Source organism: Primulina eburnea, chromosome 3 (genome assembly GCF_022965805.1).
Source record: "Primulina eburnea isolate SZY01 chromosome 3, ASM2296580v1, whole genome shotgun sequence".
Taxonomy (NCBI): domain Eukaryota; kingdom Viridiplantae; phylum Streptophyta; class Magnoliopsida; order Lamiales; family Gesneriaceae; genus Primulina; species Primulina eburnea.
Window position 1 is genome coordinate 10,066,140 of NC_133103.1, and position 57,315 is coordinate 10,123,454.

At 32.9% G+C, this 57,315-nt stretch overlaps 8 protein-coding genes across 12 annotated transcripts; 4 read left to right on the forward strand and 4 right to left on the reverse strand.

Annotated features, from left to right (window-relative positions):
- Nucleotides 1-906: 906 nt before the first annotated feature.
- Nucleotides 907-2,489, reverse strand: LOC140826200 (dormancy-associated protein homolog 3). Of its 2 annotated transcripts, none has more exons than XM_073188384.1 (3): nt 2,288-2,489; nt 1,880-2,041; nt 907-1,240 (listed from the first exon to the last, which is right to left on the reverse strand). In XM_073188384.1, the coding sequence occupies exons 1-3, from the start codon at nt 2,400-2,402 to the stop codon at nt 1,134-1,136; spliced, it is 384 nt and encodes a 127-aa protein (XP_073044485.1). In that variant the 5' UTR covers nt 2,403-2,489; the 3' UTR covers nt 907-1,133. The 2 variants fall into 2 exon arrangements, with proteins under 2 accessions (XP_073044485.1, XP_073044484.1); XM_073188383.1 differs by having other exon boundaries at nt 1,875-2,041.
- Nucleotides 2,490-9,982: 7,493 nt separating this feature from the next.
- On the forward strand, nt 9,983-13,034 carry LOC140826202 (mitochondrial uncoupling protein 1-like). The gene is made up of 9 exons (XM_073188388.1): nt 9,983-10,361; nt 10,887-11,105; nt 11,194-11,272; nt 11,439-11,572; nt 11,657-11,755; nt 11,837-11,941; nt 12,118-12,192; nt 12,580-12,666; nt 12,743-13,034. Exons 1-9 carry the CDS (start codon nt 10,224-10,226, stop codon nt 12,776-12,778), a joined length of 972 nt encoding a protein of 323 aa, XP_073044489.1. The 5' UTR covers nt 9,983-10,223; the 3' UTR covers nt 12,779-13,034.
- Nucleotides 13,035-15,990: 2,956 nt separating this feature from the next.
- Nucleotides 15,991-18,340, reverse strand: LOC140826201 (uncharacterized). Of its 3 annotated transcripts, none has more exons than XM_073188386.1 (5): nt 18,266-18,340; nt 17,851-17,898; nt 17,140-17,768; nt 16,335-17,060; nt 15,991-16,248 (listed from the first exon to the last, which is right to left on the reverse strand). In XM_073188386.1, the coding sequence occupies exons 2-5, from the start codon at nt 17,867-17,869 to the stop codon at nt 16,153-16,155; spliced, it is 1,470 nt and encodes a 489-aa protein (XP_073044487.1). In that variant the 5' UTR covers nt 17,870-17,898; nt 18,266-18,340; the 3' UTR covers nt 15,991-16,152. The 3 variants fall into 3 exon arrangements, with proteins under 3 accessions (XP_073044487.1, XP_073044486.1, XP_073044488.1); XM_073188385.1 differs by having other exon boundaries at nt 17,851-18,097; nt 18,266-18,327; XM_073188387.1 differs by lacking the exon at nt 17,851-17,898.
- A 691-nt stretch (nt 18,341-19,031) lies between these two features.
- Nucleotides 19,032-21,161, forward strand: LOC140826730 (protein FAR1-RELATED SEQUENCE 5-like). The gene is made up of 3 exons (XM_073189231.1): nt 19,032-19,188; nt 19,491-20,974; nt 21,139-21,161. The coding sequence occupies exons 2-3, from the start codon at nt 19,507-19,509 to the stop codon at nt 21,159-21,161; spliced, it is 1,491 nt and encodes a 496-aa protein (XP_073045332.1). The 5' UTR covers nt 19,032-19,188; nt 19,491-19,506.
- A 59-nt stretch (nt 21,162-21,220) lies between these two features.
- On the forward strand, nt 21,221-22,584 carry LOC140828205 (uncharacterized). The gene is made up of 5 exons (XM_073191186.1): nt 21,221-21,730; nt 21,803-21,982; nt 22,066-22,143; nt 22,223-22,348; nt 22,486-22,584. Exons 1-3 carry the CDS (start codon nt 21,238-21,240, stop codon nt 22,071-22,073), a joined length of 681 nt encoding a protein of 226 aa, XP_073047287.1. The 5' UTR covers nt 21,221-21,237; the 3' UTR covers nt 22,074-22,143; nt 22,223-22,348; nt 22,486-22,584.
- Nucleotides 22,585-30,769: 8,185 nt separating this feature from the next.
- Nucleotides 30,770-31,566, reverse strand: LOC140828206 (uncharacterized). Its single transcript, XM_073191187.1, has one exon. The coding sequence runs from the start codon at nt 31,276-31,278 to the stop codon at nt 30,937-30,939; it is 342 nt and encodes a 113-aa protein (XP_073047288.1). The 5' UTR covers nt 31,279-31,566; the 3' UTR covers nt 30,770-30,936.
- Nucleotides 31,567-33,410: 1,844 nt separating this feature from the next.
- Nucleotides 33,411-35,261, reverse strand: LOC140826204 (succinate dehydrogenase [ubiquinone] iron-sulfur subunit 1, mitochondrial-like). Its single transcript, XM_073188389.1, has 2 exons — nt 34,537-35,261; nt 33,411-33,890 (listed from the first exon to the last, which is right to left on the reverse strand). Exons 1-2 carry the CDS (start codon nt 35,187-35,189, stop codon nt 33,716-33,718), a joined length of 828 nt encoding a protein of 275 aa, XP_073044490.1. The 5' UTR covers nt 35,190-35,261; the 3' UTR covers nt 33,411-33,715.
- Nucleotides 35,262-49,403: 14,142 nt separating this feature from the next.
- Nucleotides 49,404-52,877, forward strand: LOC140826205 (protein OCTOPUS-like). Of its 2 annotated transcripts, none has more exons than XM_073188391.1 (2): nt 49,404-51,688; nt 52,117-52,877. In XM_073188391.1, the coding sequence occupies exon 1, from the start codon at nt 49,635-49,637 to the stop codon at nt 51,678-51,680; it is 2,046 nt and encodes a 681-aa protein (XP_073044492.1). In that variant the 5' UTR covers nt 49,404-49,634; the 3' UTR covers nt 51,681-51,688; nt 52,117-52,877. The 2 variants fall into 2 exon arrangements, with proteins under 2 accessions (XP_073044492.1, XP_073044491.1); XM_073188390.1 differs by having other exon boundaries at nt 52,389-52,875.
- The last annotated feature ends 4,438 nt before the right edge of the window (nt 52,878-57,315 follow it).

Genomic DNA, 57,315 nt, shown 5'->3' on the forward strand with positions numbered 1-57,315 from the left:
CACACATAAAAGTGCACAAACAAGAATATCTATTTTATAGATGAGGAAAGTGAAATCCACCTATAAATTGCATAGTTAATTTCCTAAACATAGAACATAATACTCCTGGGAATGGAAATGCAGATGCAGAGGCTGCCTCCCAAGCATTTGATCCAGGAACAGAAGACATTAGATCTAGCTTTGGGCTCAGTACCTCCATTAGGTCACTGACTCCCATTTCCGTTGATTGGACTCCACCCGTCACCCACTATGCACATAAAATTTATTCAGAGCTGCTAGGCATATTTAGAAAATTTCTTCGTTCCAACTGCACCAGTCATGATAATGCATCAGATATACACACAAGTAGCACCACAAGGTAATTTCCATTATGTCAATTAAAATGCTCAAACTCAATACGATTATTATAGAGATCTCAGCTTCACCATAACATAGCAATCTTCAGGTTAAATTCTTCTATTTGCATGTTGCCATGAATAAACAAAATCTACAAATAAGTTCAGGAAATATTTGGGGCCCTGGATCCCACATACTTCCACGACACAAGAACAATGCAACCAGTTCAAAAATTAATTCGTAGGCTTATATGAAGCTACCGCTTGGAGAAATTTGTGTCATTAGCATCAACAGTGATCTTTGTCTTAAACCGGGTGACAATGACGGTGTCTCCAAGAGCCCCCAGGTTCCAAAACTCTATCAAATAATCTTATCATACCGTCCCACTTCATTTCTTTTAATTTTTGGATCCGTGCACGAGACTACCCTCTGAGCATGTACCAAGGGAAGACACAATTGACATTATCATTCTGCTTTTCTTGCTTTTTCTTTTTAATCAAACATCAATTTTTTTCTCATAAGGTAGATCATCAATGATATAACAAGTGATAGTTCAAGAAACGGAACAGATTACGCAGCCAAACACACAAGCCTTTATACAATGCAGAGCATGGCGACATACAGATACGGTGTCTCTTTTTTAACTCAGCACATGCACTCGAAACAAGCTACATGGATAACATATATACACAGCTCTAGGTACAAAACACGACTCTTCCACACGTCCTTGACTTTCTACTGAGCACCAACAAAACTCCGATCCATAAACTAGATTAAGACGAAGCCTCCGTCAGAGCTCACAGGTCGTAAGGAGGAGGAGGGCTCCGGGGTCCGATTCCGCCAGCCCGTTCATAAGCAAAGGATGCCGATTTGCGCCTAAACCGAAAGGCTTCTCTCCCTCCACCTAACCAATATTCATCATCCATCAAGAATTATTCAAACATGGACATGAAAATATGGCTTCAAATATATAAAATCGGACATATTTGCACGAATTAATGTGTGTTTTTTGAAGTTCGGGCTGGATCTTCAGTCATTTTAAGCAATCTCAACACACAGAACCCTAAAATGTATCGTGATGATGTGCACAAGAAGTCAAGAGTTCTTTCAAACGAGAGTCGACTCTCAAGAATTCCTCTCAACCCGAGTATCATGAAAATTTCTGCCTACCGCTCGGTTTATGTTGAATTACATGGGACTTACAATCACTCAACTCTTGAATTAGCTTAAAGTAAATAAATTATTACCATAAAGCTAACATTTGATCTGATTTAGTTAGAAACATTCTCGAGTAAGCAGTGTATTGCTTTGCGATACTACAATAATTCTTAAGTAAATCAATGGTCTTGTCCATTCTTCGCCACACAACGCCACGAATGTCAATTTTAAGGCCCTACTTATGTGCAAACTAACACATATGCTTGTAAGCTCATCACTATGTTAAATTACCACACTGCCCCTAACACACGCAAGTAATGAATCATCCTACTTGAGTAAGGAACGAGCTATAGAAAATTGATCGAGCTCGGGATTCAAACCTTACCGGAGAAAGGAGATACCGGCGGAGTGGATCCGGCCGGAGAAACTGGAGGCGAGTCTTTCATGCTAAGTTGCTGTGGCTTTACGATCATAATACTTCTTGTAACCCTCGTCACATCCTCCACCGCCTCTTCTCCCATTGATCTTCGACTTGAACCTTCAGATTCTTCATCGAAGAACATGGAAAGAGATTTAAAATAAAATAAAATCAAGATCGGCGTTTGATTATAATCAAAACCTACTCTACGTAGTTGATTTTGATAATTACTATGCCAAAATCACGGAATAAGATTTCCATATTATTTCGCCTAAATTCAAACGATAGAGCGCTTTTTATATGTAAATTCCTTTAACCATTCCGAATTACGGTGATTTTTCGCACTTTCAGCTGAAGATACAAACTACGGCGTACCCTTGGGGGAGTTAGATCTGAAGCTGAAAGTAGAGTGTTTTCGGAGTTTCCCCAGGCCGTTATCCGGCAGGGGTCCGGCGACAGTGTCGTCCCAGAGCTGGTCTAGTAACCCCATCTTAAGAGATACTGGCGCAGATCAGCAAGGGAGGTATTTTATTCTTCTCCTCTTCCAAGAAGTGAGTGCAGTTATTTATTGAGTGAAATGGCGTTAAACATCGAACGGATCTTTCGGATCAGATGAGATATGGATCGTCAGATGGAATCCGTAGGATCTGAGATGACGTGGACGGTCGTCGATCGTTAAGCACGTGAATGTAGATAAGCTCGACGCGACTGTGGTGGGCTTATGCTGTTGTGGCACGTGGCGTATTTTCATTCGTGGTGTGTGCATGTCACGTGATAGACATAGTTTGATATATGAGATAACCGACATATTGATAAATAATCCTCCTTATCTCATGTTTGGTACTTTTTTAAAAAGCTCGTGATAATATCACGGCCCTTGATAAATAATTTTTTAGAAGGATAAAATATCCCTAATAACAGGTGTGATAATTTTAATTTAATGATAAAATACACTACAAATGATTTAATTACCCTCAATTTATAAATAATTTTTTATAAATCTATGTTAATAGGTAGAAATTAAAATCAAATAAATATTTTATTTATTTTTATATATTATATAATATGCTAATTATATAAATAAATTCGAGAAAATTATATAAACAATTTTTATAAATCTCAATAAAATTATTAGTATCATTCGATTAACCTTAAAAATTGGTATTTGACTTGACTCAAAAAATCAAGGGCTCGATTATCATATTATATAATATATAAAATTAGGTAACAATAAATAAATCATGCAAGTACTATCGTCACATGAACAGATAAAAAATATGAACTCAAGCAACAACTTTGAAATTATAAAATTTATTATGATAAGGTTAATTTTGTCATTACAATCTAATATATAAATTTAATCACTATTATTAAAATCATACCAAACATTAAATATAATATCTTACATCTTATTTATCCTTAACTTATCATTATATTATATATCACGTGTTTATCCTATCATCATGTGTACCAAACTATGTCTAATTGTAATAGTAATAGAAATATACCATTTAATTGTGAGCGACTAATAAAAATCAAAAAAATTAGAAACCGAATCCATGAACTCTAATTTGATCTGATTTATGAAAAAATAAATTATTTTTAAATTAAAATATTAATTTTTAATATATGTGTGAAACGAATATAAATATATAAAATTATCTTACAAAATATCTATTGACGTCATTTATAAAATTAATTTATGATTTTTCACAACTTTTTATTTTAAAATCAGATATGAAATGTACATGATTTTCAAATTTTGGATCAAGAAGGTTATTAAATATATTTTGTAAAACTATATGTGTATAAATACTTTAAACATAAACATTATTACTTCAATGGATAATTAATATTGGCAATTTAGCCAAGATTAACGTGTTTTAATAATATATAATCCTTTTCCGTCAAAAAAAATAATAATATATAATCCTTTTATACTACTATTGGAGGAATGAGTTTTGTGTTCTTCAAAATTCGAAATTTTGTAAAAAAATCAATTGAACTTTGGGGTGTCAATTCGGGTGAGTTTTGTCGGGTTGAGCAATAGTACTATTCAAAAATTACTCAACCTGAACCCAACCCGAACCCGAGCCAACTCGAAAACTTTCAACCTGAATCCGATCAACTCATCAATCCATATAACTCGATTTTGAATTTTAAAGAAAATTAAATAAAATTCAAAAATAATAATAATATTTTAATTTAAACACATAATAACAAAACGGAATTTCCCTCGTATAAAATGATTTAAATTTGAAAGTCTAATCGTAGAAAAATAAAATATATTTACTAAATCAAATAAAAAATCATTTAAAAATTAAAAAAATTGTTCAAAATAAATATTAAATCATGAAAATTTATGATATAAACATATAATAAATATTTTTTCAGACATAAATTATATAAAAAATTAGGTAATATTTATCAATTATATATTTTAAAAAAATTAAATTCGGGTCAACCCGAACTTAACCCAACCCGTTCATTTTTTTCGAGTCAGCTATTAGGTCCGACTCGATCTGACCCGAACCTAAAAACTCCAAACTCAAACATTATTTTTTTCGGGTCGAATCGTGTCAGGTTGGTGAGTCGTGTCGGATTTTGACACACCAATTGAACTAGTGGTAAGGATCTTCTGTTCAAAGCTCGCTTACAAAATTTGTAGTAAGATTAGGAAAGAGGATTATCCTACAAACAAACCTTAATTATCTCTCGATTGGAAATCACAAACATATAACATATTTAAAAAGAAATCAGGATTAAAATATGTAATTTACAAAAAACAAAAAGAGATAAAATACTAATTTAAATTATATTTTGAGAATAGCAAATTCATTTGTCTATTATGTCAAGCAATGGACCAAATATTCATACATGAAACAATAATATTTGAGTTAGACTCGTAAGATTCTATAGTATTTACGATTAAGCATATGAGAATATATAATATTTAACTAATTTTTTTCTTCAATTTGACTCTTCCAAAAAAAATGTTTTATTTATTAAATTTTTATTATTTTTATTTCATATTATATAGTACATTTCTATATTTGTAATTAAAAAATAAACATGTCACATCATTTAATTTTTTAAATATCATCACTAAATTTGATAAACAAAATATATACAACACATAACTAAATTCACCCAGAAGGCATTGCAGTTTGCGAAGAATCGAATAAAATCATCCCTACTTCCGTTTGAAGGGACAAGCTAGGTGAAGTCGATAAGTGGCTGTTTTTTCTTTTTTTATTTATCCATTAGCCAACGTAATAATAATAATAATAATAATAATAATAATAATAATAATAATAATAATAATAATAAAATTCTCACTGTGGAGTGTGACCTTGTCTCCTAAAACTACCTACTTTCTCGATTCTTCTTCATGAACATTTTATTTAATCAAACTTTGACCATGTCATAACTTGGGTGTAGATATTTTGAACATTTTCAAATAATTTGTTGTAAATATAATTTTTTATTTTGTTGGTTAAATATATTAAAAAAATAATTTACTAAATATTTTAAAATTAGTTGCAAGAAATATTTGTTGAAAGTATACTAATAAATTTTATTTACAAAGAATGTTGGGGGAAAAATTGAAAGAGATTTTATGTAACATGTCACATCAGAGTGATTACTTTAATTACATCGAGCTTTATAATAAGTATAGACATTATAAAGAAAAATCGAATTACTATATATTTGATAAAATATGAAAATATTATCTTTGTCACTACTATCCCGTAATTATTATTATTTTATAAAGTAGACGTTGAAAGATCTAAATCATTAATACTTTAAATTATTAGATTTGAATTTTCAGTCTTATTACTTATCAATCTTCAAGCTTAATTTATCATACGTTACTATCAAGTCCACTTTAGACCTAACCAAAAGACAGCAAAGCAGAGCATTGTGCTTAATTTTGGAACTATATATATTAGCCTTAGATCATCTTCTTATTTTATAAAATTTGACCTGCTCTACGGTCTTAAGCCTGACTCAACAACCCATTCGATTCCATTTTGGGGGGAAACAAGAAAAAGACTTCTCTAGGAAGGTTTTATTTTGGTTCGAATCGACAACATGTTATATGTTAAAAAAACTCGTGTTCGGCTGATATCAGAAAATAAAATACACTAATGTTATATAAGAATTTGAAATTCACTTCAATGTTGTATTAAAATACGACAAAAATTTAAAATTAATAGATTTGTCATCTTCTCAAATTCATTATTCCAATCACAATTTGAACTCATTGATGTATTGGGACTTGGGATCAGTCATTCTCCAACTCCAAAAGCAATCAAAATTTGGCGATTTGGATTGTGATGTGATTTAAAAATTTTGAGTTACAAGATTACCATCAACAATATATTTTATTTAATTTTCCTACATGATTTCATACAATGTTTCATTCTCATTTTGATTAGTCAATCAGTCATTTCCATGTCTAACATGACATAACAAAATCTAAAAAATACAGGCCAACGAATTTGTTATTTTAATAAGCTAATAAATTTGATTTTGGAATCAAATCAACAATGTAATGTAAGAAATCATCATCTTTATCGTTAGCAAAAGCCGCCATGGCGCGTGTAGGTCACATATCAATATGAGACGCACACAATTCAGAGTGGACACTGTCATAACTCAATATAAAAGCTTAGAAATTTATTTGGCTCGATGTGACTCAAATTGCAGACCTTGATTAAAGATAATTGTAAAGGCTTGGACCGAAATTCCGAACACTAATAACCGAAGCGTAGTACCAAAAAACCGAATCATACAGATGCATAATGAAGTTTTACGGTGGACCGGACATGATGAGTTCGGATACAAACAACACGTCACTGATCATGGGCTCCTAGGTTGTGGACAACAAAGACGACACCGTTTCATAAACGGCCTAACCTTTTTCACAGATAAAGAGGTGGTGGTGTCGATTCCTCCTGCATCCACCATTTCCATCATTGAACAGATGAAAATTCCTCCATCTGGCGACGAGGAACTTGACATCAATATTGGGGTCGAAGAGGTAAAATTTTAGTTTCTATACATCTTTAGAGAAAGATTATTCGCTCCGACACTTCGATATGAAATGGGACAAAGCCAAAACAAGAAGATAACTTAGAGAAGTGCTTCTTTTGGTGTTCTTTTTGAGTTATTATTATTTTTATATGATTTGGGAATCTGCCGCCATCTTTTGAACTACATTAAATAAACGTTGTGTGACAAACTAATCCAAAAAAATTTTGACAAGGGAAATCGAACTACTCACAGTTGGATTTTTCAGTTATATTCTTTGTATAAATGTCCGAGAAAAATCTGAAATACTACTAACCATTGGCTGTTGAATGTTTGAGGAACACCCTTCTCATAGGACTCTTTACTCATACTCATTCGTTTGTTGAAGCATTTTAATGCGTGGCTTCTCATTCCTATTTTGCTTGAGAGAGAAGATTTGCGATGGATCAAAAAATTTCATTGAAGCTGAACCTCTCCCTGAACTGTCGAGGAATCTTTTGGTGCAGTGTTTCTTTTAACTGCTATCTACCATTAGGTATGGAATCTTGAAACTTTGTAGCTAAATTCGTGCAGAAGTGTTGATGAAAGCGTAGGTTTGTATTGTTTTCCATGAAAACTAATAAGAAAATTATAGTACTGGTAGGTCATTTTTCGCTGAAATAAAAACAGCGTGTCTAACTCCAAATCAATTATTCGAATGTTTGATGAGAAAGACTAAAAATGGAGATAAAGATCAACATGATTTTGACAATTTACATCATTAATATTCGAAAATGACCGAGTGATAGTACCAGATCGAATTGCAGTATTTTAAATATCTAACCTTGAATGTACGTACCTGCATCATAAATCATGCTTATAGAGTTTGTTCTTGTCCTATGTCGTGGGAGCAAATGCTTGGGGTAGCAGCCACCTGTAGGATACGGCATTCATCTAGATAAGGATGAATTTCTAGTACGTGTTCATCAAATGCTTCACTCATTGATTAAATATTATAATTATTTCTTATCATAAAATAAAATAATTTATCATTTAATAAAAAAATCAGCATCATCCCATCAACCAAAATCAAATGATGTTGAAGATGATCTAGTCGACACTATCAGATAAATTCCTGCAAGAAAAGGATGATACTGAACGAAGAACAACTATTATTGATGTTATCCGTTTGACCAGCTTCAATGCTCACTATTTTTCTTGTACTAATTAAGTTTATTCAAGTCGAGTTTAATGCTGCTTATAAATATTTTATTATTAAATAATAATTAAATGGTCCGTTAAATAATTTCACATATTTTTTAAATTAGAAGAATCGTTCAACAAAATATCAGAAACATTAACCATTCAATCCCTCTAAAATCTTCGTTTTAGACATTGGATATTTACGGTTGTGGTACTCGATAAAGCAACCAAAGAAGCCATATATTTAAGCATCTTATTATTATTGTGAATGTTTAGCTACTTACATTTTGAAAAGAATTATAACTTCAAATTCGAATTTAGAAATTTATTAAGGAGAAATGGTACTTTTTGGTTATGTAAGTTGGTATCGTCACGATTTTCATCAATTCCCTGATTTTAGTCTTAAGTTGTTTTTTTTTTTTTTCGTTTTTTTATTTTTATTTTTTTCTTAATATCATCATTGCTGAAACACAAAAATTTGTGTGAGACGATCTTACGAGTCGTATTCTGTGAGACATATCTCTTATTTGAGTAATCAATGAAAAAATATTACTTTTTATGTTAATAGTATTACTTTTTATTGTGAATATCGGTAGGATTGACCCGTTTTACAAATAAAGATTCGTGAGACCGTCTCATAAGAGACCTACTCTTGTTGAAATGTATACTATCATAATAGAAATCCCACATAGAATGACTAAAATTGCAAAACCAGTAAAAAATACGGATTAAGTAGGAAAACTTTTTAAAGACCATAATGGCAAAAACTTATGTGAGACGGTATCACGGGTCGTATTTGTGAGACGAATATCTTATTTAGGTTATCCATGAAAAATATTATTATTTATGCTAAAAATATTACTTTTTACTGTGAATATCCGTATGGTTGACTTGTCTAACATATTAAGATCCGTGAGACGATCTCATATAAGACCACTCATGACAATGAGATCAAGTTTCACGTTCTCAATTTTACATTTATTCAGTTATTAATATTTTAGTTTGAGTTTAATTATATTTTCACGAGAATGACAGTGAAGCAATCCATTACGACAACATTAATATTGTCCTACTATCAAACATTGAGTAAACGACGCCACGATGGTCACAAATTTTTATTTATAAGATGGATTAATCTTATTCATATTTATAATAAAAATTAATATTTTTATAATAATATTAATAAAATAATATTTTTTATGAACGACCCAAATTAAATATTTGTAGCATAAAATTTATTCATGATACTGTCTCAAACAAATTTTTTTTTAATTTATTAAAAATGTTTGTATTATGAGTGATGACATAACTCAAAAGTTAAGTTTACTGTTTATAAATCGTTCTAAACAGTGGAAATATTTCCTCATCATTCCTCTTCTAATAATTAAACGACTCGCAACACATGGAAACGATTATGTAAGTTTATCTCTTCCACAAATTATGATATTCAAAGCCTATTATTGACTAAAAAATATAGTTAGTAGAAATATTTACGAAAATACAATTTTGATATTTAGATAAGTATCTCGAAATGCCAAAATTTTAGGACAACTTTTGAATTATTGAGGAATTTCAATCACCTTTTCTTATCATTAATTTATTATAGAAAGTTAGGAAAGTGAAGTATGCCCAGAAAGAAACCAACCAACTTATGCAATCAGTTAAAACGAACTAATTTTTTTTTTTCAGAGTAATTTTGATTGAAAATCGAGAAATTACATTACATTCTTAAAATTGGACGAGGTTTAATGTATGAAACTAAATTTTAACATAATAATATCTGTCGCTCAAAATTATTATTTTTAAAATAAATAAAATAAAAGGAAAAAGGAAATAAAGACAGTAGGCAAATGCGAATCACAAAGGAACAGCTGTGAAAAGAAAACGCATAAATATAGAGGTGACGGTAGCGGCACACACGCCCTCTCGGATTCCATAGAATTCCAATTAGACGCAAATTCTTCGCTTTTCCCGAGATTCATCTTACACAATGCGCAAATCTGGCGCATTTTAGCCTGATTCCCTTATCCTCTCCTCCCTTCGTTGGCTCGAAGCTTCCTGGTCTCGGGCCTCGAATCATTCTTTCATTTTTATGCTCACTCGAATTCTTAGGTATATATTCGTTTCGTTTTTCTTGTATCTGGTGATGGCGGATCACGGGAATGTTAAATCTGATATTTCTTTCGCCGGGACATTAGCTAGCAGTGCTTTTGCTGCGTGCTTGGCGGAGGTATGATCTGTTTTATGGCGTAAAATTTGTGCTCATCCCATTTTTTTCTTTTTGTAGACTGAATTTGTTCTGTGAGTTTGGTTTGGTGGAATTTTCAGTATTCAATGTGACGTGGGTATAATCGACTTCGTCCAAAAAATTTACCTGCTGACTTTTTTGAATTATCTGTTTGATCTTGCTACTACTCCAGAAACCTAGGGAACTAGGAATATATTTAGCTTTTTATTTTAATTTACAGTTGATTCTTGGATGAAGGCTTGCCCCCTGTATTTTGTAGTTTTTCCTGCTTCACTGGACAAGTTTCTTTAAATATATATAGTTTCGGATTTGTGATGCCTTTTGACATTGAGTATGGTTTAATTAGTTATATATAATAGAATTTATCATAAAGTTGCAGAATTTTCTTAAAAGGAAGTTCTTGATATTGTTTAATACCTGTGGTAGAATCCTTATCTATAAAGTGATAATTTATTTCTTGTGGATCGTTACTCGTGAATTGCGTGTTAATTTTCTACCTGTGTGTAGATTTGCACGATCCCGTTAGATACAGCCAAAGTTAGGCTTCAGTTACAGAAGAAAGCTGCTGCAGGGGATGGTGTGGCTTTACTGAAATATAGGGGATTGTTAGGTACAGTTGGCACTATTGCAAGGGAAGAAGGATTGGCTGCGCTATGGAAGGGCATTATTCCGGGATTACATCGTCAATGCCTGTTTGGAGGCTTGAGGATTGGATTATATGATCCTGTATGTTTCTATGTGAATCGTAGCATGTGAAATTCTACTTTTTCCTTTGCTTTACTTGGTTTTTGACTTTTGTCTGCATGCTCCACAGGTTAAAACATTCTATGTTGGCAAAGATCATGTCGGAGATGTGCCATTATCAAAGAAGGTACTTGCTGCACTGACAACAGGTGAGAACATTCCAGTGATTGTTTAATTTTGTAACCTCTATGGGCATTGGAAAGTTAAATATTTTGACTTGGTAATTCTCCATATATCTTAAAATTTATTGAAAGTTCTTATTTTTGAAAAGTGAATTTTTTTCTTCATTTTTATTGCCTTAAATGTGTAAAACAGGTGCTTTGGGAATTACTATAGCTAATCCAACTGATCTTGTTAAAGTAAGACTTCAAGCTGAGGGAAAGCTTCAACCTGGTGTTCCAAGGCGTTATTCTGGAGCTTTAAACGCTTATTCTACCATTGTCAGACAGGTCATATTCAAGAACATTTGTTTTGTCTCTTCCACCATATTCTCTTAGAAATAAACCTTCTACTTTTTTCATAATAAACTTTAGGAAGGACTTACTGCTTTGTGGACTGGAGTTGGACCAAATATTGCTCGCAATGCTATCATAAATGCTGCTGAATTAGCCAGTTATGATCAAGTGAAGGAGGTGGGATAACACTCGATATTACCTTTGTGTTTCCGTGCACTGTTCTAATTGTATCTTACATCGTTATTTATTGTTATACAGACCATTCTGAAAATCCCTGGGTTCACTGACAATGTTGTCACCCATCTCTTTGCTGGTTTGGGAGCTGGTTTCTTCGCAGTTTGCATTGGTTCCCCAGTTGACGTGGTATTTTATTTGTGCATATTTCTTTAAGTGTACACCCTGCTAAAGTATTATTCCAGTAGGTTGGATGCCTTTTATTCAATTTGTGACGATGCGTAAGGAGATACAACATATTATCCAATAAAAGTTTTGGCAAACATTCGGTGACGCCTGCTCTAACTCAATTGGTTCTGTGCCAGGTCAAGTCAAGAATGATGGGTGATTCTGGATACAAAAATACACTTGATTGTTTTGTCAAGACTTTGAAGAATGATGTACGCTTCTCTTCTGCTTCCTCGATATTAATTTTATGCCATTTCTTGTGATTTACGTGTGCAACATAAAGTTGATGCTACCTAAGATCTTGAATGCTTAAGTTATGACGAGAATCACAGTGGAGGAAGTGGTTTAGGATTTTTGTAAAATTGGAGGTCCTGTGCATTTTTATGGTGTTCGATAGACTCTTACTAACTTGAGTGGTTAGATAGTTTGACTTAAAATATTCTAGTGTATTAAAAAGTATGTTGACATACTTTTGTAATTGCGTACAGCTCAAAGATTTGGTGAGATGTATCCCTTGACCATTTTTCTGCATTTTCTGTGACATATCACGGTTATTAATGTTCTTCAGAAGTGACTTGTGTAAGTATAATCTTTTGCAGGGACCTATGGCCTTCTACAAAGGTTTTATTCCCAACTTTGGAAGACTAGGATCCTGGAATGTAATCATGTTTTTGACATTAGAGCAGGTATGAATCTGACCCGACCTTTGATTCGATTCATTAACTTGTGATCTCTTTCATGTTTATGTTGTTCCAATGCCAGGCTAAGAAGTTCGTTCGGAGTTTAGAGTCATCTTAAAGTGAGAGACGGAATACTGCTGTTTGTTAAAGCCTTTGGAGGAAAATAGAATCTACTTACATTTAAAAATTTTAAGAGATAATAATTCGAACTTGGTGACGGAAAACAAATTCAAGGCATGACGCTAGTTTGCGTGCATGCCTTATTTTTCGTGTCATTCTCTTTGTCTTCGCTATTTGGCATTTGTACTCAACAGAACTGAAGCCATCCCGCAGCATATTGTTTTCTTAAGCATCAATACGCTATTCAAGACAAATGTGCTAGAAAATTATGATAAATAAGAAACCAATTTTCAACGAAATATCAAAACATTTAGCACTACTGCAGGCTGCAGCTGGATATTTGTACACTTTCTCCATCTATTTTTACAAATCGTATGCATTTTTTTCACCAACTAAACTCTCCTGACTTCTATTTTCCACGTTTTGTTTTAATTTCTAATTTCTTTTGTATTGATTTTGAAAATATTGAAATACCTAATTAGGTAATTTCGAATTTTTCCTTGTCCAATTTATACTTAAAATATTTGTATATACATAATATCGTGTGCCACTATTACTAGTTATTATTATTTGTTTGTTTGTTTTGTAAGACTATTAATCATATATCAGACATTGTTATAAAATTCTTTAACCATAAAAATACATTCATGTAATCAATTATATAGCATAATTCTACTAAATTTTTTATAACCAGTTATATAATTTTTATATCGATATATATAACAACTAAATAAATTATCATTTATTCAATAGATGGTTTCTCAACAATAAAATTGAAATACTCTCTTTGTTTATTATATTTAATCGCCTTCATGATCTTAAGTGGATGAATAAATTGACAGTGGAATAACCCAATAAATGATATAATTAATGTAGTTTAGAATTTATTAAATGGAGTCCAATTGTAAATGACATAATTGATTATAAACACGAAATATGTAATTAACTCTATTTACTATTTTTACATAACCATGTTACTCATGAATTATAGTAGAGATATTTAATATCATTATATATATTATCATGACTAATTTTCATAATTTATATAATATTAAATGGAATAATACGTGCGAGGCACATAATTTTTGCACTATCACAACAAAATGAACTAATTAATTCAAAAATCTTATTCATATTGAAACTTCTATAAATTAATGACGGGTTTAAGATAATATAGTAATCCGGATTACTTGGATCCGTTTACGAACTTATAGAGTAATCGAGATAATCACAAATTTTTGGACTTACATACATGCATTATTGCCCAAGAGAAACTGAACGCTTCTCAGTGGAATGATGATAAAACTAAAACGAAAATCAATGAAGTCTTGCCTGCTTTGAGCTGACAGTGATCTTAGATTCTGAGCTAATGTTTTCACTAGTCTGAGTGAGTGCGAGGGAAAGCATTTGGTTCAAATTTCTTTCTTTTATTTAGAGCCGCAGAACTGTTACTATGAATGATATTGTTATTGGAGTTTCGGAAACTAATGATCTTGAGCAGTTCCATTATCTAATGAAAACAAAGAAATAAGAGTGATGAACCAAATGGGTAGGAGAAATACCAGCAAGTCAATGTAAATAAGATTAACCTCTTTCAACTCAAAAGTCAGAGTTCTTTCCCCAAGTACGCTGGTGTCTTCGATACCATTTAATTTCAAAATTTTTTGGAGGAGCGATGCTGATGTATTCGTCAGCATGAACAAATCGTCAGTTAAAAGAAAAGATGCTCTATGCACAGTAAAGACACTTTTGTCTTGCAATTTGGGCTGCAATTTCTGTATCTTTCCTTACGTCCAATTCCCACACATGAAGTACTGGGTGGGGGGAGTATCATCAATCTGGAGTTTTAGTCTGCTACATGCAATTTCAGATGAATTTCTTGGATTGAGCAGCATCAGTTTATCCGCCTCTGTCCTGAAGTGACCACCATCCAAATTCAGTAAACCTGCATACAAAGAGTTAAAATTTCCAACGGTTGGTATGTTATTTCCGTGGTGCTTGACGAGGAGTCGCACTATTGTTCCTAGTGGTAATGTTAGGAAACTCAACAAAACATCAGCAAAATCGCTATCCCCTTCGGCATATATAACTCTGCTGCTTTCAAAGAGAATTGAACTTCCTCTGCCGCAGCCATGGCTGTAGTTCAAGAAATCAAGGTACATGCCTACTGTTTTCGACAGCCATTCAATGGATTTAGAGGGAATACTACACCTATGAAAGCATAGATCATAATAGAGATGTCCCGCTAACAAAGAAAGTACTTGCTGCACTCAAGACAAATGAGAAGTTGAGAACATCCCGGTGATGGTTTGTATATTTTTGTACCATGGAATGTGGCATTGGAAAGTTGACTAGTATGACTTGATAGCTCTTTAAATATCTGAAATGATTGTATTGAAAGGTCTTTGTCCTTGAAAATTGAACATATGTCTCATGTTCATCTTTTTCTTAGTTTTATTGCCTTTGCTGTATCGCTTGAATAGTAAATGTGTCAAACAGCTGGATCTTCTTAACATAAGACTTCAAGCTGAAGGAAAGCTTCCACCATTGTTCCAAGGCGTTATTCCAGAGCTTCAAGTGCTTATTCTACTATTGTTGAAACAGGTCATACTCCCAAACATCTGTTTTGTCTCATCCCACATATTACTTGGAAATTGAGCCTTCGACCTTTTCCTTCTGGAATATTATTTTCAATTAGAAATTTTAGGAAGATCTTGCTACTTTGTGGACTGGAACTGGACCAAATACTGCAGGCAATGCTTCATAAATGATGCTGAATTACACAGTTATGATCATGTGAAGCAAAGTGGGATAACACTCAATACCTTCATTCTTCTCTTTTTCTTCAGCACAATTCCTTCATGCTTTTGTGTCCTCCAATGGGTACGGTTTTGTTTGCATCTTACATTGTTTTTTTGATGTCATACAGACCGTTCTAAAAAATTCCAGGCTCGGCAGCATAAGTTGGAAATCTACTATATATGTTTACTTTATATGAACCTCAAGTATGAAAATAAATTTTTTACATTACATGAAGTGTGTTTCACCCTGAGTGTCGTAGATTTACCCTTTGTAACATAGCAAAATTCCAAATTAAATGGCATGGCAAGGGGATGCTATCGCTAAATTATCCTGAATTGTATTTGATTGCATCATTCACTTTCTCCCACTAACAAAATACTAGGAAAAGTAAGTTAACTGAATGCCAAATAAAATGCTGAATCAAACTTAAGCTTAAAAATGTAACCGTTCAAAACAAATGTGCTAGAAAGTTTCGATAGGGTACATCTTCTCTAGAAACAAAATTTTAGTGAGATATCAGAACAATCAACAAATTTACAGTAGGAGAATAGAGATAGGATGATGCATTCATTACTTCTCTTGCTTTTGTTGTCTCATTAAGAATGGTTTGAGCCCATCGGATAATGCAGAAGTTGAGAACAGAGAGGCCTTTAGAATGCTTAAAGCCTACAACAAAAAGAACTGCTATAGAACTGCTATAGGGATCGAACTTTGTGCAAGCAAAGAAGACTGTTTAAAGGCTAAAATCTTACCTCTTCTATACCAATGCCAAGTTCCTGTTCCTCCACATCAGAGACAGGAATTTTCATCCGGTTAAGAGTAGAGATGATGAAGGCTGAAGATGGAGTTGATACTACCAAATCATCAGTCACCATATACATTGTGCGTCCTTTAACAAAACTATCATGGCCTTTTGGGTCGATCATTTTCATTGGAGTAGACCCTAAATCAGGGGTCGTAGTATAAAAATATCGACCCCTTTTGTACCGAAAATGTACTGCAGAAGAGCTTTGTTGGTTAAGAGAGAGAATCTGGTAGGAGGAAAGATAGTACGGAGGAATTTGCGGATCCAGCAATGCATCAACAGCCTCCTTAGACATCATATAATCTACATCTTCCCAATTGGATATGCTCCTGTATAAATTATTTATGCTCCCAAGACAAGTGCTCTTGCCCAGGAGAAACTGAACTCTTCCCAAGGGAATGATGAGCAAACTAAAAAGAAAATCAATGAATTCATGCCGTGTTTGAGCTAACAGGACCCTATGAGTTGATTTTTGCACAAGGGCTTTCAGGGCAATCTTCTTAGAATCTGAGCTTACGTTCTCATTAGTCTGAGGTAAAGCATCTGATTCATATTTAGTCGATGCAGAGAACTTTTGTCTTTTATTGAGAGTACCAGCCGCGGAACTAATACTGAGAATGACGTCAGTTATTGGAGTTTGCGAAACTAATGATCTCTTGAGCAGTTCCATTATCTGATGAAAACAAAGAAATAAGTGTGATGAACTGAACTGGTGGGAGAAACAGTAGCAAGTAAATATAAAAACAAATAACCTCTTTTAACCCGAAAATTAGAGTTCTTTCCTCGAGTACGCTTGTGTCTCCAATACCATTTAGTTTCAAAACTTGTAAAAGAGAAGTTGATGTATTAGTCAGAATCTGCAAATCATCAGTTAAAAGAAAAGATGCTGTTTGTGCAGTAAAGACACTTTTGTCTGCACTTTGGGCTTCAATTTCTAACTCTCTCCCGGTCATTATATTTCTTAGAGTTGAACAAAGGCATGTCATTTTATAGTACATACTTGCACACGTGAAATTTTCACATGCGAAGCATTGGGTGGCGGGAGGAGTATCATCAATCTGGAGTTTTAATCTGCTACACTGAAAGCCATATGAATTTCTTGGATTGAGCAGCATCAGTTTACCTTCCTCCGTCCAAAAATGACAACTATCCAAATTCAGTAAACCTGCATACAAAGAGCTCAAACTTCCAATAATTGGTGCTTTGTTTCCATAGTGCTTGATGAGGAGTCGCACTATTGTTCCCAATGGCAACGTTAGGAAACTCAACAAAACATCAGCAAAGTCATTATCTACTTCAGCATACAAAACTTTGTTGCTTTCTTTCATCATCATGACTTTCAGACAGAATTGAACCTCCTCTGCTGCAGCCATGGCTGTAGCTGAAGAAATAAAGAAACCAAAGTCTAAAATCAATGATAATATCAGCACAATTCCATGATTTTTATACCATAGACTTTCGACCTTCATTTGCGAGTGCCATTTCTCCTTTTATTAGTCAATAACTCAGCCCTATTGCACGCAAGAATTCCAGTTTCAAATGGATAAGTAGTGAATTTATAAATCTTGAACTAAAAATAAACCGAGAAAATACACAATTTCTCAGCAAAACGGGGTTTTGCATTGGGGATATGCTTGAAGTAGACTAAACAACGCACCAAAAAACTTTCAAAAATCAACAATCTGATCAACTCAAACTTCAAAATTGACCCTACAACCGAAGGAATCAAGTTATAATCCAAATTAATAGGTAGAACTATTTGAAGCCTAAAAATCCCATAACAAAACTTAAATTTAATTACCAATAAACAAACCCACGGAAATCAAATGAAATCTTACCACCCAAAATAAATGGAGAAATCAAGGTTCGAAATTGTACCTCAAAGCATGAGATTAACCCAAGTCAGCTGTTTCTACGCTCTATTTTTCCCCGCGCAAAATGAATTGGAGGGAAAATTCGGCCCTACCCCTGCAGGCAGTAACTGTAGGGGCAGATCCAAGGGCCAGAATTTTTCTGGCTCTTGGTTTTTTTTTTTTTTAAAAAATTCCCCCCCCCCCATGAAATGATCTGGACCATTGATTGGGTGTGGGGCACTGCCCCCACACCCAGCGTCGACCAAACAGAATTGGAGGAAAGGGTTTTCTGGTTTAGTCGATTGTGCCTCTTCGGGCACTGCCCTGATCCATTGAACATCTGCCACGTGGAAGGGCTTTATTATATTTTATTTGTAGACACAATTGACAAAAGTCCAACCATGGTTCAGTATGAGGACGGCCACTTGGATTGTGATATCGATTATTTGTACAACAAAAAAGGTTTTTCTAATTTAATTAATTTACTTTTGGCTTCCAGATCTGGTTTTTGAAAATTGTCAGCTCCCTCCTTTCATCCGAAAATATTCTCTCATTTTCTCTTCTCACAAAAACTCGATCGAGCCTAGTTGCCGAAAATATTCTCTCATTGAACAAATTCCAGGTGCTCTTTTTTTCAAGGTAAAGTATTGTTCTTTCAGCGAAGGCGCTAATTTTTTCAAGGTTAAAGCTTAGACTGTGTCAGAGTCCATGCTTGACCTTCAAACTATTTCTAGAGTTCGCTCAAGTTTATTTTTCGATCTCGATTCTTTTTCGTTGCAAGGAAACAACAATGTGTTGGTTGTATATTTTTTTCCATCAATTACGATTTCGTTCCTGATTTTGATTTTTTTTGGTTGCAGATGCTCGGCCACTAAGAGGCGTTAAATTCCTATAAATCGGATTTTTTGGTTGCAGATGCTCGAACTGTAAGAGGCTTAAAAGACACAGGTAAATTCCTATATATCATTTCGATTTTCTTGTTGTAGGTGTTAGGAGCGTGTCTGTATTAGTTTTCATCGCCATTATCAAGAGTTTCCATGCTTAAATCTATACGGTTTTATAAGGCTCATTTTGTTGGCCAAAATTTGTTGATTGAATCCTTATTAAGATTTATTATTGTTGTTGACCAAAACATGTTATTAATAATACCTTTTTAGAGGAGTTATTTCTATTGGCAGAAAGATGTCATAAACTCTTATTAGTCACTTTTAGTTCTGAAAAAAATCTCATTGTTAATTCTGGTCATGTAGGTGTATTCGATTGAAAATGGATGACAACAACTCATTATCATTTGAAGAGTTGGAGAGAGACGATGATGAAGAAGTACTTCAAAGTCAAACTGTTCCAACAAATTTTGAGGTACAAAATGAAAACTTTGTTGTCGATGTTTTGGAAAGTAAACTGCTTGTGGGTACGGCTATGAATAGTGTCGAAGATGCATATTTGTTGTATTGTCAATATGCACATGCCAAAGGCTTTAGTGTGAGAAAAGGTGATCAACGATGTTTTTCTCATACTAATGAACTTCAGTCAAAAGAATATAACTGTTCATGTGAAGGTTCAAAAGATGAAAGAAGTTCTAGTCAAAGGATTCTAGTTTATCAGAAGTTGATCACTAGAACTAATTGTAAAGCCAAATTGAAGATTACAAGGGAAAAAGGAGGTGAATGGAGGGTTAGTAGATTTGTGGAGGAGCATAACCATGAGATGTTTCCGTCTGATCAAACTCACTTGTTAAGATCGGCACGGAATATATCACATGCAAAAAAGTCAACTTTAGAAGCCATGGTAAATGCCGGAATTTCAGTGTCTAATGCCGTTTCTTTCATGGAAAACGAAGCATGTGGGCCGGAGAATTTAGGTTTTATCAGAAAAGATGCATATGACCATATGAGTCGGCTGAGAAAACACACTAAAGTTGAAAATGGAGATGCCACTGCCCTTATTCAATATTTTATAGATAAGGCAAACAAGGAGAATTACTTTTACTGGAATGTTCAGTTGGATGACGACGATCGAGTGATGAACTTTTTCTTTAGGGATTACAGATGTTCTGTAGATTACGAATATTTTGGTGATGTCTTGTCGATTGATACAACCTATAAAACAAATAAGTATAATCTGATCTGTGCTCCATTTGTTGGTATTAATCACCATATGCAGAATGTACTGTTTGGTTTGGCTTTTATGTCAAATGAGACCGAAAGTTCTTTTGAATGGTTGTTTACAACTTTTCTTGATTCTATGAATGGAAAACAACCTCAAACTATCTTTTCTGACCAATGCCAAGCCATGATGAATGCCATCGAAACTGTCTTTTCACATTCACACCATCGTTTATGTCAATGGCATATAAATCAAAATGCTCCTTCACATTTTGGGAGTTTAAATGGTGATTCAGCTTTCAAAAAAATGTGGTATAAATGCATGACTTATTGTGAATCTGAAGATGAATTTGAGGTCACATGGAGATACATGATTGACACATATTCTTTGGGTGGTCATAAGTGGTTGAATGATATGTATAAAATTAGACAGAAATGGGCCACTGCTTTCAGCAATGGAAGATTTAGTGCCGGACTTTTGGCGACTTCGAGGAGTGAGGTTACGAATATGGTTTTAAAAAAATCAGGCAACAAGACGAGTTCTTTGTACGAATTTGTGGTGAACTACTCAAAGATTCAAAAAAATTGGCGAGTGAAGGAGAAGACTGAGGATACTCGTTGTCGTCATGGTAAACCTGCACAAATTTTGAAAAATCATCCATTGTTGATTCATGCTGTCGATGTTTATACGATTACCATATATCAGTTATTTGAGATCGAGTTGATCAATTCTTTGAACTACATATCTGTTGAAACACCATCCTGTTTTGGAAATGATTGGAATTGGATTCAGATCAGAGTAAAATCTCATTATGAAAACTCGAGGGTTAGGACTGTTTTGTTCAATAAGCAGAGTCATGAAATAAATTGCACTTGTTGTAAGTTTGAGACAATGGGAATTCTTTGTAAGCATGCTTTGATGGTGTTCAACTCTATGCATGTCACTGTTTTACCCAATTGCTATCTTCTGAAGAGATGGATGAAGAATGTAAAAAACAGGGTTAATTCTAGTTTTCAAGAAAGTGACAGTGTTGGTGGTGGTCATGCATCTGAGATGGTTTTTGTAAACCAAATAATGCGATCGATGTATGATCTAACTCAAATGAGCAAGTCTCATGATGATGCGAGAAGAAAACTTCATGGAATGGTTGAAACTGCAAAAGATGAAATATCCAACCTAGTTGAGAATTTGAGTGTCGATGATGAGACATCTTGTGATCATATTCCAACTGATGGTCACATGCATGAAGTCTGCATACGTAACCCACTGACTGGTAAAGCCAAAGGAGTTTCAAATGCAAATATTACACGCCACTGGGATAATAAGAGCAGAAAAGGAAAAGGAAAAGGAAAAGGAAAGGGAAAAGAAAGTGCTGAAATTTCGAGTAAGTTTTTATTTATTAATAAATTTATTCGTATACTCATTATACAGTCAATCACTTGTTTAAATTTCATAGGTTCAAAAGGAGCAAAACGGAAAGATCAAAGTTCACAAAATGCCTACAACACAGGAGATGACCTATACACCATCACAACAAGACTTAAATTTCCAACCGTCCCAAAATCCGTTGGAATGTCCTCAATTTCCAGCTGTTTATGGGCAAAATCCACATTTTTTCCAGTACCCACATCAATCGGTATCTTACGATTATTTTACTTTTTAGTATGGAGTTAATATTTGTACTGCATCTTACATTTTTTTTTGTTATTTCAAATGCAGGAAGGTAATACAAACTTCGGTTCAAGTGGTCAGATGAATTTATACTCTTATAATTTTTGGGGGCCTCATTCTACACAAGTAAGGATTTTAGTAAAAATAAAATAAAAATGAAACTGGTTTACTAGTTGATTTCTCAATGATTTTTTATATTGTTTAGGGAAATGATAATGATAAATGAAGGAGGACTGGAAAGATATGCTGAATTAGGGTGTTATGACTTGTATTACGTAGAAGTTTATGACTGCGAAGACGAAAAATGGTATCAATGATGAGCCAATACAATGTGAGTTCTTGATCCTGTAGGTTAAGTTGTAATTTTCCATGCTTTCCCTCAAAAAGACCTATTTGATAAGGGTTATTGGCATTTGACTGAGTTGTGGAAACATGTTCTAATTCATTTTTTTAATCTGTGGTGGACAGGACAAAGGAAATGAAAGTTTCGAAGAACTGCAAGAACTCTTCTGCGATATGTTTGCAAGAACTAATCAAACATTTTTTTCATATTATCTTTGTATGCATTCGAACTTTCGAAGTAACTAATCAATCACTTTATTTAACATTCGAATTATGTTTATGTCTCTTCTTCACATGAATAAATCAATTCAGTGAAACTTAAAATACAGTTAGAGATTTCAAACACCAAGTACCTCCTCGGAGGGATTCCAGCAACATCTAAAATGACATTATCAAAATTACTCAACCAACAATCTCATTAATACATTAAGCAACATAACAGACAACACATGAGAGGCAATAACTCTACTCATCATCACTAAAATGTAGGGATTCCAGCATGAGTTTGAGCTCCTCGGAAATCTCCATCATTCTTAACGCATTTCTCTGATGTTCACGAGCTATATCTGCTTGAGCTTCAACCAAATGAGCTATTTTCTCGTTTTGTTTTTGTTTCCTACTAGAACTTGCAGAGGCAGTAGCAGTAGCACTAGCAGTGGCCGTGGATGTTGAACTTGGGCACGCGTTCTTAGTGGTAGAGTTATACGTAGTTGTCGAAGTTGAACTTGAAGCTCTCTTCTCCATATATTTCTCAAATGCTTCGAATGCCTCCTCTCTACTACTATATCCTTTATGGGAAGCCCCGCTAAATCCATTAATCTGCTCTTGAGCATCTACCCAATTGTCGTAAATGCCAGATTTTCTCCCGACAAAAACAACGTAAGTTTTCCCCTACATTTAGATAAATATTTCTAAACAATCAGTAAACCAAGCATGACATAGATGATACATATTCAGTGGAATTGTATAAATCCAATGCAGTAAATCCTGCATTTAGATAAATATTTCTGACACCCCAGGAAATTATGTTCCACAGCTAGCAAAACTCAGTGTACAATCCAATGCAAAGACCAATCTTAAAGGAATTGCCATGAGTAATAACAATCAATACTTCCATTAATTCGTTGCAATCATGAAAAATTTAGAGCTTAACGGGTTTTTTGACAATAGCTCAAACAATTCATTTACAATAAGACGTTGATTTCTATAAATCATATACATTTGTAATAAACCAAAAGGTGGCATAAAATAAAAAATACAAAGATACCCGAATGTTAAAGCTAACAAGGAAAAACGCATAACATAGCCGCAGAAGATTTCACATCTGAAGTTCAACGCCGAGGAACACGAAGAAGCTTTTAGAGCTGGAATTGTGGTTTACAAGAAGTGAGAGGCAAATTAATGGAGGCAAAGCTAACGAGGAAGAAGCCAACACCATAGCCGCAGAAGTTTTTAAATCTGAACTGCAACGCCGAAGACCACCACGAAGCTGGTGTTTTCAGATCTGGAATGGTGAAGCCTTCTGAGAAGTGAGAGCAAAATTATTGGGAGCAATAATTTTGGATCTGCAAAACTTTTTGAAACGTGGGGTGGTGCGTTTCTTTTAACATGGTTAGGAATGGTCAGGAAAGTAACTTTATCTTGCAAGTGGTAAGGACTTTGTCAATTGTGTCTGCAAATAAAATATAGTAAAGCCCTTCCACGTGGCAGATGCTCAATGGATCAGGGCACTGCCTGTAAAGGCATAATCGACCGAACCGGGTTTTCTTATATGGCAGAGCAGATGTTGACAATTGACTTAGTCAGTTTTTTTGGGGTTTTTTTTTCTACAAAAAAATAATTATCTAGTGGAATTTATTATGTGGATTTATTGAAGGGAGATTATAATTACAATTTTTTAAAAATAAAAAATTTGTCCCATGTAATTTTTGAAATTAACCATCTTAGTAGTTCGAAAACAAATTATTTTTAGAAAAATTTGTCTTGTGCTCCATTAAATAGAAATTTAAATTCATGCCACACTGAAGCTCCTGCAAATTATGCCACACTTTTACTCTGTACATGATTTTATGGTGCATGAGTTCTATTTTCCTCTAAACGTACGCATATTCAATGAAATTTAGCGTGATTTTCACAGATTTTGCATCATACAATTATCTTTCACATGGTGTTAAATGAACGTGTAATCAAACTTAACTTGAGTGAGTAAAAGCTCAAAATAAATGTGACAAAAGCACTAGAAAATTTTGATACAACAATTTATTTTCTTGCAAGAAATCGCGTGCATCACTTCTCTTGCTTTGGCTGATTCTTTAATTTGGAGAATGGTTTGAGGCCATCAGTTAAAGCACAAAGTCGAGGTGAGAGAAGCTTAAACTTAAGGCCTACATAGCAACACTTTAAAACCTTACCTCTGCCACCCCAATGCCAAGCTCATGTTTCTCAACGTCGGACGTGGGAATTTTCATCTGATTAAGAGCGGAAATGATGGAGGTTGAAGGTGGAGTTGACATTACCAAATCATCAGTCACCATAAACGTCGCGGGTCCTTCAACAAAACTGTCTTGACCTTTTGGATAAAATATTTTCTTGACATCTAGCCAACTTAAAGGAGAACTTTGTCGGTTAAGAGAGAAAATCTGGTAGAAGGAAAGATATTAAGGTGGAATTTGGGGTATTGTACCATCTCCGAATTAACTATGCTCTTGTGTAAGTTATTTATGGGGACAATTAAAAAAGTAGGAGTGAGAAATAAGTTCTTTAAAAAACAAGGACCCTGACTTTTTTTTTAAGAAACACGGAGTTGACTCCTGATTATTATATTAGTCGTAATTAAACTTTTAACTTAATCAATTAATTGTCTTCTTATCTTTCTTCTCGGTCGACACACATATTTCCTAATTAAAATTTACGAGTCATCTATCCTTCCACCCAGAAAAATTGGTCGACCAAAATTAAATTGGTCGACCAAGAAGACTTTTCTTGGTCGACCAAGAAGAAATTTCTTCTTGGTAGACCAAAAGACCAACACCTTGGTCGACCAAGAAGAAATTGGTGTTGGTCGACCAAGAAGAAAATTTCCTTCTTGGTAGACCATGGTCCTTTGGTCTACCAAGAAAAAATTTCTTCTTGGTAGACCATGGTCCTTTGGTCTACCAAGAAGAAATTGGTCGACCAACACCAATTTCTTCTTGGTAATTTCTTCTTGGTCGACCAACACCAATTTCTTCTTGGTCGACCAAGGTGTTGGTCTTTTGGTCTACCAAGAAGAAATTTCTTTTTGGTCGACCAAGAAAAATCTTCTTGGTCGACCAATTTAATTTTGGTCGACCAATTTTTCTGGGTGGAAGGATAGATGGCTCGTAAATTTTAATTGGGAGACCAAAGGACCAAAATGTTGGTCCACCAAAAAGAAATTTCTTCTTAGTCGACCAACAAAAATTTAGGTCGATCAATAAAATTTTGGGTCGACCCAAAAGATTGGAATTTTGGGTATACTCAAAAGGCTGGAACTTTGGGTCGACCCAAGTTGGTACATAAATGCTACTATGTCGACCCAGTATAGTTAAATCATGTAATATTATGTAATGAAATTGTGATTCATATGTTAAAATATGCAATATAGTTGTGAAATTATTATCCATATGTTAAAACATGTAATTGTGATTTTTATGTTAAAACATGTAATTCAATTGTTGTGATAACATATAATTGTGATTTTTATGTTAAAACATGTAATTCAATTGAAATTGTATTCATATGTTAAAATAGTAACATAGTTGTGAAATTGAGATTTATATGTCAAAACATGTAACATAATAAGTTTAAACATATTATATTATAGAACATACTATACTTGTGATTATGTAATTGTGATTTATATATTCAAACATGTAACATAATTGTGTTAAAACATATAATATACTTGTGAAATTGTGATTCATATGTTAAAACATGCAACAAAGTTATGAAATTGTGATTCATATGTTAAAACATATAACATAATTGTGAAATTTGTGAAATTGTAATTCATATGTTAAAACATAGAACATAGTTGTGAAATTGTGATTCATATGTTAAAACATATAACATAATTGTGAAATTTGTGAAATTATGATTCATATGTTAAGACATGTAACATAGTTGTGAAATTCTAATTCATAGGTTAAAACACTGATTCATATGTTAAAACATATAACATAGTCGTGAAATTATGATTCATATAGTAAAACATATAACATAATTGTGAAATTGTGTCGACCCAGTTAAATATGTGATTCATATGTTAAAACATGTAATATTATATAACATAATTGTGAAATTGTGATTCATATGTTAAAACAACATGTAACATAATTGGTTGTGAAATTGTGATTCATATGTTAAAACATATAATATAGTTGTGAAATTGTGATTCATTTGTTAAAACATATAACATAATTGTGGCTCATATGTCAAAACACATGTAACATACTTATGAAATTGTGACTCATATGTCATAACATGTAATATTACAGAACATACTTGTGAAATTATGTTAAAAATATGCAACATTAGTCAAAACAACATGTAACATAGTTGGTTTTGAAATTGTGATTCATATGTTAAAACATATAACATAATTGTGAAATTGTTATTCATATGTTAAAACAACAAGTAACATAGTTGGTTGTGAAATTGTGATTCATATGTTAAAACATGTAGCATAGTTGTGAAATCGTGATTCATATGTTAAAATATATAACATAATTGTGAAATTTGTGAAATTATGATTCATATGCTAAAACAAAATTGTGAAATCATTGATTCATATGTTAAAACATGTAATATAGTTGTGAAATTGTGATTCATATATTAAAACATGTAAAATAATTGTGAAATTGTGATTCATTTGTTAAAACATCTAACATAATTATGAAATTGTGACTCATATGTCAAAACACATGTAACATAGTTGTGAAATTGTGACTCAAATGTCAAAACACATGTAACATAGTTGTGAAATTGTGACTCATATGTCAAAACATGTAATATCATAGAACATATTTGTGAAATTATGTGATTCATATGTTAAAAACATGCAACATTGGTAAAAATTGTGTAATTATCCGTCAACATGGGTCGACCCAGAGATCAAGATGGTCGACCCAAATATAACAAGGTCGACCCAGAAATTAGCGACGGTTAAGCGACTGTTTTTAAATTGTCGTCGAATCTATTTGCGACAGATTAATGAAATCGTTGCTATTGGCGACGGTATATTTATAACCGTCGCTAATAGCGACGATTAATATAAACTGTCTTGATTTATATAGCGACGGATAACCGACTACTTTTTTTAATCCGTCGCTAATAGCGACAGTTTAATACAATCCGTCGCTAATCGGTGGACCCAAATTACTTCGATCCAATTTTTTATAGCTTGGTCGACCCAAGCAAATGCTTTGGTCGACCAAGCTTTGTGGTCTACTAAGCTTGGTCGACCAAAACAATTTTTTGCTTGGGTCGACCAAGCTTTGCTTGAGTCGACCATGCCTTGATTTTTATTTGGGTCGACCAAGCAATTTTTTGTTTGGGTCCACCAAGTTTTGCTTGAGTCGACCAATCTTTGATTTTTACTTTGGTCGACCCAAACAATTTTTTGCTTGGGTAAACTAAGCTTTGTTTGAGTCGACCAAGCCTTGATTTTCACTTGGGTCGACCAAGCTTTGTTCGACTCAACATTTTGGGTCGACCAAGATCAAATCTTGGTCGACTCAAGTAAAATATTGGGTAGATCAAAATTTTGGTCAATGATTTGTTAGTCGACCCTTTCTTCTTTAAACAAGTCGAAGAAATAGAAGCGATTGAGTTTATTTAGATTGGAAATATTTGCATCGAGAATTGATGGAAAGAAAATGAAATGAGGTCGACGGAAGAAAAACTTAGTTTAGAGTTGACTGAATAACCTGAATGAATTTAATGTTAATAGTTTAAATTAATGGTGTATTATACTTAAGTAAAAGGATATTTATGTAAATTGACATGTGAATCTTTTTTTTTAAATAAGGCACAATCCACTCCCTTTTTCCTAAATTTCCCGTTATGTATGCTCCCAAGACAAGAGTAATTGCCCAAGAGAGACTGAACCTTCCCTAAGGGAATGGTAAGCAAACTAAAAGAAATTCATGAAGTCTTGGCCTGTTTGAGCTATAATAGAAACCTATTAGTTGATTTTTGCACAAGCACTTTAGCAGTAATCATCTCACAACGTTAACGTAAGTTTTTACTAGTTCGAATCTGAGATAAAGCATCGGCTTCATATATTTAGCCGATGCGAAGAACCTTTATTTTAGAAAGGGTAGCAGCCAAATAACTCATGATAGAACCGTATCTGATATTGGTGTTTTGGAATCCAGTGATCCCTTGAGCACTTCCTTTATCTGAAAAGAAAAAAAAAACAGAGAGACCAAGAGAGTGATGAACTGAATAGGAAAAAGATGCTAGCAATTGAATATAAGTATGTAACAAAGATTAACCTCTTTCAACCCGAGAATTAGAGTTTTTTTCTTTAGTACGTTTGTGCCTTCAATCCCATTTAGTTTCAAGATTCGGAAGAGGGATGCTGTCATGCTGATGTATTATTCAGAATCTGCAGATCATCGGTTAAACGGAAAGATGCTGTTTTGCGCAGCAAAGACACTTTTGTCTGACCTTCGTCTAAATTTCTCCTGGTTATTTTTGTATTTGTTGATTTTGAACAAAGGCATTTCATCTTATAGTACACGTCTACGCAAGTCGATTTCGAGCACATAAGGTACTGAATGGATATTAAGGCATAAGACCAATTACATTAATGCTCCCAAATATTCTTTAGACAGACCTTTGTTGAAATTCGAACAAAAATTTGGGAACAATTCACTCCAAGATATATTATGTTTAAAACTATTTGAAATCGATGATATGATTTGCATTTGAAGTAACAGAAGAATTTTTGACCTTTTGATATTTGATTTGTTATCGCGTTGATGCGATGAGATATAATAATCGATAATATGGTTGTGTCGCTTGGATAATAAAAATTAGGAACTGTAATATAACTTTCGGTGTCATCATTTTGTTCGTATTTTATTTTGACATGTTATTCTTTCGAATCGTATAAATATATGCATTTGTTATTTATTGACCGACCTCCATTTACTGACTATTTTCCAAAAGATTCACTAATTACTTTCCATTCCCAAACAATAACTAAGATGAACAAAAGATGTTTTTATTTTTTAATGTACTTTATTTAGATTGTAATTCGCTTCCATTCTTTTTGTATTTGGTTTCACATCATCGTAAAGACAATGTTTATTATTTTTTTATGAAAAAAATTGTTTTGGTTTTAACTGTACTATGAACTTGTTATTTTATAATTGTATGATTGTGAAACAAAGCCGGATATCGACTCACTCTAATCTTGGCGCGTGACAATGCATACAAGAGTTCAAACTTCCAAGAACTGGAGCGTTGTCTCCGCAGCACTTGCTGACTAGTCTCACTGTTGTTCCCAATGGTAATGTGAGGAAACTCAATAAAAAAATCTGCGAAATCGCTCTCAGCACATTCAACTTTTTTGTTTCTTTCATCGTCATGACTTTCAATGAGAGTTTAACTTCCTCTGCTGCAGAAATGGTTGCCAACAGAGAAAATCATAGGAGAGCCTTCTTGGTCAAGCGAGAAAACCCGATACATACTTGTGAAATTATGTGATTCTTATGTTAAAAACATGCTATATTGGTCAAAATTGTGTAATTATCCGTCAAAATTAAGTAATTATCGGTCATATTTATCAAATCCACGTATTCATGTGTTTAAAAAAAAGGTCAACCCAAAAACAACCTTTGGATCGACCCTTGTTGCTTTACTTTTGGGTCGATCCAAAGGTATATCATACAAAATTCAACAAAAATTAAGAGAATGATAATAGACAAAAATTAATAATTAAAAAAATAAGTGTGGCACACCAAATAATTATGGGTCTATCAAAAAGAATTTTTTCACGGTCAACCAATATTATGTTGGTCGAACCAGAAAAATTTCTTCTTAGTCGACCAAATTTGACTCACAATACTTGGTCGACCAACTTAATTTTGGTCGATCAATTCTTCTGGATGAATTCACTTTTTCTCAATGTAGATTGTGGATCGACTAAATTGGTTCTGACTTGACAGATCACGATTTGGGGAATAAGGGGTGGATGACACATAAATTTTAATCGCAGGAAGATGAGAATTAATTAAGTTAAAGAATTTAATTTTTTGTTACTATAATAATCAAAAATCAACTCTTTATTTCTTAAAAAAAAGTCAAAATATTTGTTTTATAAATACTTTCTGTTTCTGTTTGTATACAACTGACATACAAGTATAATCAGAAAACAAATTCAACAAAACCAAACGTTTAACAACAAAAAAAGGGGCCAAGAACCAACTAGAAACAAGAAACATATTTAGATCACATCTTATAACAAGTATAAGTTTTTTCTTTGCAATTGGCCACTGCCGCCCGGAGCTGCCCGATGTATGATGCCACTCAAAGAGTGTATGTAGATCAGTAGGCTTGCAAAAGAGGCCTCTTACCAAGCCTCTTGATTTCCCTATCCATTAGGCCTATGAGCATTAACCAAACCATCTTGTAGTCACAAATCAGAGAATAAAAAGGGTGCATAAAGCTTTCAGGAACATTCTCTTCAACAAAGAAATGGCTACCCCAAGCCAACCCATACCCAATCAAAGGCCCGAATAACAGAAACCACCAGAAGTTGAATAGCAATGCACATATGAAGCACGAACTACCGAATAATGTTCCAACAAAATGCAAGCGCCTTGTCGCTGGCTTTGAGTGCTGGCTCATGTAAAAAGGCCAAAACTCTTCCATGCTCCTGAAATTCATATCTTCCAAGTAAAATTCGGGCCTTGGTGGGAAAAAAGACCAGAGAATCGTAATGGGTTCGATCAAATTTCTTGAACAAGTAGATCAAGACTGATTTTTTCCTGATTTCTCGACCGGGAATTATAATCAGTGGAAGTTTGATAATGAAAGAGCAATAAATTGGCAGCTGGATCCTCGAAGTTCAAATCTTTGTCGATGAATAATCTAATCGAGAGAATAAATCGTTCGACTGTGTCAGTTTAATTACTGTGAGCATTTTTTAACCTTTTTGTGCGATGGGAAGAGCTTCCAGAGAATCAATTATTGGTCCGTACTTAATTCTGAGCCAATTATTATTGTCACTATAAAATTACAAATTTCGTATTATAAATTTTCATGTTTTGAATTTGATCATATAGATTATCAAAAATTACTCCAATAAATTCGCTTTTTTCATTATTGTCATTTTTTCTTGTAATTTCGACATGACATCAAATATTTCATTAATGTCCGACTTCATCATAGGGTCAATAATATTCAATGTTTTTTTTATCCATATTTAGTGCCATGGTAGCATATTGGAGAAAAATGATTTAAAAAATCAAATTATTGGACTAGAATGAAATTTTGACAATTTGCACCACCAAAAACGAAAACTTAATAATTTACATTATCTATTTTTTTTAACTTCAATGCTACGAGGAGTAGAAATTGGCATAAAGTATGAAAAGGAGAATCACAAGATAGATTATACTCTCACTATGTAATAACATTTAAGAATAAAAATAAATTGGTATTTGTTGGATCTAACAAATTTTGACTTCATTTAACCTATCATTGAGTGTAGTTATACACTAACGATCAAATTTTGTAACAAACTTGCTCACGATTAAAGTATATTATGTACGCACGTTCAAAATACACAAGGTAAATATTATACAAAAAATCGTAGGTGGTATATGGTATTCCTAATTTTTAGGTGGATTTTTTAAATTTATAGTTTTTACTTCCTTAAATCTTTTATTTTATTAAATTTTCAATATTTACATTAAAAATATTTATTTTTTGAACCTTAGTAATTCACATTTTATCCGAGTAGTCTGTTAATGAAATGTCAGTTAAAAATGGGGACATTGGTTCGAGAATTATAAGTTCAGTTACAGTTGAAGGCCCAATAAAATGCCTGAGAGCTTTCGAGTCGGGTTCAAATGTTAAGGCTGCTGTCTGTGTGTAGCCCGATAAAAGATTACTCGAACTTGCCTGCCTCACGTTTATAAAATCGATCATTTCGAGTCCAATAAAAGATAACTCTGGAATTGAACGGCTTCGACAAGGTTACCCTTCCGATATTTAATGGAAGTCCAAACGAATGGCCGTGTTTTCGAAATTATTGACTTCGAGCCGAATTCAAAAAATTTCAAATTTTTTCAAGTCAAATAAGCCAAACTCAAACATTTTCAATTTTTTTTCAAGTCAAATTCATATCCAAATTATTGTGTATAGTAATTCGAAAACTACTAACGTGTTTTTCAAAGAACAATTCAAATAAATTAAAAATATATTTGAATTTTTCGGTCAAGCTTGAACTCTAATTCGAGTAAAAAAATGTTTGAACAATTTCTCCTTTAAACCGAGCTCGAAATCGAGCTTAAAGTTTTTAAATATTTAATTTGATTTGTTACACGCAATTTTAGTTAGACCTAACCATGAATTGGGTTAGACCCGGACTAAAATCAGCCAGTGGTTAACGGGCAAGTTAACCGGGTCGACCATTATTGTTATTTTTAAAAATATATATATAAACGGCCACGATTTGATTCATTGTGTACTTTTGGATGACTGGAACTCGAGATTTATAATGATAATAACATATTTAAATAATCCTGATTGTAATATTTGATTCATTGAAAACTTTTGAATAGATATATTTTTTTATTAGACAAATAAATATTTGATAAATTTTTTATTAGTGCAAAACGTTCACGGTTCCAAGAGAAGCGTAACCAGGTCTGTTTACTGATTCCACCAACTAGTCAGCTACAAAATCCGTAGGCATCATGTCATACATGAAGTGAGCAACGGTAAAAAGGGGAGAGTAATATTTCAAAATCGAGAACAATCAATAACACTTGCAAAAACCATGAAAACAATCCTATGCTGCTGAGACGCTAAATTACTGTAATATCTTGCAATGACCATAACATTAAGAGAGAAACAATACAAGAGTTCTCCAGCGGTACTCTGTGTTCCTTACACACGCCAAATGCAAATGACTCCGCGAGTATCCAAAAGAAAGGTCCGGAGATGTGTTTATTTTAAAGATAACTTCACTAAAGATGGAAATTTTACAGGATTTAAAACAATCATGATCAGTGCTTATATTATTCTAAAATACTATGATCAATCCTTCAAAACAATTTTAGCACACAACCCCGTTTTCATCTTCTAAGATGGACGTTTAAGGGGTTAAACGCTCAAGTTGCTTGATGTTCGAGATTTGCATTCCTGGATTCAGTCCTTTTGGGCAAGCTTTAGCACAATTCAAAATGGTATGGCATCGATACAGCTTGAACTCGTCATTTACAGCATCAAGTCGCTCCGTAGTATATTCATCACGACTGTCCATTATCCATCTGAATCAAACACAGATAATCAGATAATAGCAAAAAGCAAACAATACCATCAGCATCTTTCACTATCTCAACAAGTACCAATTTATGTCCAAGCAATACCCCAAAATATGGCTTACTTCTCAAATATACATATCCCATAAACTGAATATTCTTGCAAAAGCCGAACGTGAATACAATTAAATCATCTAATGTTTACCCAAGCCAATCATTTTATCAATAAAAAAAAAAGCGAATCAAAGCCCAGTAATGACAAGCATGGTTACACTAGAGGAGTCCCACAGAAAGAAAATCAATCAACTTTAGTCTTTTAGAGCCTGGTACTTCATCACAGCAACCACCGTTCCCATTCTGGCCACAACTGCAGTTCCCGCAAACCATGAATTTAGGCTATATGCTCTTCATTAGTAAATATTTTCCAATACCGAAAGACAACACCTTCTCACAGAAAGGTTGAAAAACTCTTTGCTAGTTCAACTATATTCTTAATATACTTCTTAAGAGTGTTAGAATCTATTCCAAGAACATTAGTCAAAATATCACAGAATATAAGCAAAAACATGGAAAAACTTATCCAGCAAATTCAATCCAATATGACAAATTCTTCAAATTTCATCTCGAGTAAAAATGAACACCGAGAAAATGTTACCTGTTCGCGTGCAGGAGAGCAGCAGGGCCCAAGTAAGATTCCGGATTCCACCAGTAACTGGGGCAGGATGTGCTACAGCACGCACACAGAATACACTCATACATCCCATCAAGCTTCTTCCTGTCAGCCTTACTCTGCAGAATCTCCTTCCCCGGAGTCTCCGGCGGGCTCTTCCGCTTCAACCACGGCTCAATCGACTTATACTGATTATAAAAATTCGTCATATCCACAACCAGATCCTTAATCACGAACATATGAGGCAACGGCGTGATCATACTAGGGCCGCCGGAGGAGATCTTGGTCAAACAGGCGAGGCCATTTCGGCCATCGATGTTCATCGCACACGACCCACAAATCCCCTCGCGGCAAGAGCGGCGGAAAGTTAAAGTCGGATCGATCTCGTTCTTTATCTTGATCAAGGCGTCCAGAATCATCGGCCCGCATTCCTTGAGATCAATCTCGTAGTTTTGGAGCTCGGGCTTCTGGGGAGAGTCCGGGTTCCATCGGTAGATTTGGAAGGTCTTGGGCTTCCCCGCGGGCTCCATCTGCTGAGCCTGGGCCTCCGAGGCATGGGCCCGGAAAAGGGTGGCCCCGGCCGCCGTTGAGAGTGGCGGAACCCTGGATAAAGCTCGTCGTACCAATTGAGTGGCCATTAATTCGAGAGAAGGCGCAAGGAATAACAAAATGGCGTGTGTCGAGTGCGAGGAAATATAAAGGTCGGTTGGATAGACACTTTTCTCGTCACGCAATTAATTCTGATCTAATATTCAAGTTTCTTTTTAAGACTTCGAGATTTATGTTAATGCCTGTAATTTTATTTAAATAATATAAATCTCCAAAATTATTAAAAACTATTGATTTAATATTAAAAGGAGGAGACACGAGGTTTGATACGCCCACCCTCGTTTGATTTTTCGTCGCAAATGGTTCAAGTTTTTGTTTTATTATATTTTTTAATTACGTATATTATTTTATTTGAGAAACCTGTGAAATCTTCCACCTCCCGATAAAATTATAAAGTAATAAAATGTTAATAGGAAAACAAATAATTTGCAATACAAGTCTAAGTTCGAACATGCGACGTTCTTTTTATATCAACCATAGATCGAGCATCGTTGTTTATAAATAAAACATAAATATTTAAACTATATTCGATCATTTTCCTAATAAATACAATTGTTATTACCAATAGAATGGGTTACAAATATCTAATGACAAAAACTTGTGTGAGACGGTCTCATGAGTCGTATTTTATGAAAATGATCTCTTATTTGGGTCATTTATTAAAAAATATTACTTTTTATGCTAATATTATTATTTTTTATTGTGAATATCGGTAGGGTTGACCGTCTCATATATAAAGATTCGTGATACCGTCTCACAAGATACCTACTCATATCTAATATTGTCCATTTTATAAAAATAAATCTAATTTCATGAATTATCATTTTTTTCTCTCCTGCCCTATATTTTGAATTACACGGTATGATTTTTCTACTTTATTGATAATTTTTTTAAAAAAAATTCGGTTACTTCAGTCGTCTATCGAAATAACTAATTTTTAGTTTGGTTTAGTTTTGATAAAAAAAAAAAAAAAAAAATCAGTTCGGTTTTTAAATTTCCTTTTTGCAAAGAATCAGTTTATTCGATTCCCCGATTGATCATATAGTTATGCATACGAAATTACAGTTCTTTTAGGGATTTTCAATTACATTTTTAAGGGATAATTACATTTATCACCTTTATAAAACATAAAAAAAATCTGATATTAAATTAATCTTTTACCTGTGTTTTTAAAAATATCATGCATTTGCCTCATGTTAAGTTTTATGCATGATTTTAAAAAGACCAAGTCTTTTGTGAGATAATTTTACTTATACGTGTCATATTTATAAAGAAAAATAATAATTTTATCATAATATTAATATTTTTCATTAACCGTATCATGTTGGAGATTTGTCTCATAAAATTAACGATGAGACCGTTTCAAAAAGAGTTTTTGTGATTTAAAAACATGTGGTTTGAAAATCATTTCATTCTAAATATAATTAATTTTATATAATATGCTAGCATTTTTTAGTTTTCACGGGAGTCCAGATGGTGGTTGCCCTAATTAATTTATTATACTATCATAAAAAATTTACCTACACAGTAGGTTCCAACCATTTTTCTCAAATTCGAAGGCTCTTGTCTTTGCGCTCTTGTTATTTTACTTATAATTTATATCATGTATAATGCAGTCACTCTCCACTTGATATTTATCCTTAAAGTAAATATATTTTTAATAGTAAATAAAAGACAAAATCTTTATTATAAAATAAATATCATGATTTTTGTCATGGCGCAAAGTAAAAATACAAGAACTTATGTGAGACAGTTTCACGGGTCGTATTTGTGAGACAGATCTCTTATTTGGGTCATCCATGAAAAAATATTACTTTTTATGCTAATAGTATTATTTTTTATTGTGAATATCGGTAGGGTTGATCCGTCTCACAGATTAAAATCCGTGAGACGGTCTCACATTAGACTCACTCAAGTAAAAATGGCTAATGTTGATTTTTTAGTTTCAAACTTCAGTATGTTATATTTGTATTTTTAAAATTTTCATCATTTTTCAATATTTCGTTGACTTAACGCTAATATTCACGTTTGTAGTCTTACATAAGTAACTAAGATGAAAAATAAGTACACTTGTAACAAATTTAAAAAATAATTTACTAGAACTAATATTAACAAATAAAAACTATTTTTATTATGACCTTCCGTAACAATCAGTTTTTTAAAAGTTTATTCGTTATATTTTTTTAAAATTCATTGCTACTAAAATTTTTAAAACAGCCTTGTATATTATTTTAAAAATCCTAAATAATGTCATTTATCTGCCCTTTACCCCGTCTCGATTTCTTTACCCGAAAATACAATCCATTTTCTACTTTCGTCTCAATTTTTTTAAACCATTCAAAATTTATAGAATAAAAATGGGCCGGACGATCCCATATTGTAGCCGTGCCTACACAATTGGGCTAAAATATTGGCTTAATTTTTTTAACCTAGGATAAAAATATCCCACTTGGTAGTTTGTAGCCAGTTTTTATAACGTATAAAAAATGAAAATAAAACACAACAAACTTTTAGGTTATATCTTTTAGAATATGACCAAACAAGTAAGAGCATATAAGTTTGAATTTAATTTAAAAACACCGAAAATACAAAAATAAGAACGTGTTCCTAATATCGATGACAAGAAAAAAAAACACCAGATTAAGAACACGGGCTTGTTCGAACTGGTCTTATTCGATTCCGACCTCATCGGAGCAGGAGACGTGAATTAACATTGTTCAATGATTTTCACGCAAATCATATAATATATATATATATATATATATATATATATATATATATATATATAAGAGATCAAATGTATATTCATAATATATATTATAATGCATGGACGACATTTTGATGATAATATGAAGTTGAGGTATTGTATAAAAATTTAATTCTGTGTAATATTATTGTTAGGCCTTGTCTGACTTTTACAACAGTAACACGTCAAATTGCAACTTCTTTGTTATTTCTTGTTCAACTCTCGAAAAATTTTAACTCGTGAAATGCACCGAGTTTGACTGTTTTTGTACGCTATTATTGACTTATTAGGATTAATAGACTAATTAATGTTAACCTAAAAAGGTAAAAAGACAGTTGTCGATCTAATCATTGACTACTAGCAATCCATGTAAATAAATTAAATTAAATTAATTCATTTTGTAAAGTGGAGTAATTGTTTTTAATTGTTGGAACTAATTTGATTCATTCTCATTATTAATAATTATTGTCATATCAATATATACATCTTAATAACCGTCTCACAAATGTTAGGAGTCACATTATTTTTATTTTAAACGAGTAATAATAGGTCAAATATCCTCTAAGTATACCTATTTTATGTTTTGATGTTATAAATATTAACAATTGGTTTTGATTATGCAAGATTAGATTTTTTTTTTTGGCTTCTGATCCTTTTTTTAATGGAGGGTTCATCAGCATTTCCCGTTGTCAGATTAGCATTTCTGATGTTATGTTAGGTAAAATAAGACCAAAATAAAAAACACGGTCTAATTCTCAAGATCAAAACCCAAATTTAAATACATAGATGACCAAAACACAAAATAGACAAACTTAGGTGATCGTTTTGGCTATTTTCATTTTAAATAAAGGGAAAATTAATTTCCTTAGGACGGCCTCAATCTTTATAAACAACTAGTGCTCTTTCACACGCATCATATGAAATTTTTTTGTTAATAATTTTTGTGTGAAAATTTTAGTAAAATCATAAAAACGAGTTTGTATAACAATTTTTTATGTTACCGATTATAAAATCTTTTAAAAATTCAAAAATATTGATAAAGATTAAAAAAAATATTTATTAGAATATGGTTGATCAAGGTGATACACACATGTACTAAAATATGTTTTTATTTTTTTATTAAATAAAAGAGAATTTTTTGTAATTTGAGAATGCCAAAATCAGCTACTCTAATTCCTCAACTCTAATGACAGTATATAGAAGTATAGATATTTCAAAAAAGAAATATTTAACTTTGTTTTAAGAAATATAATTTTTATATATTCTTAAAAACTGCATTGATTTCGTTGCTACTGTATATGAAACGTGATTTTTTTGTGGGGGCAGACTACGATTATTCCACGAAATGGTAATCGGGTGGGGGGCACCCCTTATTTTTTTCCTCACTTAAATTGCTATAAGCTGAAAGCTAAGTTCATAAATGCTATGTTAAATTGTTCCCCAACCCCCCAAAAATATTAAATAAAAACAACCTAGAATCCTATTTAGGATTTCTCCAATTTCACAAATTAGTATTTTTTTTATGTGACATTCCATCAAATTTCTTCTATCACGAGACATACATGTAACACCAATTGCATTTAATAGCATATAAAAATATTTAAGGAAAATAATCTTTTTCTCAAAGTGTTAAGATGATATCGGAAAATGTCGCCTCGACACCGAAATGTGATGATGAAAATTGGTAATTGTTTTGATGTCATATCAGCACTTAGATTATAATAGTCCAGAATTAAAATTCAGTTTATTTAAACTTTAAAAATTTAATGAATACAACAGTTATTTTATTCAACATGAGTAAATGGATTTTATTCGTTAGAAATCTTATAGATAGTGCGAGAAATATTTAATAATTACTATCGGATCGTGCTACATACGATGCATGTGTCCCTTAAGAAAATAAATAATGAAGTAGTTTTTCTAATTTTTAAAAATTTATCAATTTTTGAAACTAAAGTGGTAGTACATAAAATAAAATATGAAGAAAATGTTATTATAATACAGTAAAATCATGTAGTTAGTTTGAGAAGATTAAGGATATTTTAAACAAATCGAAAACTACATCACGTCTCCATACAGTTAATATATGGTGCTTTAATTATATATGTAATATAGTATTATGATAATCCAGTATTTACCATATTCGAGATTGAATTAGTATTGGTCTCACAAACACATGAGGGCTAAATCTATAGTATACGATGCCTTAGTTATTTCACTAATCATGTTATATATTATCCAAAAAGTTATTAGCAAATATATTATGATTTGGGAAATTACATAATTAAAAGCATTATGATCATAAAAATCCAAAAAAAAAAAAAAAAGAGATGAGGATGTAATCGAGTCAAGAGCAAGCTTTATTTTATAAATATAATCATGACTAACGAGCTTATTCAAACTTTCATCAAGCATAAACAAGCTTAATAAATATAAATTATATGTTTAAATCTTTATTAAATTAATTAAAAAATAAATTATCTATTTTCGGAAAAATATAACATTCTTATTAAAATGTGTAAATTTATTATAATAAATAAATGTAATAGCTTTTTTCAATATATTTAATAAATAATGTGTTAAATCAAATATCAAAATTGTTATTTTTTAATCTAAGAGATGACTCATGAATTTATCAACAAACATGTTCACGAACTAACGATTGAATATTATAAAACTTGAGCTTGAGTCATTTATCTTAACAAGTTTCATTAAATAAGTTTTTATCGAATCGAGTTTCGAAGAACTCACTCACAATTTAATTCATTTGCATCTCCAGATGTTGATAGATTGTATGATAGGACCCACTATTACATGTGACATAAAATAAAAATATCCATCAAATATATATTAATCAAGAACATGAAAAGACAAGCCTAGCCTAGCTAGCGGTTGAAAGACAAAAATGAAATACACAATTTTTAAAGAAAAAGTAAAATTCAGAGGGACAGAGAATCTCTTTTAAGTCCACTTTCATTTCATTCACATCAAGGATATGTATTTCAACCAAGCGGATTCAAATAGTTAGATGTGATAACTGAGAAGCAACTAAGAATGTTAAGTATAATAAGAAACTTATAATTTGTATAGAAATAAAAGTAGAAATTTACTTTTCTTTCACTTTATTAAAAGAGAGAAAAAATGGAATTGATTTGCTAGAATTGAGAACCGACCATTTCAAATTGCAAAATAACTCACATATTTTCAACTCGTTTGTACATGAATCAAGATCCGTTTATATCTCAACCAACATGAATTCACATTTATATGTATGATAAAATTACAGGATTCTTCTGAACTAAAAAGGCCGAGTTCGAGATGAGTTACGCAATCTAATTCATCACATTTGAGAAATCAATATTTTTTTACTTATCCTACAACTACTAACTGATCGAAATCTATTGGATTTAGGACGGATATAAGTCTGACCCCGTATGTATTGTCATCGGACTGCAATGTGATCACTCACACACATCTAAGGGGTGTGAAATGTAATTTCCACCATCATCATTCATGTCATGTGATAAAATTAAAGCTACTGGGCCCCCTGTTTTTATATATGTGGGCCAAGGTCCATATAAGGTCGGGCAATAGTGCGCGTGACAATCTTGGCGGCGGGTCACGGCCCACTAATCAATTACAATATTAATATTGTATTTATATTCATTTAAAAATTTGGGTGTAATAAATTATACCTACATTCCTCAAATTAAATACCTTCGATTATGTATATTTTTAAAAACAAGAACCTTAAAAACATGATATATAACACGAAATAATCGATTCAATTAACAACCCAATGCAGTAGTTTAGTTTGTATTCGGTTGGAGAAGTTATGTATTTCAAATTCATTTGATTTTTTGAATGAATTTATGCTCGGTGAATTGTAAATCTTTTTATTGTTAATTTATGTACGTGAAATGATAATTATGATGAATTTGAAATACACTCAAGATTTATAATAATCTTTGCTCGAGGAATGTCTAGCTACTCAAAAAGTCAAAATGCAATTAATTAATTCAAACTCGAGAAAAGACTTTTTTAGAACAAGTAGTAGTATTTCGACTCGTTACTAAGAAAGAAATCCATTTATTTTTGTGGGTAGTAATGAATATATATATATATATATATATATATATATATATATATATATATATATATATATATATATATATATATATATATAAATGAACACATTATATTCAATATATACTAAGTACGGTGACTCGTGACAATATTACGTGCTTTTCGTTGGCATCATAAAGAACACACGCCTAAGTGCAAGAATTTTTAACACCAATTCATGATCTTCATAAATTATGCAACCCCCCTACACTCAAAATGTCAGCCACACGATTTCAACACATACTCTTCTCAGTATGAAAAACCACATACCCGTATATATACATGCATTTATTCATATACATACTTACACAATACACACACACACACACTACATACATATAGAGTGATACTGTAATGCCCAAAAAATCATATAAAAAGCCGCATGTTTGCTTCTATTTAATTTTAATTAAATGTTTATTTTGATTTTTTTAAACTACTTTCAGATTTTTAAAAGTTAGCTCATAAACGCACGCATAAATCAGTCGATCGAGAGCGAAAAGAGGGAGGGGTAAAAGGATAAATAAGGAGAAAAGTTCAATCCAAACTCGTTCTTGTTCGAATCAAAGCATATTCTCCAAACCCCGCGCACGTTTGGTCCATCTCAACCCAAATATAGAAATTAAACAGATGCAATTCCTTTTTTGACACACATATTGAATTTTATTAAATATTTGATGTGCTTTGATTGTATTCTTCTACAAGTTCCATGAGACGACATGAATTTTTAATGCGTTTGATCTTTTAAAATTGCGCAGTTTGTAAAAGTGTCATTGTGTGCGTGCGTGCGTGCGTGCGTGCGTGCATGTAGAGTGTGTGTTTTTTGAAATTTCCGGACAGCACTCGTATATTTTCAAACATCTAGGTTGGTGCATGTGAATTTTTTATTTTCCGAGCATGTTTGTATTTTTTATATTTTCAGGCAACAAGTGTGTATTTTTGAATTTTCGGCCAGCGCATATTAATTCTTGACTTTCCGGATAGCAAGTGTACGTGTATATTTGAAATTTCTTACAACTCGTGTACATTTTTAAATGAATAACTGAGACGAGTTGGCTTGATTCAAATTTACAAATAAAATTAATATTATTGATAAAAAAAATAATATTTTTAATGAACCGAGTTTGGTTGGAGATCTATCTCATAAAATTGATCGATAAAAATAATCTCATGAGAACTTTTGTGTTTTTAAATTTTTGAGTAACACATGTGAAATTTTTTTTAGTTTCCGGACAGCATATCGTGTATTCTTTAGTTCCGGGATAGCACGTGTATTTTGAGGTTTTGGGCAGCATGTGTGTATTTTGGTTTAATGCCCGGGGGTGTCTTTACTGAATTAATAACAGGTTTGGGGCTCTAGCTTGATGTTTGGGTGTCTACCAACTATGATTTTTATTTCATGACTTTAGGTTGTTTGATGGTCGGCGCGTCTTCTTCATCAACATGGATCGATGGATATAATAGTTGGCTAAATGTTTATGATCGTTGACTATTAAAAGATGACCCAGTCACGTTCAGTATTTATTCTCATGCGCATTACATATTGACTGGTTAACAATTTTTGTCACATCTCGGGCCGAATCTCATGCCTACGCGACTATGCAATGAACTCCTATAACATCTGTTTTGTCATTCATCGTTTCACGAAAATAGATAACTAAAATTGCCATAAAGGTCATTGTGCAATCGGGGAGGCACGAGTTTGGCTTCAAAGCGTGACAAAATTATATAAGAGACAATCGTCAGCGGTGACACCGAATAGCAAGTGTTGTGCATAGAAAATTTCTACGTGAATAAGAGACAACTTTTGAACTTGGAGGATAAAGAAATACATAACGGGAGCACCTTTTGAACCTGTAAAAGCTATATCTAGATTCACAACACTGGTAGATCGAAGGATAAGCTGCAACGAGATCGTGAAGATCTGAAATAGGGTGATTTTGATACTCTATCTCACATAAATAAAATACGAGAGTTTAAAAGAGTTTATTATAACGAGATACAATTTTCGTAAAGTGAAGACGTATAGACTAGTTTCTATATGGAGTTATTGTGCAGTAGTGAGTTTACGTATTATTGAAGATACTTGGGTATTTTGTTTTTTAAAACATGAAGAGATCATTTTCTTAATTAAATAGTTGAGTGTAGTTATTTTATAAATTTTTTCAGTTTTATTTTAAGTATACTGTGTAAAGTGAAGCTTTGTTTTTGTGAAAAGTATGCATGTCAATTTTTGTGTGATATTATTTGATCATAAATGTGTGTTAGACACAAATCCCTTTAGTATTAAGTAACTTATTTGGTCTTTAATATTAATATTATATATATTTTATTTTACTTTTTATATTTAGCATTCGAGTTCTTACTTGGGCTATTGACTAAATTTAATTTTTTTTATTCAGGTTATGAAATTTATTTTATCCTTTTTGTGTTGCTGGTAAGTTTATAGAGGATTTGAAATATATTTTCAAATGTACAAATAGGAATTAATTTTTTTTTAATATTCGTGCTAGTTTAATGTTAATATACCAATTGGTATATATAGTTCATTCGACTTGGACCATGCTTCAAGAATAAGGTATAAATATTCTTCCCTTTCATTTCATTTGATATATGCTATTTCGTTACGTATACTATAAAGAAATACACATATATTCGTCCGATTTTTTTTAGATTTTATGAATTCATTGTTATAGATCTTGAACTAAAATATAGCGAGTAAAATTCTACCTATTCGTTTGCCATTTTTTTCAAACTTTCATGCTAGATATAAATTAACACAAAAAAATTGTGATTGTATTGTAAGTAATTAAATATCACAATTTTTTTTCAATGATTCATAGTAAAATTAAAGTATGATATTATGACATACGCAACATGTGTATTTCGACGGATGATACTTTTCATATATCATCATTTTTTTCATAATTCTCAAAAAATTGAACAACAAGTTGATGTTGTCTTAAAATCATTATCATCCTCAGTTTATATATATATATATATATATATATATATATATATATATATATTCTTAGAGTCATTCGATCAAATAACCCAAAGACAGTGTCAAACTAACCTTGAAACGCACTTAAAATGAACATGATTTCAGATTCGAATTTTTAGATTTGTCGTCCAAATCAATTCATTACATCTAACTACGACTTAATACCAAACTTCAAACATTATCACTAATAAGTGAATCTTGTCAATTTTCACATCATATCCTATTCACACACGAAATAATGTCGATTGACGTCTTGCACATACATACTGATAATATACACATATATAATATCGTAAAGTTGTATATCGTATAGTATATAATACATGCACGAGGGGCACTGATGATGCAGCCATCAGTAATTTCAGAACCTAGAAATAGGGCACGGACCACCTATTAGATAGATACATGTTTATATATATATATATATATATATATAAAGTGGGTCTCATGTGAGACCGTCTCACGGATCTTAATCGGTGAGACGCTGTGAGAAGGGTCAAACCTACCCATATTCACAATATAAAGTAATACTCTTAGTATAAAAAATAATACTTTTTCATGGATGATCCAAATAAGAGATCTGTCTCACAAATACGACCCATATGACCGTCTCATACAAGTTTTTGCTATATATTTATGTTTATGCATGTATATGTGTACATGCTATATATATACATATACGTGTATAAAAACTGGTTATTTAATTTTTGTAAATATTAGATTAATAATTGAGTCGTCCTATTCCTGAAATTTGTGGAGACTGCGGCATATTAATATACGCTTTAAAACCAGTTATAATGATTTTCACTTATTGTATAGAATAGGCGTTAAAATCAATTGAATGTATCTTAATTACATTATAATTATACGATAGATACATCAATCTTTTCTGCTCTAACGATATGGTCTCCGTACCCTCGTGTAATTAAATATTCGTTTGCCATTTTTTTCAAACTTTCATGCTAGATATAAATTAACACAAAAAAATTGTGATTGTATTGTAAGTAATTAAATATCACAATTTTTTTTCAATGATTCATAGTAAAATTAAAGTATGATATTATGACATACGCAACATGTGTATTTCGACGGATGATACTTTTCATATATCATCATTTTTTTCATAATTCTCAAAAAATTGAACAACAAGTTGATGTTGTCTTAAAATCATTATCATCCTCAGTTTATATATATATATATATATATATATATATATATATATATATTCTTAGAGTCATTCGATCAAATAACCCAAAGACAGTGTCAAACTAACCTTGAAACGCACTTAAAATGAACATGATTTCAGATTCGAATTTTTAGATTTGTCGTCCAAATCAATTCATTACATCTAACTACGACTTAATACCAAACTTCAAACATTATCACTAATAAGTGAATCTTGTCAATTTTCACATCATATCCTATTCACACACGAAATAATGTCGATTGACGTCTTGCACATACATACTGATAATATACACATATATAATATCGTAAAGTTGTATATCGTATAGTATATAATACATGCACGAGGGGCACTGATGATGCAGCCATCAGTAATTTCAGAACCTAGAAATAGGGCACGGACCACCTATTAGATAGATACATGTTTATATATATATATATATATATAAAGTGGGTCTCATGTGAGACCGTCTCACGGATCTTAATCGGTGAGACGCTGTGAGAAGGGTCAAACCTACCCATATTCACAATATAAAGTAATACTCTTAGTATAAAAAATAATACTTTTTCATGGATGATCCAAATAAGAGATCTGTCTCACAAATACGACCCATATGACCGTCTCATACAAGTTTTTGCTATATATTTATGTTTATGCATGTATATGTGTACATGCTATATATATACATATACGTGTATAAAAACTGGTTATTTAATTTTTGTAAATATTAGATTAATAATTGAGTCGTCCTATTCCTGAAATTTGTGGAGACTGCGGCATATTAATATACGCTTTAAAACCAGTTATAATGATTTTCACTTATTGTATAGAATAGGCGTTAAAATCAATTGAATGTATCTTAATTACATTATAATTATACGATAGATACATCAATCTTTTCTGCTCTAACGATATGGTCTCCGTACCCTCGTGTAAGTTTTATATATAGCGCTCACATAGATGCATTAACATTCACTTATGTTTGAATTGTTGTACAAGTTTATAATATTTGAATTGTATTATTATTATCAATTATAAGTATTTTGATAAAACGAGAAGTTTTTGATCTTATAATTTATATATAATTCAATAACAAGAATGAGCAAGAAATTAAATTATTAGAAAGAAGATTGCAAAAAATACAATAAATTTTTTTTTGATAACACGTCTCGTTCAATCAATCGTATATATTTTCGAAAATGGAAGGATGCAATGTTGACATGTTGTGAATGGGCAGAGTCCTTTCTTTTTCTAAACCGACTCCCCAGGAAACACATTTTGGACTTATATCAACATGTCCCCGCTGTCCTTCCTTCCTTTTCTCTTTCATATTTCACATCTTCACAGTTTAAAACGAGTTTTTTTTTGTAACTCAACAAAAGAATATATTTTATATACAATATTAATTTTGCAACTTTTTTTTTTTCATCTGTAAAGTTAATTGATAAAGTCCAAGCCCGAAACTCACAGTAAGCCGACTTTATTCCTTTTTCATGTCCCACTTTTTTAACCCTGAACCATTTTTTTTTTTACCACGGAATTAAGAACTGGAAGAGCCGATTTTTTCCACCTAACTTTTGATGTAAAGCAAGCAATTATTTCCCATACTTTGTACCTTGGCCTTCATGCATTAACCGACGTTGTCATTCATTGATAATTATTTCTTATATTTTATAAATTATATACACGTTAACGAAGATTTTTCTATCAATATGACAAGAAAAGATCAAAACTTACGCGTATTTCTTCAAAATATTGATTTCTCATATTTTCTAAATCCGCAATATTTCATGAAAAAACCAGAAGTTAAAAGCGAAGCTAAAATTAGCAATCGAGTTTCCAAATTCAGTGATCGTATTATTCATGTTCCCCTTGTTGGCATAGCGTTTGGTCCCAAGGTGGGAACATAAAAAAATCCAAATATATATGTTATGATGCTAATATGAAAAAGAAGGAATAGAGGAAATCCACCAAACTAATTAAAGGAATTTGATCAGTTTTTTTTTATTTTTATTTGTTTCAGAAAATGGAAAAGAGACATGAATAAAGAAGGGCCAAAAAACAAAAAGAAATCCCAAATCAATAAAAGGAAAAAAGATAAAGCAAAGAAAGCGATTTGAGAATGCAATAAGATTTGGGATGGAACGGAGTGCGGTATATGGCGTGATTTGCTTTTTCGCTTTTTCTCTACATAAATAGTCTTTTTTAAAAAATTCTATTTAGAGAACATATCTTGTTTGGATTAAAAAAAAGAGTAAATTTAATTTTATCCAATGTGATACATATTTTGTTCGATGTTGCGAAAGATGCTTATGTAATAAGATGATTCGAAAATCTAAATGTTTAAATTCGACCAAAAATAACGTATTTCTTTTTGTCGGCCTGTTTTCACCAAACGATAATCATTATTTTCAAAATCGAAATTAAAAAAAATAAAAAAAATATCAAAGATCGGCCTTGTTAAATTTTGGAACGGTTCAGATCAGGCAAAACAACTTGTCGTACCCATTAGAAAGCCATTAGGTTATATAGTTAATTCTATTGAAAACTCTACTTTATGAGGAATTTATTATTAGAGTAACGTCTTTAGCTAATCAAATCATTATTATTTCTTTTTTTTTTTTACGTGCAACTCCTAGTTAAGATTTTATGTATAGCAAACTCTATTTCTACTCTTACAATTCAATACAATCAAAAATTAAAGAAAAATATGTGTGAGACGGTCTCATATGTTATATTTTGTGAAACATATTTTTTTTGAGTCATCTATGAAAAAATACTACTTTTTATACTAAGATTATTACTTTTTATTGTGAATATCGGTAGGGTTGATCAGTCTTACTAATAAAGATTTGTGAGATCGTTTCACAAGAGACCTACTTATTAAAGATAAATCATTTGTGACAAAAAAACTAATTTCAGTGATGATTTATGCTATTAAGATTTGACATTTGTGTGAATCTAAATAAGGAAACAAGATTATAGATTAGAGTGATATTATTTATTCTCTATTTTATCATTAAACGAAGTAGCATACGAGCAATACAAATTGGATTCTAGAAAAAAATTGACCTTTACGTTATTTTATTACAAAATCAATTGAATTTGAAGACAGTAAAAAAACATAGATTTCAACGGAAAAGTAAAAAAAAAAATGATAACTTGAAGAGAGAGAAGTGCACTTCTCTCCCCTCTTGAATTCCTACCTCTCTCTCTTTAATGCAATTTCCTCTCTTCCTCGCTCGCTCAACCGTCAAGAAGGAGAAAAGTCCCCCCAAACTGGAACCCCTCCTTTCTCTCTCACACACTAGACACTCACCAAGACACGCACTCGAGCGCATTGATTGTGAGATGCAATGCTTAGTTACTAACATGAGCGGGCGGTGTAGCTGTGTGCGCACTCACTTCCAACGGTTATGAATCCCACTTCTGCAGACCCAACAGCGCCTCCGCCTCCTCCGCCGCAGCCGCCGCGCTCTTCCTTCAGTTGTGACCGCCACCCGAACGAGCAGTACACCGGGTTCTGCCCCTCTTGTCTCTGCGAGCGTCTTACCTTTCTAGATCACTCCTCCTCCAACACTCCCTCCTCCTCCCGCCGCCCCTCCTCAGCTTCCGCAGCCGCGGCCACCGCAATCAAGTCCATTTTTTCGTCCGTCTCGAAAGCAAACAGCGTCCCTCCTCCTCCTCCTCCTCAGTCACAGCCAGTTAATAAGGCCTCAAATCCCAATTCATTTTTGCCCGAGCTACGTCGCACGAAGTCCTTTTCGGCTTCCAAGAACGAAGCTTTAGGCCTTTCTTTTGAACCGCAGCGGAAATCTTGCGACGTTAGGGTAAGAAACACTCTTTGGTCACTCTTTACACTTGAAGACGAGAATAAAAGTACAACCAATAACAATAAAGCTTCCTCTTCTGCTGCTTCTTCTCATCAAAACCTCTTGAGTAGCCAAAAAACCGAATCTTGTATAGTGAATAAGCCCGTATTGGAGGAAACAGAGAACGATGAAGATTTTAATGACCTTGAAAATGTAGAGGATGTTGTTGCTGTCGTGGATGCTGCTGGCGGCGGTGTAGATGGAGATGATATCATACCCTTCCAAGTTTCCGATTCGGAAAATTTGAGAAATGTGGTTGAGGTTGGGGTCAATGGTAGTGAGATTGTGGAAGAAGAGGTGTCGAGAGTGAATAATTCTAAGCCTATGAAAGACCATATAAATCTTGATAATCAGGAAAAGAAGAGTTCAGGAGGGGGTTTTTGGGCTGCAGCCTCAGTTTTCAGCAAGAAATGGCAGAAGTGGAGGCAAAAGCAGAAGATGAAGAAGCAGAATAATGGCAAAATCACAGCTACATTACCAGTGGAGAAGCCGATTTCCAGGCAGTATAGAGAGACACAGTCCGAGATTGCTGATTATGGATTTGGGAGGAGGTCTTGCGACACTGATCCCCGATTCTCTCTAGATGCTGGGAGAATCAGTTTTGATGATCCAAGATACTCTTTTGATGAGCCTCGAGCTTCTTGGGATGGATATTTGATTGGGAGGAGTTTTCCTAGAATGGCACCTATGCTTTCTGTGATGGAGGATGCCCCTGCTGTGCATGTATTGCGCTCGGACATGCAAATTCCAGTTGAGGAGGGGCCATCAAGAAATTTTGTAAATGAAGATGATAGTGTGCCTGGAGGGTCTTTGCAGACCAGAGAGTATTATTCCGACTCTTCGTCAAGAAGAAGGAAGAGTCTTGATAGGTCTAGTTCGATTAGGAAGACTGCCGCTGCCGTTGTAGCTGAGATTGATGAACTGAAGATGGCGTCGAACGCCAAAGTATCACCCACTACTATCGACTACTTTCAAGGGACAAAAGTGTTGGTTGGGGAAACAGATTTGAGGGATTCAAATTCAAACTCTTTGAGGGATGATTGTTCCGAGACTTTTGAATTGGGTAGTGTATTTAGGGACAGTAGCAGTTCTGTAATAGCCAATGGGGAGAGGAAGGAGTCGAAGAAACCTAGGAAGTGGAGTTGGAGATTATGGGGATTTATATACCGGAGAAATGGTGGTAACAAAGATGAAAATGAGGAAAGAACGAGTCAAGCGAATGGAGTGGAGAGGTCTTTTTCCGAGTCTTGGCAGGAATCTAGGAGGGAAGGAAGTGTAGATATGAGAGGTGGATTCAACAGAAATGTGCTTCGAAGCAATAGTAGTGTGAGCTGGAGAAATGCCCCTCAAGTTGGTGGATCATTCGGGAGTGTGAGGCATTCAAATGTCGAGATGAATGGGCACGGGAGAAAGAAGAGGGATGAGTTCGTGTTGGAGAGAAATCGGAGTGCAAGATATTCTCCAAACCACATTGATAACGGACTCTTGCGTTTCTACTTGACGCCAATGAGGAGCAGCCGGAGAGCGGGACTTGGTAAAGTCAAGCCGAACCACTCACACTCAATAAGAAGCGTCCTTCGGCTGTACTAAGATTCAAGGTCCTCTAGTTTTTTTGATTTAACGTTGAATTCCAAACTCTATTCCTGTTGTTTACAGATGCTTTGATGATTTATGGGGTTATCAAATTTTCGATAATGAGGAAATCTCATGTTTTAACTTGCCATTTTTCGGGAATCAAGTTCTTATCTTTTATGTTTATGATATCATGATGACAGTTTCTTTTCATATGAATACTATAGAAATGTGAAAACGGAACATGAATGCCTATGATTTTAGTCTTATCTTCTCATATTATTATTCCTCTTGAACTGTATGTTTTCTTTTATTTTAATCAAAACTCTTGATAAGGGAATAAATAGTTCAATGATATTCTTTGCCAGCTTTATGAACATCAACTCTTTTTCTTGTTCCTTTGTTACTCTCTTTAAAAACATTTATCTACTTTCTTGATTTGATGTATGCAAAGGGAAAATCTCGGGATAACTCGCCTTGATCAGTATGGTGAGGGACACACACCGGGGTCCAGATTCAATAATGCAAATCGCACATCAACAAACTTTTACAGTAGAACATACTCATCAAGTGCTCGGCAAACCTTCATTAATCAGACAAATTTACCATGTTCTCATATGTGTTCATCATATTTTGGCTGATACCATTCACTAAAGTTTGCGCTTATTTTGTGTCAAACCCGTGCTTGTTTGTGTCTCTTCTTTCTCAACTGAATTCGATGAACAGGACTACACCGTGCACCACCATGAATTTGAGGACCATCATCCGTGTTAGACCTCGACAAACCATGTCGCCAATTTGACAGTTAAGTTCGGTTTCCGGTTTCTCGAAAAGACTGGGATGTTCAGAGCTCCAAGTTCTGAGTCGGTTTTCGCAAGCTTGAACTTATTTCTTGGACCTATTTGCACGATCAAACAGATGTTTTATTATTACCTGGGGGACAGTGTGTACGAATCAGTGCTGTGCATTAAAGGACCGATGAATCAGAATCTATCTAGCAGCCAGCCACGAATCACATAAGACATCGTCTGTATTTGTCAGAATTTTTTCATTATTGTCATATTCTTCACTGAGGAATCTGTACATCTCTCAAGTGTAATTGGTCAATCATGAAGTATGAGAATCTGGGTAGTTTTGTTTAATCTAAATGGAAAACTCGTTTCTGAATTAAATGATACGAGTTTTAACATTTCCTAGCAGCAATCTGTCTGTTTCTTGCTGTATTAAATTGGGAGATTATATTCTGTGCCACTAATATTAGAATGATATATAATTTTCGTATAAAGTATAAAACAATGTGCCAATGGAGCATTTTCTGTGCTACCATTCATTTCCTGAAATATAATGTTATCCCCCAGAAAATATACTAGGGGCCTATACGATCTAATTGAATCAGGGAGACTTAAGATATAACCGGGAGTAGCTTAAAACAATCCGTGACAATGGTTGCAAATGAAGCACACATAAATCCTTGGAAGCCATTGCCCATGTTTCCTCTCATTAACCATTCTAGTCAAGTTTCTGGTCTATCATTGGAATTTTCGTAAGCCGACTTGCGAACTTTTTTATTTTCGTTATATATCTATCGGATATTTTATGATATAACATATTTGACTAAATACAATACTCAGTGAAAAAGGTTTCCAGCAATTATCTTCATGGTACAATAAATGATACTACAGCTACTTATATTCAATTAACGAAATTAAATATGAGCTTGAATACTAAATAAAAGTCAATAAATGATCGATGGCTTGTAATCCATCTGATATCAAAGTGTTAAGTTTGGAACTAAAAAAGTTTGGAACAAGGTTTTGGTTCGATAGCTAATTGCAACAAGCAGCTCGTCCAACTAAAAAAAAAAGACATTAAATGCAAATTATTTTAAAAAAAAATTGTCAAAAAGGGATTATACTTCACAATGCAAAAAATCGGGGATGGAGTGTGAAACCAAGAGAGACTACTAACTAGAAACGAGTTTTTATTTAGTAGAACGATAATTGAAGATATTAAGAAGTATTTGTTTTCATGAACCAAGAATAACAAGTAACGACAAATATTTAAACTGTTTATTTTATAATCTTGGAACCTGAATCTTTCACATGTTTGGATTGAACTCAACAGTAAACTCGGAGAAACTTTTAAACACGCGAGTCATCGATTAACATGTTACTTTTCTCCTGGTTACCGTCTCACCGAGATGCAACCAGAACCCAGAGAAACCTCGGGTTTTCGGAGTGTCGAGTCTATAATTTTTCATATGGACTGTACATGTTAATTTTTTTTTTTTTGGAGAATTGGATCTACGCGAGGACAGTGACACTACCAACTAGCAAGAATTCTACTCTCCTTTTTAATACTTGGTGAGCCTCGGTGTGACCACTCGATGTAGCACGATCGTTGGATCACAAATTATTACAAATCCTATGATAAACACAAGTGGAGTAGATGTATTTTATGCAGTCTATCGACCTATATTAAACCAGATGTTTTGACATCCAGTGCAACACAAACCAAGCTAATAAGACAACTAAACGTACTTTTTAATGTCTAATTGGTAAAAGTTAAAGAAACTGAGGTAAAAAGTGGCAAGAAAAACATACAAACATGGCATGTTGTTTGGTGAGTAGTACAAAACAGGAACAAGAAAACATCAAAAGTCATTATCTAAAGACTTGTCAACTCCAAGAATTGTCATTGATTAGCGTTTTCCTCAAATAATGTAAGTTTGCCGACGGGCAGGGTAAACAAATTATTTCCCTTTCTGCTGTGAGTACCACACAAAGTTACATCTGTTTGTCGCCATTATGAACTATAATTGAACAATTATGTGTAAGAAACAATTACATAACATGAACAAGTACCATTACTCGAGTGTATGAAGCTGAGCAAGAAATTTAGAGAACGACTGCTGCAAAATGCCACGAAGATACCGCCTTTTGTTTGCTTGCATTCTCATACATTGTGGAATATAAGATTAAAGTAAAAAAGGATGTTGTCTTTCCTGTATTGTTTGAAAGTTGCTTCAGAAAGCTACTCTCATTGGACTGCTGTTTTCTTTTGATAAGAATACGAATATAAAAGAAAGCAAAGAAATGAGAAGCAGTTAGAGTTAGGCTAAAGCAGGTACCAAGATGTATAAAGGGGGATAGATAAGTGAGGGACTAGTTAGTTCACTATCTTGAATGCAAACTTGTAGATTTTCCTCTCTAATGACATTTCAATTCTCCTCTTTGTTTCTTTTATTCTTCTGCTTCTCCCTTGAAGTTCTTCGGAGACTAGAGATCTCGAACTCGCTCCCTATCGGTTTTTAGTGTCCAAAATTTGGGAACCTGCTAAGCCATCTTGTCGAAGATCCACGAAAAGAATGCAGGACCAGCGGTATGTCTTTGATTGCGCAATCCCAAAGTACTACATCATCTAGGAGGGGACATTCTGTTCTAGGCTGCTTCTCTTGGCAGAGTATCCTCAAACGTCAAATTCTAGTTATATCTGATACAAGTGAGCTCAAATAATAAAAGGCCAGATTTTTAATCATAAATTAGAATCAATAAATTTGCGAACCAAGCAATACCTTGTCCGAGCGAGTATATATGGTTCACAACAATAAGTTGCAGTTATTATGACAAAAAAATATTATTTTTCCCTTTAATAAATTTTTTTTCAAGCTTTATTATACTTGTAAATTTAAAATTTACATGCACATTATCACAACCCTTGAGCTAATATTATAGCTGTTCTCAGTTTTCAACTACGCAGGCAAGCACCACATGTACGTGAAACTCGGAAAATCAGCACTTCAGTGAGAACATAATAAAATTAAAAGGACTAAGATGATAAATAACATAAAACAAAATGAAAAACATTAAAGTCAAATGATAAAAATGTAGTCTTCATGCAGAATAATGTATGCAAACTTTTTGTTAACTAAACCTTGTCGGCAGTTGGTCAAGAGAACTTCAATTTTCTTGAAAATATGAGATTTAAAAATGTAGTTGATATTTGATGAAATATGGTTTAACTAATGAAGTCATTGACAAATCGAAGAGATTTCATTAGATTTTATGAAATTTAACTTAGGGACAATATAAAAATCACTTTAAATATTAACTTTGTATATCTAACTCGTACAACTATTAAATAAGTCAATATAGATATTTATCTTTTTATAATTAATGTAGTTACATTCTTTCGGAGGTCTTTGCCTAATATTCGGTTAAATGTGTATGAGTAAGAATAATATTGAGATGATTGAGTTTTTGGAAAATTCTCGTGCGTCAAAATATTGACTTTGCGCTACTTGAATTGGGCTTGGTTTGTTTTAAAAGAATGACACAAGATTTTAACGTGTAATATTTTCTATGTTGGGGACAAGGTCAGTTGTAGGAAAATGATAAGACTGATCTGTAAGAGATATGAGACAACACTAACAGATAGACACACACCTCTCCAGACTCATGAGCCTAATAGTCCGACCCATTAGAACTCAAGTAGGTGCGCTCTACATTGTAACAAGTATAAGACAATAAATTTGTGTCTTGGCTAACATCTATAACTTTTGATATAGTAGTAAGCACTTGATCTAACAATTGGTGTCAGAACGAGGTTATGAGTTAAAGCCTTACAATAAAATTATTTCTATATTTCTTGGAGAAATGTTGGGTTAAACGTACATAAGTGAGAATATTATTAGAATGAATGAACTCTTGTGAAGTTATCATGCGTCATGTTGTTGATGTTGCGCCACTTGATCTAGTTGGCTTGGTGGACCATAAAAGAATGACATCAAATTTTAATAGATAATAATTTATCTGTTGAGGACATGATCAATAATAGAGAAATGTTAAAATCGATTTCTACGGGATATGAAATATTATCAACATATATATATATATATAAGAAAATAAAGTTGCGTTTTGGCTAACAACTCTAGCTTTTGACCTAGAAGTATGCATTTGATTTGAACAATTTATTTGATCAGTGCGAGTCTTTCACAAAACATATTTATATACTAATTTTTTTTTGTAAAAACACTTTCATTAAACTAAATCATTGATAGTTACATCAAAAATAACTGAAGGCGACAGATAAATATGATCCTCAAAACCAGATATAGAACTAACTGAGATCGATGCATTAATGTTCTCTTTTGCATATAAGTGTATCAAAATCCGTTCTTTCTTTGTTCATACTACTTCATGGCATCCGCAGTCACTAATTGTTCTGTTTCAACTCGGCGTCACACAACAGATTATTAAATGAGAACGTCAAAGCCCAAATCGTAGAGTCCTAATAATCAATATTTCTATCCGTGCAATTATTCAAATATATTAGAAATACAAACTATTTTTATAATGATCAAAACTAATACGTTATCGTCATGAGATAGCAGGACGGGGTACAAATAGTATAACATGACTATACATAAACTCGGGATAGTTTGAAATATATATTATGACTTTTCTCATCAAGTAAAAAATAAAAAAAATTACATGTAATTCGTAAGGATGTTATATTTTAACAAACATTTTCAGGAATAAGTAAGTCATTTGAACATTATTATCAACCTGCATCAATAAATTTGAGAACATTATATTTATATATGAGAGATGAAAGCAAAAAAAATTACGTTTTAAATTGAGAACATTATATT

Excerpts from the sequence above, each read along its gene's own strand:
- LOC140826200 (XM_073188383.1), bottom strand. The coding sequence starts at position 2,402 with ATGGGGTTACTAGACCAGCTCTGGGACGACACTGTCGCCGGACCCCTG. Across the intron at positions 2,042-2,287 it reads CAGATCTAACTCCCCCAAGG|AATCTGAAGGTTCAAGTCGA; the intron begins GTACGCCGTAGT and ends TCTTCGATGAAG. Across the intron at positions 1,241-1,874 it reads TATCTCCTTTCTCCGGTAAG|GTGGAGGGAGAGAAGCCTTT; the intron begins GTTTGAATCCCG and ends AATATTGGTTAG.
- LOC140826202 (XM_073188388.1), top strand. The coding sequence starts at position 10,224 with ATGCTCACTCGAATTCTTAGGTATATATTCGTTTCGTTTTTCTTGTAT. Across the intron at positions 10,362-10,886 it reads TTGCTGCGTGCTTGGCGGAG|ATTTGCACGATCCCGTTAGA; the intron begins GTATGATCTGTT and ends ACCTGTGTGTAG. Across the intron at positions 11,273-11,438 it reads ACTTGCTGCACTGACAACAG|GTGCTTTGGGAATTACTATA; the intron begins GTGAGAACATTC and ends TGTGTAAAACAG.
- LOC140826201 (XM_073188386.1), bottom strand. Across the intron at positions 17,061-17,139 it reads TAATTTTCGGGTTAAAAGAG|ATAATGGAACTGCTCAAGAG; the intron begins GTTATTTGTTTT and ends TGTTTTCATCAG. Across the intron at positions 16,249-16,334 it reads TTGGCATTGGTATAGAAGAG|GCTTTAAGCATTCTAAAGGC; the intron begins GTAAGATTTTAG and ends TTTTTGTTGTAG.
- LOC140826730 (XM_073189231.1), top strand. The coding sequence starts at position 19,507 with ATGGATGACAACAACTCATTATCATTTGAAGAGTTGGAGAGAGACGAT. Across the intron at positions 20,975-21,138 it reads GGATACTCGTTGTCGTCATG|ATCAGAGTAAAATCTCATTA; the intron begins GTAAACCTGCAC and ends AATTGGATTCAG.
- LOC140828205 (XM_073191186.1), top strand. The coding sequence starts at position 21,238 with ATGGGAATTCTTTGTAAGCATGCTTTGATGGTGTTCAACTCTATGCAT. Across the intron at positions 21,731-21,802 it reads AGAAAGTGCTGAAATTTCGA|GTTCAAAAGGAGCAAAACGG; the intron begins GTAAGTTTTTAT and ends TAAATTTCATAG.
- LOC140828206 (XM_073191187.1), bottom strand. The coding sequence starts at position 31,278 with ATGAATTTCAGGAGCATGGAAGAGTTTTGGCCTTTTTACATGAGCCAG.
- LOC140826204 (XM_073188389.1), bottom strand. The coding sequence starts at position 35,189 with ATGGCCACTCAATTGGTACGACGAGCTTTATCCAGGGTTCCGCCACTC. Across the intron at positions 33,891-34,536 it reads GCTCTCCTGCACGCGAACAG|ATGGATAATGGACAGTCGTG; the intron begins GTAACATTTTCT and ends TGTTTGATTCAG.
- LOC140826205 (XM_073188391.1), top strand. The coding sequence starts at position 49,635 with ATGAATCCCACTTCTGCAGACCCAACAGCGCCTCCGCCTCCTCCGCCG.